This window comes from Phocoena sinus, chromosome 9 (genome assembly GCF_008692025.1).
Source record: "Phocoena sinus isolate mPhoSin1 chromosome 9, mPhoSin1.pri, whole genome shotgun sequence".
Classification (NCBI taxonomy): Eukaryota; Metazoa; Chordata; class Mammalia; order Artiodactyla; family Phocoenidae; genus Phocoena; species Phocoena sinus.
Genome location: NC_045771.1, coordinates 65,948,026 through 66,008,973, shown reverse-complemented (window position 1 = coordinate 66,008,973; position 60,948 = coordinate 65,948,026). Strand labels below are relative to the sequence as shown.

Here is a 60,948-nt window from a genome sequence, read left to right as displayed (position 1 = left end):
TTCTAGTCTCCTTGAGGGCATTTTTTTCAAAAATGTTATTATCAATATATTCTATTAGAATCTGGAATTCATGAAATGAAAATGTTTGTTCATTATAAAATCACTTTAAGATGATACACGTTGCCCAAAGTCTCAAACTTTCTTTTAAGTTCCCTTTGAAGACTAACAATCTGAAATATATGTAAGAATGGAAAATAACTAATTAGAAAATAGGAATTAATTTGTTTTTCCCTTTATGGTCATTTTCAAAGCTATTTATAAAATATAAATATAAATTTAAGCTTATATTTGCCCAGTTATAAAATATGTTTCAGTCATAAACCAAAGCAGTTTTGTTAAACTGCACTAAGTTATCATTAAAGAAGTGACTATATCACACTCTAGACCAACGGCTTCAGGGGCTATTGGGGAAGATGAGTAGTGAAGGACTGCGAGTCTTCTCCCAATGAAATCTAAGTGGCTACATTGCATAAAAAATAGGTTTTACAACTTAAAAAGAAATTCTGAAAGCCACTGATCAAAGGAACAGAAATCTATCAGGAAAAAACCCTCATGAATTTGCTAATGCTTCTTCTTTCTTTCTTGAGAAACTGGCAAGGTAAAGCACATGCATATAATAAATCTTTTTTTCACCCCTATCATTCTACCAAGATATTTTTTATCACACTTCATCTAACTTCAGATCATTCTACTTGATAAAAGACTTTTAAAACCTTAATGAAAATACTAACTCTAAGCGAGCAAAATGTATTTGAATAACTAATGATTAAAACAAAAGTTTAAAACAAGTTTTAAGTTCAGTTCAAAACAAAAAGCTAAAGTTCAAAATCAAAAATCTTCTTTGTGATTAGGCAATTCTTTTCAAAGTACACATGTGGAAATGTCACCAAATGTTTCAGTAAGTTTTGAGGAAGAGAAGGAGAGCGGGGAAGGACACTTGAGCTGGGTGTTGGAAAATAAGTAAGATTGGGAGACTAAAGAAATGGTTACATAATTTTCTAGGAAGAAAGGAACAGAATGAGCAAAGTGTGGATAAAAGAAAGAACTATTTCCAAGGAATGGCAAACATCTCAATTTGCCTGGGACATAAATGACGGGCAAAGATAGGAAATAAGATTGTGAATTTAGGTTGTGGCCAAATAACAAAAGATTCCTAATACCACAGTAAGGACTTGGGCTTTTTTCCATAAAAAATTAGGGGGTAGTAGCAACAGACATTTCAACTATGAGACAGATTCCAGAGATACTAGAGAGGTAGAATAGATAGAATTAGGCAACAAATTGGAAGCTAAGTAGATGAAAGAAAAAGATATAAAATATGATGTTAAAGTGCAGTTTGGCTAACAACTGTAAGAACTTAAAAGCTTTAAGCTGAAGAACTTTTAATATTTACACTGATTTGTTTATGTCAAGAGAATTTCAAAAGCATAACCAAGACACTTGACTGATACAAATTTTATTTTTCATGCTAAAATTTTTACAAATTTGATTCTGTCATACACAATTATAAGAGGAACAGTTACAAGTGAATTAAAAAAATAGTATTTGGGGGCGCTTCTATTCATTTTACTATCATAAGCATGTTTTGTTACAGGTACAGCAACAATTGTTACAATTACAGAACTGCTCAACTTGGAAATTTAGTAAGTATGCTATGATGGAGGGTAATACCTAATATAAATGAAGAGTAAGTGCCCAAGCATAGTCTCACGCTCTACATTATTCTTTATTCCACAATTAGAATCATGGGTTAGAGTCTACTCAGCAATGCCATCATTCAAATATCTGACCAAGCAGGTCAACTTGGAAAGCATTTAAAATCATTTCCCAAAATCTTACTTAATTTAGTTCTATAAGGAAATATAAGACAAAACACACAAGACAAGGCTTGCTGATATTTTATGCCTAAAACAAACCATTATACAATGAAATTATGCATCTTTTGCAATCTGGCATTTTTTCCCATCTCACACAGTAACAAAAGATGAACAGTACTTACAGCATTTAGAATCACCAGAGTACAGCTGATACAGCATCTCCCAGACTTCTAGTTTCTAAAATTCTGGGGGAAGTGGGACAATTTGAACTGTAACAGTCTACAAGGTAGTAACGTTACCTCTTGGCCATTGGCCCAATACTAACCCTGTTTTTTTTTTAGTATACAAAATATGCTGAAAACATTTCTCTTAAACACATTTCAATTAATGTAATTAAACAGAAGGCAACAACTTCCTTCTAGAAGAATTAGCTATAGCTATGAAAAGCTTGCCATATATTTGTTAAATTAATTTATGGAATACTTTTTGGGTCAATACAGACCATAGTGTATTTTTTAATTTAAAGGCTCTACTAAACATGAGTAAAAAGAACTAAAAATATAATCACATTGGTAGTTTTTTTAAAAATGAAAATTACCATTTTTATCCCTGTAGTATATAAATATATCACTTGCTTTTATCCAAATTAAAGGTAAATTTAAAAAAAATCCACTGTGGGGCTTCCCTGGTGGTGCAGTGGTTGAGAGTCCGCCTGCCGATGCAGGGGACACGGGTTCGTGCCCCGGTCCGGGAGGATCCCACATGCCGCGGAGCGGCTGGGCCTGTGAGCCCTGGCAGCTGAGCCTGTGCGTCCGGAGCCTGTGCTCCGCAACGGGAAAGGCCACAACAGCGAGAGGCCCGCGTACCGCCAGAAAAAAACAAAACAAAACAAAAAATCCACTGTGAAATTTACATTCCAAGCACAAAAATAAACAAATATTAGTTCTAATCAGGAATTTCAGCTGACAAGTGAACATTTTTACTTTGAAATATGTAGATCTGGGATATAGAAGTGAATGTTTTGATTGAACACATTGCAAATATATCTTGTTTTCATGTAAAAATACATTTTTTAAAGAAATAATGTTTCAGTCTTTTTATCCCACCCTCTCAAACATTTTTTCCTTAAAATAGTTTAACATCTCATTTAAGATCTGATATTACAAAAAAGAGAGAAATAAAATTAATTCTTCTTAGATGTATTTGAGCCAAGTAGTTACTGTTTCCAGATGTTATGAGCTAAAAATCATGACATTCTGGTGAGTAACCTTTGGCTTACAAACTAATAACTTGAAATTCCATTCATACTGCTTATCAAGGAAGCCTGATATATATTTGTAAATTTAAATTTTTATATCTTTTATAAAGAAAAAAATCCATCTAACAGATAAGTATTAATAGCTAAAAAAATGATAAACATTTTTATATTAAAGATCTACAAAATAATAAAGCATCTTAATAGTATTCTTGAAAATACTATCAAAAACCTCAGTCTTCTATATTAAGTGCAATATCCAACACATTTTTATGACTAAAACATTTTCAAAGGCTAGAAAGAAAATATGCTTATTGTAAGAACAATGATGCTTGAGTCAAACAGACCTGTTTTGAATCTCTAATCTGCCACTTTCCAACTTATACATACTCCTTAACTTCTCTAAAACTCAATTTCCTCAGAGATAAAATGGGGGGGGGCAATGACAGTAACTACCTTAAAGAACTCTTCTGAGGGATAATAAGATAATGCACATGAAAGGTTAGTACAGTACAGTATGTGACATAGTAATTAAACAATAAATATTAGCTATACTGAGCAGTGACTTTGGGGTCAAGTACCTAACAAACCGTTTTCTTAAATAAGATATACTCATTATACAAAGAATTGTTTAAAACTTTTAAAAAACAAACAAAATGGCATGACAGAAAGTTGGGGACATGTCCTCCAATTAAACATCCAGAATTATATTGCAATAATGATAAGGCTAAGAACCACAAATGATTAATTAGGCTGACATTTGAAGTCTCCTAAGTTACTTTTATCGTGTTTTGGCAGTCACTTCCTATCTATTTGAACACCACACTGTGTTATTCCCAAACTACAATTCAGAAGATCTGAAGTGAATTTTATTTTCTTGTCATGAATTCTTAGAGAAAATAATTACCTCATTGGCTTAAACAAACAAAAAAAGCATGGAAAAAATGAACACAAAACCACAGCCATTTACAGGTTATGTAGTACAGTAAAGATGGTTATTTAGAAATTTCAAGCAGTTTATCTCTCTTATTTTCAAACTGTCACTGTTTCAAATCTCAATCCACTAATCTCTATTATTTATAATTAGTCTACTCTGAAACATATCTATTATCTTTACTGGAATGATCACAGAGTACTAAATTTTAACAGAAAATTAATCTACCATTACCTACGTGAACGTTTTCTCTAATTTTTATTTATACTAACCTGAGTCAACAGGGCTTTCCAATGGGTGTTCTAAATGACAGAGCACAGATATGGGTGACAGGAAAACTAGGTCTGGCCTCAATGAAACTATTTACTAAATATGAGATCTTCAGCAAGTCCCTCAACTTCTCCATGCCTCTTTTTCCTTTTCTAAAAGAGGAGGATCCTACTACCCTCATTTTCTGACTCACAGGACGATGGCAAATGATATGAGAAAAACATATGAAAGAATTCTGAAAAGGGCACAGTGCTATATAAACGTAATATGAAAACATGTAGGCTGGTTATGTATTAGATTTGGTTACAATGACCAGTTTACTTAAGGTGCAATTTATGAGAAATTTATTCTTGGAATTATCAGGAAAAAAAAAATTGTAACATCTTTACCACATCTTCTGAATAAGGTCTGAGAGCCCTTTTAAAAAAATCCTATTACCACATAAGAAACTGCATTGGACAATGACCTAAGAAAAGTTAAAGCCTCATCCATCCTTTCCAGATTTTTTTTTTAATGGCTATAAATCTGCTTCACCTTAATGTGCTTTTGTAGTTTTATTAATTTACAGCCTGCTTTGCTCTAGGGTTCTTCTGGCAGTTACTTAACCCTCTTTGAAAGTAGTCACAGGTGATCTTTATTTTTCTACTGCTGGTTTTTCTTAACTTATTTTAAATGCCAGTTTTTTCTCACTTGAACTCCACAGAAAGTAGGTGTAATAAAGAGTTTTTAATTTAAAGAATGAATAAAAAAATTCAAAACTAAGTCAGTAAAAACAAATGTTCTCTCACTTTTCTGTCTCTTCAGCAGATACTCTGCATGCACTCTAAAAGGATATTAAAGCTACACATCAACAGAAAAGTCCATTTAATTTACATTATATAGTTTTCCAAGGTTAAAAGATACAAAGCAGGGGGCTTCCCTGGTGGCGCAGTGGTTGAGAGTCCGCCTGCCGATGCAGGGGACACGGGTTTGGCCCCAGTCTGGGAAGATCCCACATGCCGCAGAGTGGCTAGGCCCGTGAGCCATGGCCACTGAGCCTGCGCGTCCGGAGCCTGTGCTCCGCAACGAGAGAGCCCACAACAGTGAGAGGCCCGTGTACCGCAAAAAAAAAAAAAAAAAAAAGATACAAAGCAGGAAAATAAATCAGGATTGATTTTTGAAGGAGGCATATCTGAAGAATGATTTTGAAGAAATGGGACATAAGGGCAGGTGAGAACAAAACATGATAAAAATATTTTTAACAATGTTTGATTTTTACACAGTCACTGAAATACTGTTATCTCTAAGGCATTAGCTAAATGAGAAACTAGACAGGTTACTGTCAGGTATGTAGAAACAGAGCTAGAAGCCTTAATATAGGTGATTGCTGAAGATACAGGAGTAGAAATTTTGAGGCAGAAGAGGGTCTGGATACTACTCATTAAAAGATATCAAAAGATAGGAGAATGAGAAAAAATGAAATGAGAATGACATGAAAAATACAAATAGAACACACACATTAGAAAAGTGCAATTTCAAGGAGAAGGGGAGTAGTCAAAAAACATAGCAGAAACAATATTAAAGATTGGGTTGGACTACAAAATCCATAATAAATTTAAAGGGGTGATTTTAGTTTAATAGTAAGGATGGATGAGTTAGCGATGGATTACGGGAAGACTAAGTAGTTAAAAAAAAAAAGAAGTTAGTGCATTTCACCCATTTAAATGTTCACTGAGGAAAACTTAGAGAAAGTAATATGAAAGCTAAGTAAGGGGACTGAGTAGGTTTAAAGGCAGAAAGGAGGGCTTCATTAGCTCTAACTAATTAAATAAAGCTCATGTTCTATAGTTGAGAGAGTCAGACTTATAATAAGAATGTTTCAGACCCATGTTAGGCACTTTGGGAGTAAGGAGAGGGGTAACCTGATCTCTGTCACTAGGGAACATAGGAAACTACTCTCAAGCCACTTACTGTTTTTGGTATCACAGTCAGCCCCCATGCTCAGTGGTAGGTATTTAAAAGGTACTCAGAATGTGGTAACCAAAAAGACAAAAGGCCCAAATGCAAAATGGTATTAAAAATATAAAATAGCAAAATGAATAAGTCAATAATTTACACTTGAAAACAATTTTAAATAAAATCCAAACCAAAAGTAGAAACCTTTAAAAATGTAACTGCTAGGGGCATGATATCCATGATGTGCAAAGTAATTTTTAAAAGCATAATATAGGTTTTATTTTGCTATAGCCACCGTAATTTAATAACAGGATTTCTTGGATAATTTTACCAAAGAAATAACTTCCTCCTCTAAAACATTCATAAAATTGATCATTTGGGTACCTAACAGTTCTGAAAAGTAAGTGTATTCATAATTCTTTAGTATGAAAAGCAACATTAAAAAAAGTAGAGCATCAAAATATTTTATTTCAAATCTATGTTATGCCTGATCTAATATGTAATTGGAAACATACATTCTAGAGGTTTCTGAATATCATTTTCCTTTCTTTACAAATTTTTATGAGCAACTTACTATATTTTAAATCTGTATCACTTTATTTGACATTTATTAAAGCTACATAAAAGCCATGCAGAATTTATTTACAATACTGTACATTAAATGATGTTTGAAGATTACATAAAAATTTCACACAACTATAACTAACATGGAAAGACATGTGAAACACATTATTTAGGGGTTTTAAAAAATTTTAGGTACAGAATTCTGCAAAGATTATTTTGGTTTATTAAGTGTTACGCAAGCAATAGCTTGAAGTAAGACTGACAAAAACATGCAAATGAGTAGATTTCAAAATGAAAAAATAAAAACATTTAGCTAAAAGCTAAAATAGTATATAGCTGAAATACTACCAAGTAGCAAAGGGAATTTATAAAACAGGAAAAAAAAAAAAGGTTACTCTTTAAATGTCTTCATGAATAGGCCCACAGTAATTTTCTATAAAAACATTCAGAAATAAAGTTTCTCAAATTATGTTCATCACATAATTATATTCATCACAAATCATCAATTATGTTTTCAGTAGTAATTAGAGCTATGAATTTTAAATAATTATTTATCCTGTAGGAGAAGTCTTAGTTTTCCCCTTTGGGGACCAGGAACAAAGAAAACCAATCAGTAAATTTAGATTCAAGTAAAAGATCCTGGTACAAATATCATGAACACAGAGTAGAGAGTTGTAATGACCTACAAGTCCACATACTCTTAGCTGTACTTTTAAAACAGAAGTGTAAACTTTAGGTTGTTCAATTTAAGATCTCCTATCAGGAAGTAAGTACCTCATCCTTCAGAGTTTGGAAAATGTCAATAGGTATTTCTTCTCCAGGTGCATCTCTCAGTTTTCACTGCTGTGGCTGAAGTACATTTAGATATTCAGACTGCCCCAACTGATAAGTTGTGTTCCTTCCACAATCAACGTACTGGTACCTCTCCTGGGATATCTGTTCTGAGTGTCCAAAGTAAGTTGTTGTTACAGTAACTCTAAAAACAAAATAAATGGGGAGAAACACTGAAGAGTTATATATTAAAAAAGCTTTCTAAAGTGACAACACTTTATATATCAAAATTCTCTCCAGGGAGAGATTATTTGATTAATGATAACTTAATATTGTGGACATGGGCCTTTTAGGGAATATTTCCCCAATAGACAACAGGAATGCTGGCTGAGAAAGCCCTATCCAAAAATAATTATATACAAAAATGTATTTTTTCAAAACACCAATCTTTAATTAAAAATATATTTAGTTCAGTGCACTTTTAAAAATAATCACACAGTTCTCTCATCAGAGGAAAAGGTTAATCAAATGTTAGCTAATGGCCCAAATACCCAACCTATAACCTACAGTGTTTTCATGGCTTAGGATAACACCCGATTTGCAAACCAATAACATTCCTGGTCTTCACTACTGTTACTGCCGACCACAGGCAGCAAGGAACTGGGTGTTGAGCTCATCCTTCTCTCTGTCCCAATTTCTACCATTTTCCCAAGTTCTTGCAAGGTTCAGATTCACTATTTAGCAGCTGTGTGATCCTTCACTACTCCTCTGAGCTCCCATTTCCTCATGTGTAAAGTGGGATACTATTTACTTCACCTCATTGCACTCCTGTAAGGCTTAAAACCCAAATGAGACAGCATTTATAAATATGTGTATACTTTAAGCCAATGTTATAAAGTTTTTAAACAAAGAACCTCTCAAAAAAAAATTTGTACTTACTGCATCATGAGTACTATGTTATGCACTTTGATGGATGTCAGTGTACAGAAATCACTGTTAAAGAAAAAACAATGTGAATAAATACAAACTGACATTATAAATTTAAAATAGTTTAATTACAGTTCCTCTTCCTATGTTAAAGCTAACAGAAATACTATTAAAAGATATAATAAATAAGCATTTAATGGTTGAGCATTTTCTGTATCTCAAATGATGATTAATATTTTCATGGCTTCTTATTCTATGCCTTCATACTACAGCAGTTGTAGAGTTGTCTACTTATTATTTTTACTTTTTGTTTACCTTTTGAAATTTTAGTAGCCAGTTTATTAGTTACTCAGAAATTCTATATCAAGCTGACATCAAAAGATGATAAAAATTTATCACTATTTTTTACTTAACAAGAGCTAATAATCATTTAGACCTAATTTAAAAGCTTTACAACTTCAAACCAGCAATAGAGTTCTAAACATCATTAGCATTTTTAGTCCTCCTATACTAAATCAGAAACAAATACTAGAATATGTGAGATTATGATTCTCATAACATAGTAAATAAAAAGTGCCATGGTGTATATGATCCTAATTCTGAAAATAAAATTATGTGTATACATATATATACATTAACATTATACATGTTGAAAGGGGAAAAGAGAAGAACAGAGATGATCAGAGGCCGGAAGGAATATTCCAAAATGTGGTCTTGTCACTTCTAAGATGATGGGAAATTAAACATATATATATATTCACACCTACACATACTTACTCTTTATAATTTAATGAGAGAAAATAATTAAAAATCAGAACTTACAACATATAACTCATTTCTTCTGCTATGATAGTAGGTACTGTATAATCAATCTGAAAGGCAAAAATTAAATCAATAGAGAACAGGATCAAAACATCAAGTATTTAGATACATTTTGTAACTTCAAAGAGTTTGGAAATTTCTCCCTTTATGGGTTTGATTCTAGGACTTTTTCTTACACATGTATGGGATACAATTCAAAGTCTAGTTCTTTAAGAAATCCCCCATCTCCCTCAAGTTAATATGATACACAAACTTGAGACTTGTTTAACTCCTCCAAAGTATTTCATGAATGAAGCTTACCTGTTTCATATCCAGTGGACCAATATTGGTAATGTTGTTTAAGCGTGCCTTTCCAATAACTGTTTTTGAAAACTGAACTTGTGCAGTGATGTTTTCAACTTCAACAGAATAATAGTTATTGTTCGTTATATTTAGTGTGTTCTGAAAAAGAAAGGAAGCACAAAATGTACACGTTATCTTAGAATAAGCATAATATGAATCAAAATTAATACAGAAGATGACTCTCCAGCTGTGGCTATGCTTAATTTATTAGGAGGAAGGAAAGTATCACCAAAAAATGTCAAGAACATTCAATGAACCAATTATATGGTTTTATGCATGAGTAGTATGTTTTTTTTGTTTGTTTGTTTTGTTGTTTTGCAGTACACAGGCCTCTCACTGTTGTGGCCTCTCCTGTTGCGGAGCACAGGCTCCAGACGCGCAGGCTCAGGGGCCATGGCTCATGGGCCAGCTGCTCCGCGGCATGTGGGATCTTCCCGGACCAAGGCACGAACCCGTGTCCTCTGCATCGGCAGGCGGAGTCTCAACCACTGCGCCACCAGGGAAGCCCATATGCATGAGTACTATGTATATAAAATGCCTACAATGAACACATACTTTTAAAAAGTAGGCCCAGAAAATGTATAGTACAAGAATACAGAAAAATGAATGTTAGAAAATGTATTTGTAGCCTTAGCAAAAATTCAATAAAAAATTCTAAAATTTCATCAAAAATTTTCTAAATGTTAACATGTACATCTTCACTGACTAAGCTACTTCAGATTCAATTAAATACAAAGACAACATTTTAAAATGTTAAACACAACATTAAATAAACTTTCTATTTAAAAAAACTGGTATTTTAACTACATGAGTAGAGATTTCTAGCAGGTCACTTTTGAGAAGAAATGGGATAGATTCAAAACTGGTTGGAAAGAAATGCAGTTGTATCATTTCTATACTTAACAGCTGGGGCCAACTTTTGCAATTCTAACTTAAAACAATTGTTTCAAATTATTTTAGAAAATAGTCAACAAAATAAAAAGGAAAAATGTTAAATCAAGAAATAACAGATAGGGCTTCCCTGATGGCGCAGCGGTTAAGAATCCACCTGGCAAGGCAGAGGACACGGGTTCAATCCCTGGCCCGGGAAGATCCCACATGCCACGGAGCAACTAAGCCTGTGCAACACAACTACTGAGCCTGCGCTCTAGAACCCGCATGCGACAACTACTGAAGCCCGAGTGCCTAGAGTCCATGCTCTGCAACGAGAAGCCACCACAATGAGAAGCCCATACACCATAATGAAGAATAGCCCCTGCTCGCCGCAACTAGAGAAAGCCCGTGCACAGCAATGAGGACGCAACACAGCCAAAAATAAACCCCACAAATTAATTTATAAAAAACAAATTTTTCTGAATTAAAAAAAAATTTTTCAATCAGGTTGATTGAATCCATGGATGCAGAACTAGTGGATATGGAGGGCAGACTACATGTTAATAGTCAGGCCTGGATAAAAGTAAAGATATACATTATGGTATTTTTCAAATGTCTTATAATGATAATTAAACATTTTCATAATTAGAAAGACAATAAATATTACTAAAAAAGAGTAGTAATATATACTACTCATTTTAAGAAACAAAAGTAATACGATATAATTACATTTCTCAAAATACTGAGAGAAAACCTACAGAAATCTCACTTTTTTTTTTAACATCTTTATTGGAGTATAATTGCTTTACAATGGTGTGTTAGTTTCTGCTTTATAACGAAGTGAATCAGTTATACATATACATATTTTCCCATATCTCTTCCCTCTTGCGTCTCCCTCCCTCCCACCCTTCCTATCCCACCCCTCTAGGCGGTCACAAAGCACCGAGCTGATCTCCCTGTGCTATGCAGCTGCTTCCCACTAGCTATCTATTTTACGTTTGGTAGTGAATATATGTCCATGCCACTCTCTCACTTTGTCACAGCTTACCCTTACCCCTCCCCATAACCTCAAGTCCATTCTCTAGTAGGTCTGTGTCTTTATTCCCGTCTTACCCCTAGGTTCTTCATGACATTTTTTTCCCCTTAGATTCCATATATATGTGTTAGCATACAGTATTTGTCTTTCTCTTTCTGACTTACTTCACTCTGTATGACAGACTCTAGGTCCATCAACCTCACTACAAATAACTCAATTTCGTTTCTTTTTATGGCTAAGTAATATTCCACTGTATATATGTGCCACATCTTCTTTATCCATTCATTCAATGATGGATACTTAGGTTGCTTCCATCTCCTGGTTATTGTAAATAGAGATGCAATAAACATTTTGGTACATGACTGTTTTTGAATTATGGTTTTCTCAGGGTATATGCCCAGTAGTGGGATTGCTGGGTCATATGGAAGTTCTATTTGTAGTTTTTTAAGGAACCTCCATACTGTTCTCCATAGTGGCTGAACCAATTCACATTCCCACCATCAGTGCAAGAGTGTTCCCTTTTCTCCACACCCTCTTAAGCATTTATTGTTTCTAGATTTTTTGATGATGGCTATTCTGACCATTGTGAGATGATACCTCATTGTAATTTTGATTTGCATTTCTCTAATGATTAATGATGTTGAGCATTCTTTCATGTGTTTGTTGGCAATCTGTATATCTTCTTTGGAGAAATGTCTATTTAGGTCTTCTGCCCATTTTTGGATTGGGTTGTTTTTTTGTTATTGAGCTGCATGAGCTGCATGTAAATTTTGGAGATTAATCCTTTGTCAGTTGCTTGATTTGCAAATATTTTCTCCCATTTTGAGGGTTGTCTTTTGGTTTTGTTTATGGTTTCCTTTGCTGTGCAAAAGCTTTTAAGTTTCATTAGGTCCCATTTGTTTATTTTTGTTTTTATTTCCATTTCTCTAGGAGGTGGGTGAAAAAGGATCTTGCTGGGATTTATGTCATAGAGTGTTCTGCCTATGTTTTCCTCAAAGAGTTTGATAGTTTCTGGCCTTACATTTAGGTCTTTAATCCATTTTGAGCTTATTTCTGTGTATGGTGTTAGGGAGTGATATAATCTCATTCTTTTACATGCACCTGTCCAGTTTTCCCAGCACCACTTATTGAAGAGGCTGTCCTTTCTCCACTGTACATTCCTGCCTCCTTTATCAAATTTAAGATGACCATATGTGCATGGGTTTATCTCTGGGCTTTCTATCCTGTTCCATTGATCTATCTTTCTGGTTTTGTGCCAGTACCATACTGTCTTGATTACTGTAGCTTTGTAGTATAGTCTGAAGTCAGGGAGCCTGATTCCTCCAGTTCCATTTTTTGTTCTCAAGATTGCTTTGGCTATTTGGGGTCCTTTGTGTTTCCATATAAATTGTGAAATTTTTTGTTCTAATTCTGTGAAAAATGCCAGTGGTAGTTTGATAGGGATTGCATTGAATCTGTAGATTGCTTTGGGTAGTAGAGTCATTTTCACAATGTTTATTCTTCCAATCCAAGAATATGGTATATGCATACAGGTCTTTTGTCTCCTTAGGTAGGTTTATTCCTAAATATTTTATTCTTTTTGTTGCAATGGTAAATGGGAGTGTTTTCTTAATTTCACTCTCAGATTTTTCATCATTAGTGTATAGGAATGCCAGAGATTTCTCTGCATTGATTTTGTATCCTGCTACTTTACCAAATTCATTGACTAGCTCTAGTAGTTTTCCGGTAGCATCTGTAGGATTCTCTATGTATAGTATATCATGTCATCTGCAAACAGTGACAGCTTTACTTGTTCTTTTCCGATTTGGATTCCTTTTATTTCCTTTTCTTCTCTGATTGCTGTGGCTAAAACTTCCAAAACTACGTTGAATAAGAGTGGTGAGAGTGGGCAACCTTCTCTTCTTCCTGATCTAAGTGGATATGGTTTCAGTTTTTCACCATTGAGGATGATGTTGGCTGTGGGTTTGTCATATATCGCCTTTATTATGTTGAGGAAAGTTCCCTCTATGCCTACTCTCTGCAGGGTTTTTATCATAAATGGGTGTTGAATTTTGTTGAAGGCTTTCTCTGAATCTATTGAGACGATCATATGGTTTTTCTCCTTCAATTTGTTAATATGGTGTATCATGTTGATTGATTTGCAAGTATTGAAAAGTCCTCGCATTCCTGGAATAAACCCCACTTAATGATGGTGTATGATCCTTTTAATGTGCTGTTGGATTCTGTTTGCTAGTATTTTGTTGAGGATTTTTGCATCTATATTCATCAGTGATACTGAACTGTAGTTTTCTTGCTTTGTGACATCCTTGTCTGGTTTTGGTATCAGGGTGATGGTGGCCTCATAGAATGAGTTTGGGAGTTTTCCTACCTCTGCAATATTTTGGAAGAGTTTGAGAAGGATAAGTGTTAGGTCTTCTCTAAATGTTTGACAGAATTCGCCTGTGAAGCCATCCGGTCCTGGGCTTTTGTTTGTTGGAAGATTTTTAATCACAGTTTCAATTTCAGTGCTTGTGATTGGTCTGTTCATATTTTCTATTTCTTCCTGATTCAGTCTTGGCAGGTTGTGCATTTCTAAGAATCTGTCCAGTTCTTCCAGGTTGTCCATTTTATTGGCATAGAGTTGCTTGTAGTAATCTCTCATAATCTTTTGTATTTCTGCAGTATCAGTTGTTACTTCTCCTTTTTCATTTCTATTGAGTCTTCTCCCTTTTTCTCTTGAGGAGTCTGGCTAATGGTTTATCAATTTTGTTTATCTTCTCTAAGAACCAGCTTTTAGTTTTATTGATCTTTGCTATTGTTTCCTTCATATCTTTTTCATTTATTTCTGATGTGATCTTTATGATTTCTTTCCTTCTGCTAACTTTGGGGTCTTTTTGTTCTTCTTTCTCTAACTGCTTTAGGTGCAACGTTAGATTTTTATTCGAGATGTTTCCTGTTTCTTAAGGTAGGATTGTATTGCTATAAACTTCCCTCTTAGAACTGCTTTTGCTGCATCCCATAGGTTTTGGGTCGTCGTGTCTCAACTGTCATTTGTTTCCAGGTATTTTTTGATTTCCTTTTTGATTTCTTCAGTGATCACTTCGTTATTAAGTAGTGTATTGTTTAGCCTCCATGTGTTTGTATTTTTTACAGATCGTTCCCTGTAATTGATATCTAGTCTCATAGTGTTGTATTGGAAAAGATACTTGATAACATTTCAATTTTCTTAAATTTACCAAGGTTTGATTTGTGACCCAAGATATAATCCATCCTGGAAAATGTTCCATGAGCACTTGAGAAAAATGTGTATTCTGTTGGTTTTGGATGCAATGTCCTATAAATATCAATTAAGTCCATCTTGTTTAATGTATCATTTAAAGCTTGTGTTTCCTTATTTATTTTCATTTTGGATGATCTGTCCATTGGTGAAAGTGGGGTGTTAAAGTCCCCTACTATGAAAGTGTTACTGTCAATTTCCCCTTTTATGGCTGTTAGTATTTGCCTTATGTATTGAGGTGCTCCTATGTTGGGTTCATAAATATTTACAATTGTTATATCTTCTTCTTGGATCGATCCCTTGATCATTATGTAGTGTCCTTCTTTGTCTCTTGTAATAGTCTTTATTTTAAAGTCTATTTTGTCTGATATGAGAATTGCTACTCCAGCTTTCTTTGGATTTCCATTTGAATGGAGTATCTTTTTCCATCCCCTCACTTTCAGTCTGTATGTGTCCCTAGGTCTGAAGTGGGTCTCTTGTAGACAGCATATATATGGGTCTTGTTTTTGTATCTATTCAGCCAATCTGTGTCTTTTGGTGGGAGCATTTAATCCATTTACATTTAAGGTAATTATCGATATGTATGCTCCTATTCCCATTTTCTTAATTGTTTTGGGTTTGTTATCGTATGTCTTTTCCTTCTCTCGTGTTTCTTGCCTTGAGAAGTTCCTTTAGCATTTGTTGTAAAGCTGGTTTGGTGGTGCTGAATTCTCTTAGCTTTTCCTTGTCTGTAAAAGTTTTAATTTCTCCATGAAATCTGAATGAGATCCTTGCTGGGTAGAGTAATCTTGGTTGTAGGTTTTTCTCCTTCATCACTTTTAATACGTCCTGCCACTCCCTTCTGGCTTGCAGAAGTGGGGGTTTAAGGAGCCACTGATTCGGGGGCTCTGGCTCACTCAGGCCGGGGGGAGAGAGCGGTATGGATGCGGGGCGAGCCTGCGGTGGCAGAGGCCAGCATGACGTTGCACCAGCCTGAGGCGCGCTGTGCGTTCTCCCGAGGAAGTTGTCCCTGGATCCTGGGACCCTGGTAGTGGCGGGCTGCACAGGCTCCTGGGAGGGGAGGTGTGGAGAGTGACCTGTGCTCGCACACAGGCTTCTTGGTGGCAGCAGCAGCGGCCTTAGCGTCTCATGGCCATCTCTGGGGTCCGCGCTGATAGCCGCAGGTCGCGCCCGTCTCTGGAGCTCCTGTAAGCAGCCCTCTTAATCCCCTCTCTTTGCGCATCAGGAAACAAAGAGGGAAGAAAAAGTCTCCTGCCTCTTCGGAAGGTCCAGACTTTTTTCCCTGACTCCCTCCCAGCTAGCCGTGGTGCACTAACCCCTTCAGGCTGTGTTCACGCCACCAGTCCTGTCCCTGCAATCCAACTGAAGCCTGAGCCTCATCTCCCAGCCCCCGCCCACCCCAGTGGGTGAGCAGGCAAGCCTCTTGGGCTGGTGAGTGCCGGTCGGAACTGATCCTCTGTGCAGGAATCTCTCCACTTTGCCCTCTGCACCCCTGTTGCTGTGCTCTCCTCCGCGGCTCCAAAGCTTTCCCCCTACGCCACCTGCAGTCTCCGCCCGCAAAGGGGCTTCCTAGTGTGTGGAAACGTTTCCTCCTTCACAGCTCCTTCCCACTGGTGCAGGTCCCGTCCCTATTCTTTTGTCTCTGTTTATTCTTTTTTCTTTTGCCCTACCCAGGTACGTGGGGAGTTTCTTGCCTTTTGGGAGATCTGAGGTCTTCTGCCAGCGTTCAGTGGGTTTTCTGTAGTTGTTCCACGTGTAGATGTATTTCTGATGTATCTGTGGGGAGGAAGGTGATCTCCGCGTTTTACTCTTCCGCCATCTTCACCCCGTGAGAAATCTCAGCTTTTTTCTCACTGTCATCCAGTTAAACCTAATGTTTATCTATATAATAAACCTATTTCCTATTAAATGTTCACACTTTCTCAATTTAGTCAAGTACTAGTACCCCTAAAAGTGGGAATTCCTGAATAATTATTTAAAATAAAGTAAGATATTTACATTTAAATATACTTTCTGGTATCTAAAAGGACCCAGCACATAATTTTTATTACTTTTCATTATAAATTTACAGTTATTTAATACTAAAACAGACTCTGGAGGTTGGCCAAAAATATCCACCCACTGTTTTAAACCCCACAGAAAAAGGGAAAATTTGTTCCTTTTTCCAAATGGCTGTTACAGTGGAAAAATACCCAACGATAATTCCCCAGTGATAGGAAATGATTTACAATTAGTACTGTGTTATGTTTTATGCATATATATTTTTTCCATGTATATAGTTTTTTTTTTCGGCTGCGCAGTGCAGCTTGTGGGATCTTTTTTAAAAAATATTTATTTATTTAGGCTGTGCCAGGTCTTCGTTGCGGCACGTGGGATCTTTAGTTGCGGCATGCAGGCTTCTTAGTGGCAGCACGTGGACTTCTTAGCTGTGGCATGCATGAGGGATCTAGTTAGGGATCAAACCTGGGCCCCTTCTGCATTAGGAGTTCAGAGTCTTACCCACTGGACTACCAGGGAAGTCCCAGCTTGTGGGATCTTAGTTCCCCAACCAGGGATGGAACCTGGGCCCTCAGTAGTGAAAAAGGAGAGTCCTAACCACTGGACTGCCAGAGAATTCCCAGGATTTTAAAAATTTTTTTTGTGTTTTTTTAAAGGTTGACAACGTTTGACAGTATGCCATGAGGATAAATGAATTCATGGGAGTTCTTTTTTTCCTATAATTAAGTAGTAATTCCACTTTAACATACATTCCATTTCACTTCCTGTCCCTGTAAATCCCCCTCCTCCCAACCAGCACCACAGGCATCTCTACCTCAACCTGAAGCATACCAACCACCTCTTTGAGGAAAATCAACTGAAGTCCAATATCTCTCTTCCAAACAAATCACTGCCACACAGATGTACCTTAAAGCCTGAAGCAACATATATATTCCTTTTTAATAATACGGTGGTTTGCAAACCATGCTTTTTTCAAATAAATGTTAACATGTAAAACAGGTACAAGACCTTCTCTGAGGTGTTTGTTTGCTTGTTTGTTTTCAAGTGTGGGAAGGCTGTAGAGTCCTAAAAACCACTGTCCTGAGAAACACAGATTTTCACACATACTAATTTGCAAGAGAAATCATTCACTTGTTCTCTACCTTTTAAAACAAAGGAATGGTCTGTTAAAGACGGCAAAAATTGTGTTTCACAAAACACAAGGAAATGAAAATGTTACATGTATAACATGTATTGAACTAACTATGTTAACATCTGGCTAGAAGCTATTCAGAGTCAAATGCTGAAAAGTAAATAGATTGTAATTACTTTTTTCCCAGTAATTAATTGTTTTGTTTATTTTACCCTCCCAAAGGCATCTTCAAATGCGAAATGATTCTGAATACACAGAATTTGCCAATTTGCCATTTTCAGCAGAATCAGAAATGACAGAAAAGGTCAATATAGCAGACATACAGAAAGAAAACTGAGTGTTACCTTTAATGTTCTCTCAATAAGGACAAAGGTGCTGCTTAACATGATAAAAGAATGAAGTCAGGGCATCCCTGGTGGTGCAGTGGTTGAGAGTCCGCCTGCCGATGCAGGGGACATGGGTTCGTGTCCCGGTCCGGGAAGATCCCACATGCCGCGGAGCGGCTGGGCCCATGATCCATGGCTGCTGAGCCATGGCCGCTGAGCCTGCGTGTCTGGAGCCTGTGCTCCGCAACGGGAGAGGCCACAACAATGAGAGGCCCGCATACCGCCAAAAAAAAAAAGAATGAAGTCAAATATTTTTAATATAAATATGTACTTACCGTGATATTTAAATATATTGTACGCTTTGGAACATCATAACTGACGTATGCCGATTTTACACCAATGTATTTCACGTCGATAGAGCGAGGGAAAAGGAAAAACACAGCCAGTCCAGAAAGAAGCAGACAGACAAACACAGAAGCCATCACATACAGTTTTCTGAAAAGGAAAATGGAATATTTAAATATACATGCATCAAAAATTACATAATGAAACATTTAGAGAAGACATTTTCATTTTGAATTTTTCCCCTTTTATACCAGCAGGAAAAGATGTATGATTTTTACCAAATTTTTACATTATAAAAGTATTGAACAGAGTTAGTTTGGAATCTATTAAGTGTTAAAATGGTCTCCTTAAAAGACATTTACCTTTTTGGAGACTAGGATTTCAGGCTTATTATAGATAGAACATTTACTGTGGTGATTCCCAAACCAGGCTGCTCATCAGAATCAAGCTGGGGAGCTTTATAAAAGTATAGATTTCAAGACTCCCTGATGAATTCACTGAAGCAGAATTTTCACATATGAGTTTTGGCATTATATGATTCCCTAAAGTCACTGCTCATCAGAACCACCTATGAAGCCCTTAAAAATGTAATGACATAACCATATGCCTCATCAATCTCACTAAGACAGTCTGTTTTGAGCTTCCTCACCCGAAAGTATTTATGTACTCCTTTTTACTTATTTTTAAAATAAATTATTTATTTTTGGCTGCATTGGGTCTTCGTTGGTGCGCATGGGCTTTCTCTAGCTGCGGTGAGCAGGGGCTACTCTTTGTGGTGCACAGGCTCCTCATTGCAGTGGCTTCTCTTGCTGTGGAGCACAGGCTTTAGGCGCGTGGGCTTCAGTAGTTGCAGCATGCGGGCTCAGTAGTTGTGGCTCATGGGCTCTAGAGCGCAGGCTCAGTAGTTGTGGCGCATGGGCTTAGTTGCTCCACAGCATGTGGGATCTTCCCGGACCAGGGCTCCAACCTGTGTCTCCTGCATTGGCAGGAAGATTCTTAACCACTGTGCCACCAGGGAAGTCCCTGTACTCCTTTTTAAAAATATTGTTTACATTAATCATGTCTGCTTTGAAGATGCTGCTAAACTGTTTCTTTAAAATCAAGAAAGGGGATATTATTATGCAGAGATAAGACAAGGAAAAAAAAAAAAAAACTCGTGTGGCTTTGCTATTCATCTACCTCCCAGATGGAAGTGTTTCTCTTCCATCTCTCACTCTTTATTTCCATAGATGAAAACTGCCTCTTATCTTTAGGTTTACCAACAAAACTAGAGTTTCAAGACACTGCAGTTGGCCCTCCAGTATTTGTGGGTTTCTAATCCCTGAATTCAACCAACCATGGATCAAAATTTCCCTCTATGGTTGGTTGAATCTACAGATTTGAAACCTCAGATGTGGAGGGTCGACTGTACTATGCCATTTTATATGAGGGACCTGAGCATCAGCAGATTTTGGTATATGCGAGGGCTCCTGGAAGCAATCTCCCCATGGACACTCAGGGATGAAAGAATTTCCCTGGTTTCTCCAATAAACAGCACTCTGTCAAAGCCCATAGCACCCTTCTTTTGGCTTCTTTTTCTGTCTTGCATGTCACTTAGTTTATCTTTTCCTTAGATTCTAGCCATCCAAAAAATTCTTGTTTTATCGTTTCCTCCATCCTCTCTTCCCTAAAGAGAGATTTGTACCTAAATGCCCTGATGGATCTCATCTTATCCCTCACAACAGTTATTTCAAGTACTTCTTGCAGATGTTTTATAAATGTTTCTGAGTATTTTAAGTTGTCCAAGTTAAGAAAAGAGAGCAAAATTATTTATCAAAAAACAAAATAGGGCTTCCCTGGTGGCGCAGTTGTTGAGAGTTCGCCTGCCGATGCAGGGTACACGGGTTCAGGCCCTGGTCCAGGAAGATCCCACGTGCCGCAGAGCGGCTGGGCCGGTGAGCCATGGCCGCTGAGCCTGCGCATCCGGAGCCTATGCTCCGCAATGGGAGAGGCCACAACAGTGAGAGGCCCGCGTACCGCAAAATAAAATAAAATAAAATAAAACAAACAAAAATTCACTAAATCATTACTACTTGACCTGTACTGCTGTCTGGAGCAAAGAGAGAAGTTCCCACTCACTCACTCTGGACTTCCAACTTGAGTAGGGTGGTGATCACTACCGGATTACCTAACAGGTAGTTTAAACACACACTTATACTGCCCATTATACACCAAAACACCTTAAAAAGGTATAAAAAGAGTTTAAAAATCATGATAAAAATGTGAACATTGTTGGATTTTTTTACACTTTAGTGTTTTTATTTCTCATGGGCAGGTGAGCCCACCACACTCTGGTACCTAGGGCCTGTAAGTCAGCTCTAGGTGTGAATATATGAATCAGTATTCTAAATTACTTTGTGCCCAAAGCTTACAGCCATAACAAATATTACTAAACCTGGTGGGACAATAAAATAACATTCCACTTAGTATTTCATACCAAATTGAAAAATTGGCTAGTTCACTGATGAAGTACATAGATCTCTATTACAAAACTCATCAGTAATAATTTTTCTTATGGCTCTAGGGACAGTAACAGAATCCTGCAAAGTATACAGTACTGATGAAGTTATGAAGGCTGTGTGGTTTATTTGGACTCAAGTTACAATTCTATATCTGCCATTTCATATTTGTAACATTTTAGGTAATTTACTCTTTTCCTCCATTTTAAAACCTGTAGGTTTGTTTTGAGGATTAAATGACATAGCTAAAGTATGGAGACAAAAGCAATTAATAATTTCTTGACTACCCCATCACAACTCCAACTTATAAAGAACCACAGTTTTCCCAAAATATTATAATTTTACTACATATTGAGAGTTACTGTTTTTTATTACAAATTTGAAACTCCTAAAAATTCTTGAGGAGCTTCCTATAAGTTCTCAGATTTCTTAGCTTACTACAGGTGCCAGGATCTGGTCCTTGTTATTTTCTCTAGCCTCATCTGTACCACTTTCCCACAGCGCTGTTTACTTTAGCCATACATCTGAAGGCTGGACCACTCCTCTGGCCCTTTCAGGTGCTACTCCCTCTGCTTGTTAGGGTTAGAAAATTAACCCTAATTTCTTGCACATTCATAACTGTCTATATATTATATAATAAAGGGTCAGACTGACTGTTTATAAACTGCTGAGTTCATTTTCTTTCCATGATGACTTAGACATGCTGTTCTACTGCTTATGTGTTTAAAGCATTGTGGTCAAGAAGTAACATGCCAATCTGATTTTCTATCCCTTATAAATTAATCGATCCTTTGCTTGGATGCTCAAAGGGGCTTTTCAGTTTTCTCCTTTGAAGTCCAGTAATTTCACTAAGAAGGTTGATTATTTCCAAAATTATGCTATGTCTTTTCTTTTTTTAAACTTTTTAAAAAAATATTTACTTATTTATTTGGCTGTGCCGGGTCTTAGTTGTGGCATGCAGGATCTTCTTGCCTCATGCGAGATCTAGCTCCCTGACCAGGGATCAAACCTGGGCCCCCTGCATGGGGGGCACAGAGACTTAGCCACTGGGCCACCAGGGAAGGCCTTGTCTTTTTTTTTTGAAGATGTTGGGGGGTAGGAGTTTATTAATTAATTAATTAATTTTTGCTGTGTTGGGTCTTCATTTCTGTGCAAGGGCTTTCTCTAGTTGTGGCAAGCGGGGGCCATTCTTCATCGCAGTGCGCGTGCCTCTCACTGTCGCGGCCTTTCTTGTTACAGAGCACAGGCCCCAGACGCGCAGGCTCAATAGTTGTGGCTCACGGGCCCAGTTGCTCCACGGCATGTGGGATCCTCCCAGACCAGGGATCGAACCTGTGTCCCCTGCATTGGCAGGCAGACTCTCAACCACTGTGCCACCAGAGAAGCCCAAGTCCTCGTCTTTTCAATATGTGGATTCACGTATTGCTTTACTTCAGGGAAGTGATCTTGAATTAAATGTTTGCTATTTGTTCAGTTTGCCTCCTTTGATTTTCTTCAGGGACTCCAATTACATCTATGCTCAATTTCCTTGGCTTGTGTTCTACACCATTTCTCTCAAGTACTTTTCAAGAACTTACCACAATCAGGAATCCTTTTTTTATTTAATGACATAAAGTATATGATGGTATAACTTAACAACCTGATAGCATTTTTCCTTTGAATAGTTTTAATTAAAATATTTACTTATACATAATACAAAAAGCAAAAAATACAAAAAAACTGCCATTTTCTTATAATCACTTACGTTCTTCTTGGCCTTAATCTCTGATCACTGTATGGAATTAATGCCACCAGTTGGTTTTCTTGTCCTAAAAGTAAAAGAATTAGATTTAGAAATTTATTAACATGATTAATTAAAAATATAGTGGTTCCTCATCAAAGTCTGGTTTGGAAAGACCAGACTACTACCTGGTTCTCATCTCATTCCTTTAGTAAAATGCTCTCAACATCTTCAAAAATTATCCAGTAGCAGCTGAGTTCCAAAGCAGATATTGTGTTTTTTCATACCTAGATTTCTAGCTAACAAAAATATTATAAAGAATGAGAAAGAGTAACTCTTTCTTCCACTGAGAAAAAAAATCTAAAAAGTCCCAGCTTTCAGAAGATCTGAATTTACCAGGCCTTCCTTCACCCAGTTTTCTATTCCCCACAGTTTTCCATTAAGACTTCAATTTGATTATCTGAATGAGAGCAGAAGAAACATTTTGTTACCGCTGTCCTGAAACCCCTATAACTGCAGAGGTTCCTACACTATCTCCCCTGAAAACCAAAACTGACACATATTAAGTCTCATGCTCCAAGAACCCCTATTTATACACAGTCTTCCAGGACTCTTTCAGGTCACACACCTCTCCACATTAAGTCACTTCAAAATTCAGTATTTCTTTCTTGGGTTGAGCATTATCCGTATGCTTTAATGGATAAATGGACTTTTAAATGCCAATTTTCCAATCTTATCACAACTTGGCTCTTTGTATTAACTATCAAAGCACCGCAGTCAAGTTCTCTTTTAAAGCTTTCCATAATACTTTCATTACTCCTCCCTGCTCCCTCCACAAGTCCCCCCTCATCTACACTCCCCCTACCATACCCACATATATATAATATGTATGTGTGTGTGTGTGTGTGTGTGTGTGTGCGTGTGTGTACATATCCTATCTTGTTTGGTGGTATTCATCTGTCTAAACTGCAACTGGTTAAAACCAACCCTTTGGCGACTGTGCCTATATCCACACAGCTAAAAGTAGATAAAGAAACACAAACAACTATGCTCACTAGTCTCATTTAGATTACTATCTCAAGTGGCCCTTAATAATGCCACCTATATTTCTCTAGTTCATACTCTCAATCTGGGGAATTCCCTGGTGTTCCAGTGGTTAGGACTCTGTACTTTCACTGCCGTAGGGCTGGATGCGATGCCTGGTCAGGGATCCCGCAAGCCGTGTGGCACAGCCCAAAAAAAAAGTGCATACTCTTAATCTGACTCTCCCAAACTACAATTTCATAACTTCCACTTTCTCTTCAAACCTCCAATATCTTCTCCCCTATCCTTACTCTCAGCTCATGATGTGGCAAAGAGAACTTCCACAAGCTACGACCACATCTACCCACCCACCCACTTGCCTCTGTGTCCATATACTCTACCTTCCCTTCTACTGCTGGGAGCAAATTGCCCATGCTTCTCTGGAGGAGCAGCCCTCTGCACTTGTGCACTAGATCTAATAATTGTCCTCTGTTGCCTGCATTAACAATGTTTTCTCTATGGAAAAATCTCATCAGCATACAAACATATTATTCATTCCATCTTTAAAAAATTCTTCTCCTGATGTATAGCCCCCTCTAGCTACCACCTCTCTTCTCTCCTTTTCCTCTGAAACAGCAAAACTCCTCAAAAAAGCTATTTTCTGACTATAACTTTGCTCCTTCTATGCACTCCTGATCCTACTCTACACATGCTATACATTCTTTTGCAGACTACCAAAACTGCTCTTTTAAAGGTGGCCTCTAAATCACCAAATCCCATGGCCAGTTCTCAGTCCTCACATTACTTGATCAGGTCTAACACAGTTGATCAATCTCTCCTCTACCAAGGAGTATATCTTCTTCATTTATCTTCTAAGACACCACAGACAAAGGGATTTCCTACTTCTACTCTAGCTGCTCTTTTTAGTGTCCTTTGCTAATTCTTTCTCATGTCACTGACCCAAAATGTTGCAATGCCCCAATGTTCAGTGCTAAAGTCTCTTCTGTTTTCTATTCACATTGACAACCTTGGTGCTGTCATCCAACTCACCTGAAGTATCATCTATACACTGATGACTCCAGCCTAGGCCTTGCATCTGAATTCCAGGCCCTTATTATAACTAACTTCCTATTGAACATAGCCATTTAGATGTCAAATATGCATCTCCAAACTTACATATCTAAAATTGAGCTCCTGATCTCTCACCTGACACATACACTCAAACCTTCTTTTCTCCATTTTAATAAATGGCTACTCCATTCTTCCAGTTGCTCAGACAAAAAATACCTCTGAATTCCTCCTCAATCTTACTATCCACAATGTACATCCAGGCTGCTAAAAATGCCTACTAGCTATACCTCAAAAATATAGTATCCAGATTGCAAAAATGAGACTCCAGCCCTCTCCCTGCCTCCAGCCTGGTGCATTAATACCTGTAACAACAATAATCCTTTTATTCTCAAATACCTACTACCTCTGCAAGATAAAGCCTTATATTGTCATTTTGTCCTACCCTCGGGGTCTCTCCAGGGTCAAATATCAATTCAACCAAGCAGAAAATGAGAATAGTACAAGGTACTTTTACTATTGCTACTTATTGCCATTGCTACTAAAGTAGCCTACAAACAGCAAGTGGAGATTACTCCCTACTGACTTCCCCTATGACATGCCACAAACTGATTTTTTTTTCCTATATGGCTCATCTTCATATACCATCCCTCTTCATGTAGATCCTTTAAAAAATAACTAATTAGTGCATGACCAACTTATTATTATTCTTTAAATAACAAATCAGAAATATTAGGTCACCACATTACTTAAATTGCTCCTAACACTCAATACGGCAAGGTGACTGTGATATGACTTCTACTGATGCCAAACAGGACTAAAGTTTACAGTCAAGAGATGCTGCATATCTGCTATAATTGCAGGTGGGAAAGAAAAGATACTGGAGGTAGAAGAGTGGTTTTCATTATTGCTTTAAGACCCTAATTAAAATCTTTATGTTTGTTTCTTTGTGTCCTTTTGACTGAAGATAACTGATATGAAGTTTTAACTGTAATTCTAAGTCTTTTAAAACATAAAGGGTTGTGCTCAGACCCATGGATTTCATAGTATTTGTGCAAACACTTGGAATCATTCTTCAAAGAAAAAACAGTGCAATAACACATACCCCTAGGAATTCTTCCTGTTCCTTGACAAGTGGGGCAAGTGACACTGTCTCTTCCTGTAAATTCCACATATGGAAACTGAGAGACATCTCCACTTCTTCCATCTTCATTATGGACTTCACTATTAACCAATCCAGTCCTTATATTTTCAGTTGATGTGACTCCATCATAAGCATCTTCTTTATTTGAATGTAAAGGCAAATGAGAAAAAGACTTTCCCATGTCTAAGAAAAAAAAACATCTTACAGTAAACTTCAGTCAAGATGTATACTCAAGAACATTATAGGATATTTATACCGATCAAATTAATTTAGAACAACCTTCAAGGGAGCGTTCAAATCACTATCTGGATTAGAATTATACTCAATCAAAATAATGTCTGAAACAAGGGAGCCATTTACTAGAGTCCAAAAGTGTTTTTCTAACAAAATATTATGAAATGATAGATCAGAGTTATGATAAGAATGGGCTTTCAAACAACATTGAAATTTGACAAAAGTCTCCACTTTCTTAGAGTTCTCTGAAAAGAAACACATGGACTTCACTTTTCTTAGAATAAAACAAAAACACATTCTACCTTTAAATCAATTAGCACTGAAGGCAAAAGTGGCTTTGGGCAGATTACAACTAGGTATCACCAGGAAATATCAAAGTAGTATTTTTCAGCCTTTTAAAATTCATGCCCCTATGTGATAAATAAAATCCCCAATCTTTCTCATCCTCACATTTCTTGCTTTAAACATTTAAATACTTGCAACAAAAAACAGCTCAAAAAACCTCCAGATTTTTCTTTCATTCAACAGTTGGTGGAGTTAAAATTATGAAATTAATATTCTAAAATATTGACTATAATTCACCAATACAAAGCAGCAAAACTTAGAACATTAATTTCAAAATTTTAGGATGACAGTATCAAAAATACAGGAGGGAAATTAAATATAAATTTAAAGACCAATAAAAATAAATAATTAGTGCTAGTACCTATATCAAAATAACCTCTGTAGATAGGTAATGCAATAACACTGCAGTTTAAGCCACAATTTTAAGTATTAAAAAAACTTAAAAAGTCATATATTCTAATCAGTTGACATTCTGAGGACAAATTAACAAAGCAGGAAAGCTGAATTTAAAAATAATACATTCCTTCTCTTTCTAAATTTGACCATATATTTTTTATCAGTTCCTAAAAATAGATTATTAAAGACATTCATATAAAGAGACATATTTCTTTAAAAACTTCGAACTGATGTGAATGAGGAAAACTGACACTCAAAATAATTCAATTTATCTTATGCTATGAAGAAAAGTTTGCTTTTTAAAAGTGGCATGCCATCCATGTGTTAGGGTCACCCAAACACACTGTAAACAGCAGGATAAAAAATTATACGACTAGTAGACAAACTTAAAACTTCAGAATGATGAATAAAGATGCTGATTTTTACTATTTTTAAAAAATTTATATACACATTGCCCATTAAGTTAAAAAACGTGAATGATTTATGACTCCTAAAAATGCATTATTTTCTCTTGATTTTGTTCGAAGACATTATATGCAAGCCAAACCAATACTTGCCAGTCACAGGTGGTTCAGACTGTCCCCACATACTTTGACCTTGGGGCCTATATGGAATATTAGATGAGCTGGAATCAATGGGCCTCAGTAGCACCCTTTTACGATCTCAGTTAACAGAGATATAGGGTGCCTCCCACTGGAATGCCTTAAGAGGGGAAAAGACACAAGGCAAGAACAAGTGGCTCTCAGTCTGGGCCTGCTTTCTATACTTATGTAACAGTTGCCTTGATACAGTTGGCCTTGGACTGGTGTTTGTTTTATCAAGGCTAATGGACAAGTGCCAGACTTCGTCAGGTACTGGGCATCCCTGCCCTCCCTACTGGATTTTCCTCAGAGCACTGCTAAGTTTTAACAACTTTTATTCTTGGAGACTCCTTAGTTTATAATAAAGAGGTGCTAGGCCCCTGTGCTCAATATTTTTATCAAAATTCCTTAATTTACTTAAAACCAACCCAAACTTTAGACTCCTTACGAAAAAAGGGAAAAAAAGTACATGACTCCACCCAATTTAAATGGGTCGTGATCTTCCGAACGAAGGAAGTCGGCGCCTTTCATAAGCTGCATCAATGAAACCCAGGATACAGCCTGCCTACTTTGGAAAGGTTAAAGATAAAATACAGGCAGTCGGGCAAGAAAACTCAAAAAGAGAAAAACCAGGGGCCACCTGGCCACTCAAGGTGTGGGGACCTGGAATCTCTCCCGTGCGCCCGGCTAGAGCCGAAGCCCGGAGCCCCTAGGCAGGAAGCTGGGCCGGGATAAGAGGTGATGACACACCTCCATAACCCAGCCCAGAGCGCCTCCCCGGTCTCCGCGCGTGTCCAGCGGCCCCGTAGCCTCCCCTCCTCCACCTCCTCATCCGGCTCGGCTCTTCCCAGGGTGCCCGCTCGGCCCCGCTCCCTAAGGGGACCTGGAGGCTGCGAGTCCCGGGTCGCTCACCGGCATGCGGGGTGCTACGCAGTCCCGAGTTGCTCCGGCGCGGACAGGCCCGAAGACACGGTCACGGAGTCCTTAGTCCCGGGTGCTGGGGCTAGAGCAACGGGCCTGCAACGATGGGTCGTCGCTTGGTCCGGGTGGGGGAGGGGCGGCACAATAACCACAACAGCTGAGGCCCCTCTCTGCTGCAACCTGCGCCCGAGCCTGCGCAGAGCGCTCCCGGAGAGGAGGAGGTGTGGCCCGGAAGCGTGCACCACGCATGCGTTCTTCCTTCGTCTTCCTACAGCTCAGAAGGGAGCTACGTAAGGTGCGTCTGTGCTTGTGCGCTCTCCGTTTTGTTACCTTGGTCTCCCAAGACTTAGAGGTGAAATTTGGCTGCCCTATCACTGGAAGATTTGAAAATACTAGTTCCCCCCTCCGTTTTTCCCTGTCCGGCTATTTCCCTTTGCAGAGGGGAAAGACGTGTACTGCCTGCCTCAGCCCTGAGCTGAGCAGCCTCTTCGTCCACGCCCTTCAAGTGGTCCTGACACTCGCGACGCTGGGAAGTGAGATAAACTGGTTGGTAGACACATGTCTGGTAGCCGAAAAGTCACATATATTTTAACTTAGAACCTCTTTATTACTAGAAGGAAACAGCCGCGGTTTTGTTTTGATTGTTTTTGTTTTTGCACGTGGTGTCACCCTCCTCCCCCCAGTGCTTAGGGAGATCCTCGCTCAAATCCCGGTGTTTCAGCTCATCGCTGTAGACGTGGGGCTACTCTCCCTAGCATTTCAAAGGGTGGGTAATCTCATGGAGAAAATGAAAATAACAATACAGAGTTGTTTTGAGGGTTAAATGAGATATTGGGAATAATTGTCAAACATGGACTAGACTCATTGCCTGCAGAGAACTTAACGTTTAATGAATGAAAGCTATTGTTACAATCACGGCCACAAGGTACACAGTAACCAAGGAAGAAAGTGATAGTAATTTATTTCTGTGTTCTGACAGGATAGGTGTGTTTGGCCAATAGAATATGAAGATATGTAAAAATAAGAAATGCAAGTCAAAAACATACAATTTAATATCAAAAATTATTACATACATGTGTAAGACAATGAGCCTTCTCACACTATGTTGGTGACGATGTAAATTCATACATTTCCTGGCAAGCAGTTAGGCAATAGGTAGCAAGAGTATTAAAACTTCAAATTTTCACATCCTTTAGCCCCACAATCCCACCTTTTGGAATTTATCCTAAACCTAATGGGAACTCTAATAAGATTTCAGTACAAAGTGCATTCATTTAAATAACTTAAATGTCCAACAATGCAACGTTGGTTAAATCATTCCCTGACCTCTCCTTTTAGCCCATGTCTTCTGTTGGGACGTTAATTAAATCATTTAACCCCTCATAATTAGCCCAGGCCTTCCAAAGTTGAGAGGGGTGGGCATCTTTCACTAACATTGTTTGAAATTTCAGAATAAATAGTATGGCTAAAACAAATCAGAATCATGGGGGAAAAAAAAGAAAAGCAGCTTCCAAATCTATTCTGATGGTCTACGTGTATGACCCTACCTTTCATAGAATTACAAGGTTACTTAAGTATGGAATAGCCATGCAATGAGATCTTATAAAGCCTGTAAAAGTTATGTTGTAAAGATGTTTTGTTACATGAGAAGTGATGATAATAATATACCACTAAATAGAAGCAGTATGCAATAGATAATATATGAAGTATTATTAAGGCTGTAAAGTATATTCACATTTAGAACATATAGATATAAATGGAAGGAACTATACAAAATATAAACAGTCATTTGTAGTTTGAGGCTATTTTTATTTTCTCTACTATATACATTTTTTAATTAGCAAATGTTTCTATAATTTGACATGTACTATTTTTCAGTTTAAAAAAGGTATTATTTTTTTATTTCTCATTATTCTCTCAACTAACTTTATCACTTAACTTTAAAAATTCTGTCTGGGCAGCATGTCCTCATCCAAATAACTGGAATTCACATAGGAGTGAGTCTTTCTACAAAAAGATCCCTGTAAGAAGCAATTTAGTGGCATGGTTAGGAATATAGCCTTTAGAGCCAGATTACCTGAGGATGAGCCCAGCCTGACTGGGATATATAGAGTGTGTGTAACAGTGGACAAGATACTTAACCTTCTTTATTCCTAACTTGTATTATCTGTAAAACAGAGATGGTAATAATGCCAGTCTCAATGGGTTGTAGCCAGGAGCTGACACCTTAAGTTACCTAGTAAATATTAATGACAAACTTATTGCCCTTGTAACAATGAAGTATTTTTAAAAATAGATATTAAATGCTTGATGCTTTTGCCCCTGTACTCTGATTTTCACCATTAAAGCACATTTTTTTTTCTTGGCGGTACGCGGGCCTCTCGCCGCTGTGGCCTCTCCCGCCGCGGAGCACAGGCCCCGGACGCGCAGGCCCAGCGGCCATGGCTCAGGGGCCCAGCCGCTCCGCGGCATGTGGGATCCCCCCGGACCGGGGCACGAACCTGCATCCCCCACACCGGCAGGCGGACTCCCAACCACTGCACCACCAGGGAAGCCCTAAAGCACATTTTGGAAGGAAAATTTTCTGAAAAGCTTGCAGTTGTTTGGTTAACAATGATTTCCTGAGTTCTGTTTCAGTCTCTGTGCTATCAGATATGAAGGCCATATGCTTTATTGAAGAGTCCAGGATAACTTTGTTTTTTTCTTTAATAAATTTATTTATTTTATTTACTTATTTTTGGCTGCTTTGGTTCTTCGCTGCTGTGCACGGCTTTCTCTAGTTGCAGCGAGCAGGGTCTACTCTTCGGTGTGGTGTGCGGACTTCTCATTGTGGTGGTTTCTCTTGTTGCGGAGCACAGGCTCTAGGCACGCGGGCTCAGTAGTTGTAGCGCATGGGCTTCGTTGCTCCGCGGCATGTGGGATCTTCCCCGGCCAGGGCTCAAACCCGTGTCCCCTGCATTGGCAGGCGGATTCTTAACCACTGTGCCACCAGGGAAGCCCCGAGGATAACTTTGAATAGGTGATAATTTTTCTGTAATGATTTCTGGTTATATTCACCATTGATGCTGAAGCTAAATGATTTTTCTATGTTTAATTAACTTTTGAAAACTTAGCCTTGCCTCATATTCCAGTTTTCTCTTTAATCTACTGTAATGGTAAATCACCCAAATCCTAATAGCTCTCAACCATATTGCAAAATTTACTTCAAAAGAAGTTTGCTTAAAAAAGAAGAAGAAGTTTGCTTTGAGTTTGAGACCTCTCAAACAGTGGAATCTGTTTTTACTCCCCTTGAAACTGAGTGGATTTTTGTGACCTTCCTGATGAGCAGAAAACAGCAGAAGTCACCCTCTTTGACCTCCTGTGAGGTCATAAAAGGCAGTGTTTCCACCTGGCTTTCTCTCTCTTGGGATGCTCATCCTTGGAACCTAGCCACCATCTTGTAAGGCAGCCAAGTAGCCACAGGGAGATGCCTCATGTAGGTGTTCTGGCTATCTGACCCAACTGAGGCCTCACTGATCTCTAGATACATGAGTAGGCAGGCCTTCAGATGATGACAGCACCCAGCTTTCCAGCTGGGTGACTACTACAACTGTCACCAAGTGGAGCATAGAGGACGTCCCTGTTGAGTCTTACCTAAGTTGCAGATTTATGACCAAAATAAATGTAACTCACAGTTTTAACCCACTAAGATCTAGGATGGTTTTTTATTCAGCAATAAATAACCATAACATGAGCCCATTGAAGCTCCACAACCCTTTGAGATATGTACAATCTCCCCCCTTTTTACAGATGAGAAAACTGAGGCTTAGTGAGGTGAAGCAACTTGTGTCCCACATCACACAGATAATGAGCAACACAGCTAGAATTTGAGTCAAAGTGTGTCAACCTCAGAATCCACATTCTTTGTTGATGAGATGATCAGCAGGTCAATCTAGAGGGTATAGAATGTTTGGGTTGGGAAAGAATGGGGAAAAAAAGAGAGAGACAAGCCAAAGAATGAGCTTAGAGAGGGACCAGGGGAAGCTAGAAGATATAAGCAGATTTGCCATTGGAATCAAGATCATTCAAGGCTACTCTTTTCACCAGGGTCAGCTAGGGAAGCTCCCACCTATGCAAACGCCAGAAGGGAATCTGGTGCTTGGCACTCCATAGCAGGTCAGAAGGCCTGAGAGGGCTCTCTTCATCTTCCTACCTCTTCAACAGGGAACTATTGGCAAGGATGTGGAGAAAAGGGTATCCTTTTGTTCTGGTCGTGGGAGTGTATATTTGTTCAGCCACTCTGGGAAACATTATGGAGTTTCCTTAAAAGTAGAACTACCATATGATCCAGCAATCCCACTTCTTCAGTATATATATGAAGGAAAGGAAAACAGGGTCTTGAGATATCTGCACTTCCATGTTTATTGTAGCATTGCTCACGATAGCCAGAATATTTAAACAACGTAAGTGTCAATGGATGAATCAATAAACAAGATGTGGTGCATATATATGGCATATATAGACACATATGTATATATACATATATATGTATACATATATATGTGTATATACATATGTATACACACACACACACAAACACACAGGAATATTATTTGCCAAAGAGAAAGAAGGACGTCCTGCTGTTTGTGGCAACATGGATGGAATTTGAGGGCGTTATGCTAAGTGAAGTAAGTCAGACAGAGAAAGAAAAATACTCTATTATACCACGTTATACATGGAATTTTACAAAGCAGACTCATAGAAACAGAGACTAGGATTGTGGTTACCAGGGGTTGGGGAGTGGGAGAAAACCGAGATGTAGTACAAACTTCCAGTTACAAGATGAATAAGTTCTGGGGACCTAATGTACAGCACAGTGACTATAATTAACAATACAGTATCATATACTTGAAAGAGTAGATCTTAAATGTTCTCACCACAAAAAAGGAATGGTAATTATGTGACATGATGCAGGTGTTAGCTAATGAATGCTGTGGTTGGTATCCTTTTGCAATAAATGAGTATCAAATCAACGTGTTGTACACCTTAAACTTACACAATGTTATACGTCAATTATATCTCAATAAACCTGGAAAAAAGTAAAAATAATTAAAACTAGTTAGTGACTTTAATTCATCTGAATCTTTTGTAGGATCTTTGTCTTAATCATAATTTCTAATGAGAATAATTTTAGGAGTTTGAGAAAACTATGCTGGATGAATGAATTTATTGTACCAGGCATTCTTTACATCACCTCGTTTAACTTTTTTTTTTGGCTGTGCCACTCGGCTTGTGGTATCTTAGTTCCCCAACCAGGGATTGAATCCATGCCCTCAGCAGTGAAAGTGCCGAGTCCTAACCATTGGATCACCAGGGAATTCCCACCTCATTTAACTTTTTTTTTTTTTTTTTTTTTTTGCAGTACATGGGCCTCTCACTGTTGTGGCCTCTCCCGTTGCGGAGCACAGGCTCCGGACGCGCAGGCTCAGAGGCCATGGCTCACGGACCCAACCGCTCCGCAGCATGTGGGATCTTCCTGGACCGGGGCACGAACCCGTGTCCCCCTGCATCGGCAGGCGTACTCTCAACCACTATGCCACCAGGGAAGCCCTCATTTAACTTTTATAGAAACACTTTGTATTAGGTTCTACTATTATCCCACATCTTTATTTTTAAATAGAGGAAATAGAGGATTCAAGGTACTATGACTTATTTATGGCCACAGAGCTAGTAAATAGCAGAACTGGAACTCAAATATTCTGATTTCAAAGCCTAAACTATTAACCACCATAGCAGAATTGTATGTGTTTAACTAGAAAGATGGATTTTTGTCTGAAAAAAAGGTTAAAATACATGAGCACTGAAAGATATATGCTAATATAAAAAATAATTCTTAAACTTCATATCAGAGACTGTGATGGGAATAAAACTGCTATGGGCTCTCATGGAAGAGAATGCTAAAAGCAGCAAGAATAATTTTTTTTTTTTAGGTTTCTTAGAGAGGTAGGATCTTAAATATGCTCAAAGGCTTTTCTAATGTTTTTTCTAGATATTCTTCCCTAATAGATCAAGAATTTTACTACTCTTTGTGTTTTCAAATCTTAGTCTAATACTTCACATATGAGATGATAGGTGTTCTGTTTTGTTTTGTTTTGTTTTTTTGCCATACCACATTGCTTGCAGGGCTTGCAGGATCTTAGTTCCCTGACCAAGGATCAAACCTGGGCCCCCAGCAAAGAAAGTGCTGAGTTCTAACCACTGGACTGCCAGGGAATCCCCATGATAGGTTTTCTTTAAGAGATAACAGGATTCATTAAGAGGTAACAGGATTCATCATATTAGCATTCATTTAAAATACATTCCAAAGCAGTGATTGTTAAATTATTTTTAGGTCACAGGTCTCTTTAATAATCTGAAATATGATATGAACCTTCCTCTCCCAAGGGGAAAGAAAAAGAGACACAAAAACATTTTGTATACATTTTCAAAGGGGTCACAGATTTCCTAGAAGTCTGTCCATGAGGACCAGATTAAAAACTGTTTAAAGACTTCGCATACCATGAACAACTAAGCCTGTGCACTGCAACTACTGAGCTCGCGTGCTACAACTACTGAAGCCCACGTGTCTAGATCCCGTGGTCCACAACAAGTGAAGCCACCGCAATGAGAAGCCCACGCACCGCAACGAACAGTAGCCCCCGCTCACTGCAACTAGAGAAAGCCCGTGTGCAGCAATGAAGACCCAATGCAGCCAAAAATAAATAAATAAATAAATGTATTTTTTAAAAAACCCAATTAGACAAAGATGGCTCTATTTAGACCTCGGTCATTACAGCAATGGTGTTATATTTGCTAGCCATCATTTCTTCTCATTTTCAAAAGTGGCTTTGTGAAATAGTAATTATGATTTAGATATAGAGGCAGTATTCAATTGTGGCATATCAATACTAGGTGACTCCACATTTCAGAAAACCCTGAAAAGAGTCATCTTTTTTTTTTTTACAGTTTTTCTATTTCCTCTCTTTAAAAAGTATTATCATTGTTTAAATTGCAGTTTAACATTTAAAGGGGTGAGTTTTTAATTTTTATTTGTGAAGTAGGACATAGCTTTGGCACCCTGGATTCTGGCTTTTTAAGTGTTCTTCAAATTTGCCTTAGTGATCAACAAGGTGCAGAGTGGTGGGAAGATGTCTAAGTAGATTCATTGTTTTATGGATTGTCATTTAAAAAATATCAATGCCCTAATCATATGAGTGATATTCAAAATATAATACAGTAAATTTAGAGTGAATTAATAAAAATCAAATTAATTAAAAATTTAAAATCTTGGGGCTTCCCCGGTGCAGTGGTTGGGGGTCCGCCTAACGATGCAGGGGACGTGGGTTCATGCCCTGGTCCGGGAGGATCCCACATGCCACGGAGCGGCTAGGCCCGTGAGCCATGGCCGCTGAGCCTGCGCGTCCGGAGCCTGTGCTCCGCAACGGGAGAGGCCACAGCAGTGAGAGGCCTGCGTACCGCAAAAAAAAAAAAAAAAAAAAAAAAAAAAAAAAAAAATTAAAGTCTTATGAGAGCTCCTAAATACTGAGATCTTATCGATTTGACACCTAGTATCCCCCAAGCTCAAAATGATGTTTTAAAAATCTAGTTAGCGTTTGTAATTAAATGAATTTATTCTTTCTCATTAAATATTAAATCTGAAATAGGAATTGAAAGTAGATGAGAAACCTGAAAATATCTGAGTAGAGATTCCCTATATATAAATTACCCAATGGGCTTCCATAGTTCTCCCATCTTCCAGAGTCACCCTTTCTATTAGTAGGCAAATAAAATAACATGAACTCTCTTTTCCAGGGGCATGTACTCCCCAATTTTTCTAAAGATTTTTGAGAAGGAAGGCTTACAACTTTTTGCTGGTAGTTGACTGTCATTATTTTCTGTGCTCTGCTCCTGGCTCAAGTCTTGATCTCTTTGTGCTGTCTTATCACTACTTATGGATTCTTTGTTGCTCTCTCTGCATCCCTTTGTCACACATTTAAACATGGTTCCTTTCTATCATACCATAAGTCAGCATAAACAGAAAGCTGTATGTATAACAGATAAAATGGTTTAAGTACAAAAAAACCCTGAACAACTTAAAACTGAATATCCAACATTGATTTTTGTTTTTTGCATTAAAAAAATTTTTTTTTATTGGAGTAGTTGATTTACAATGTTGTGTTAGTTTCAGGTGTACAGCAACAACATTGATTTTTATTAGAGTTCAAAGTTCATTTTCTGCCAAGAGTCATATTGTAGTGATCCCCCTTCTTCCTGAGCCCAGTCAGCCATCAGTTCCCCAGGAGCCCACTCTCATTCTCCAATGAGATTTTTCCCAAATGCTTTCCTATAAGTCCAGGGACCCAGACTCCCCTTTTCTCAAGCTGCTGCAATGAAAATGGAAAATTCCACTTATACAGGCCCATGTGGCTCTACCTTTATCTCAGCATCTCTGTTACAAGACTAACCTTGAGACTTCTTTTTTTTATAACCAAAATGCCCACTTGTGTGTGTTCCCAAACACAGCAGTATCCTCCCAACTTTTTTAGAATGCAGTGACATTTGCTATTCAAATCTTCTTTTGTTCCTTTATTCAAATAGAATGACTACAATGTAAAGGACTAACCTGTAGGTATGAAAATTCTTCCTCTGAAATGCCAGTTATCGGTTCAGCCATTGGATGAAAGTGTTTATTCTCTATAAACAGTGCTGTTCAGCAAAAATATAATTGAGCAACAAATGCAAGCCATATATGTAATTTAAAATGTTCTAGCAGGGCTTCCCTGGTGGCGCAGTGGTTGAGAGTCCACCTGCCGATGCAGGGGACACAGGTTCGTGCCCCGGTCTGGGAAGATCCCATATGCTATGGAGCGGCTGGGCCCGTGAGCCATGGCCGCTGAGCCTGTGTGTCCGGAGCCTGTGCTCCACAATGGGAGAAAAAAAATGTTCTAGTAGCCATATTAGATAAAGTAAAAAGAAATGGGTGAAATTAATTTTAATAATCCAGTATATCTTAGACATTATTATCTCAACATAAATATAAAGATAAAAAATTAATGAGGTATTTTAAATTCTGTTTTTCATATGAAGTTAAAAATTTGTACAATTCAGTTCTGAGTAGCCACATTTCAGGTACTCAATAGCCATATGTGGTTAGGATGTATTCTTTTAGATAACAGAGTTCCATACAATAACATAAAACACAAATAGAGTTCTTAGGATTTTTGGATTACATATAGCTAGAAAATTTTAATCTAAGGGAGAAAAGAATACCATTTACCTCTCATCTTAATGTCTATTGAGACTTTTGTGCTAACCCCAAACTTTCCTTTAATTTTCACTATACTTGTTTTCTCTCCCTGTCGACTAAAAAATACATTCACAACCTAAAAGTTGAGAGTTATGTTTTATTCGGCAGGAATTTTTAGGACTTCAAGCTGGGGAGGCAGCGCCTCAGTAACCCTGAGAGAACTGCTCCAAGGAGGTTGGAAGGGTGGGGGAGAGGCAGGCATGGGCAGCCAGTATACATAGGAGTTTTGCAACAAAGGGCAGGTAGTCTGAACTTCAAAAGATTATTGTTAGTTAAAGAAAACCAGATATGTCAAGTTAAGGAATTTAGCCCTTTTCTATATATGGGAAGATGTAAGAGTCTGGGCTCACTGAAATCATTCCTTTGATATGGACCTCAGCTATCTGAGGCCAGTATCCTGTGTTTTCATATCCTGAGTTTCCTCAGGGCTCACCGTGGGGAGTGGCTGTAATTTGATGGCTGCTAGATGGCAGGTATTCTTTTCCTTCCGAGTTCCCTGAGAGCTCACCATAGGCTGTGGCTGCAATTGCTGATGACTGTGACATCCTCTGTTAACTGATAAGGCAGGAAATATTCCTTTTCTCATTCCTAAACACCGCTTTCTAAAGCTCTTCCCCACTATGACTCCTAAATTACCACAGCTGGATACAGCCTGGCCAGTTATCATTATTATCTTTTATGTTTCCCAGAGTGAAACTCCTAACAAAGTTTCTTGAGAATTTCCATGAGTGACAGATATGCATAAGAGGACCAGGTTAGTTTTAGATTGAAGACAGAGGAGCCAAATAGGAGCTGGCATATCTACAAGATGTGTGTCAAAGGATATGTGTTTAACCTTCTGATTTCAACTTTTCAAAATTCTTAAATATCACTGTGAAGATGTTAAATTCTTTTCACATTAGTCTTCAAATTTCAGTCATTAGTAATTAATAATGATAGCCTTAACAACAAATAGTATATAGACATAAGCATGTGGACAAAAAATGTTGCCTGCCATTTTGGTAAACACAGAATGTTGCCCCACCATCAAGCCATCGGCCACTGCAGTTGTCCCTGAGGGTGCAGCCTGAGGGGAATTCAGGATGGAGAAAAACAGGATATTGGCCCTAGATAGTTCAGATGCATATCTAAGAAATAATTTCAATGAGCCCAGACTCTTGCATCTTCCCATACATAGAAAAGCACTAAAATCATTAACTTGAGACGTCTGCTTTTTTTTTTTGCTGTACGCGGGCCTCTCACTGTTGTGGTCTCTCCCGTTGCGGAGCACAGGCTCCGGACGCACAGGCTCAGCGGCCATGGCACACGGGCCCAGCCGCTCCGCGGGCATGTGGGATCTTCCCGGACCGGGGCACGAACCCGTGTCGCCTGCATCGGAAGGCGGACTCTCAACCACTGCGCCACCAGGGAAGCCCGAGATGTCTGCTTTTTGTGATTAGCATTAATCTTTTGATGTGTGACTACATGGGTGTTTTTGTTTGTTTGTTTGTTTTCAGCAAAAACTCCTATATATCCTGGCTCCCCCTTTACCTCTTTGAGCAGTTCCTCAGAGCTATTGCTCAGAGCTATGGCTATCTCCCAGGCTATAGTCCTCAGTAAAGTTCCCGAATAAAACATAACTTGCAGCTTTTAGGTTGTGCATTTTTCTTCAGTCAACAGGCATCAGTACAGGACAATGTCCATTCAAGGCACTGCTCTACCTTGAACAGAACCAATGTGTGTTTTTGGAGAGGGTGTGTCTTATCTCTAAGAAATCAGTCTCAAAAATAATATCACCGTTTATACTGCTTAAAATCTAGTGAGGTAGATAGGTAAATCAACAAAAACAACGAAATATGATAAGGTGTATGAATGATAGTACGTATAAAACAATGCTATCTATCTGGGACTAAAAGATTGATGAAGATTCCTTGGGGAAGTAAGGAATGCGTAGGAGATTTAAAAAAAATTTTTGTTAAAGTTTTATTGGGTATAACTGGCATACCATTTACTGTACATGTTTAAAGTATACAATTTTACAAGTTTGGACATATGAAGATACTTGTAAAACCTAAACCATGATCAAAATAATGAACATATTCACACCCAGAAAAATTTCTTTGTGTCCCTTTGTAACCTCATTCTTGCTACTCTTCCGCTGATATATTTTCTGTCATTATAGATTAGCTTGCGTCTTCTAGAATTTTACATTAATGAAACCAAACATTATATACTCTTCTTCATCTGGCTTTTTTCATTCAGTCTACTTATTTTGAGATTCATCCATCATGTCTTTAAGTACTCATAGTCCATCCCTTTTTATTGCTGAGCAGTTTTCCTGTATAAGGATCTGTCATAATTTATTTGTCTGTTCACCTGTTGATGGATATTTGGGCATAAGTTTATATTTTCTGGCTGTTACAAGCAAAGCTGCTGTGAAAATTTATGTACAGGCTTTTCCAAGACATGTTGCTTGCATTTCTTTGGAGTATATACCTAGAAGTAGAATAACTATGGTAGGTGTTACGTTTAAAGCTTTAAGAAGCTGCCAAACTATTTTCCAAAGGGCTGTGTCATTTTATATTCCCACTAGCTGAGTTGCCTGGAGTCACAATGCTAGTGAAGAAAGGAACTATCCTCAGGTCTTGGGACTCGCAGCCCCAAACCCTTCACTCAGACCAGTGCTTGCGCTCTGGCTGGATGGCGGGATGCCTGGAATTGCTTCTGGAGTATCTGGTCGGTGGGTGTGTGTCATGGCCCTGTAGTCCAATCTACTTTGTCTCTATGGTTCTACCTATTCTGAACATTTCATATAAATGGAACCACACTGCAAAAAAAAAAAAAAGGAGAGTTTCCATTGAGCCACACCTTTGCCAACACTTGGTATGGTCATTCTTTTTAATTTTAGCCACTCGAATAGATGAGTAGTGGGTTTTTTGTTTGTTTGTTTCTTAATATATTTATTTATTTATGTTATTTTTGGCTGCATTGGGTCTTCATTGCTGCACGCAGGCTTTCTCTAGTTGTGGCGAGTGGGAGCTACTCTTTGTTATGGTGCGAGGGCTTCTCATTGTGGTGGCTTCTCTTGTTGCGGAGCATGGGCTCTAGGCATGCAGGCTTCAGTAGTTGTGGTGCATGGACTTAGTAGTTGTGGCTCACAGGCTCTACAGCGCAGGCTTAGTAGTTGTGGTGCACGGGCTTAGTTGCTCCACGGCATGTGGGATCTTTCCAGACCAGGGCTCGAACCCATGTCCTCTGCATTGGTAGGCAGCTTCTTAACCACTGCACCACCTCTTATTGTGGTTTTAATTTGCATTTCCCTAATAGTTACTGATGTTGTACATCTTCTCAAGTCCTTCTTTGCCACTCTCATAGCATATTTGATAAAGTGTCTGTTCAAAATCTTGCCCAGTTTTTGTTATTATTTTCCTTTTTACCGAGTTATGAGGGTTTTAAGAAATACATTCTGGATACAAGCATTTATCCGATATGTGATGTGCAGAGTTTTTCTCCCCAGTCTGTGGCTGTCCTCTCTCTCATTCTCTTAACTGTGTCTTTCAAAGAGCAGAAGTTCTTAATTTTGATAGAATCAAATTCATGAACATTACCGGAAGCTAAGTGGATAAGAGAGTTAAGTACAATTACAATATAATATGGTAAGTCCTATGATAAGGATTTGCCCTGGATTTACTCAGACTTAGGGAGTAACAAAGAGTTTCTGAAGGAGGAGATACTTGAGGAGGAGCTAACTGAGTAAAGCTGGAAATGGAGTTGCAGGCAAGAAAAGAACATGTGCACAGGCTATGAAAGAGTATGGTATATTTAACTATGAATATCTGTATGACTGGAGCATAGTGTGCATATGAAGACAAAATAGAAAATAAAATTAGGATGAAAACTGAGAAAACTTAGTTATGAAGGATCCTGTGCATTAAGGGGGTATGCCTTACTGCTAATAATTGTGGTTATATATGCATTTTTAAAAGATCATTTTGGAATTGTTGCTGAAAATGCATGGGGAATGGATGGGAGAGTTATTAGAGGCTGAGAGACCAGATAAGAAGTGTGAGAAGGACCCAGGACAAAAGTATTGATGCCTGGGGGACAGAGAAGTTGAATAACTATAAATAATTGGAAAATAGAATCAGAAAGATTTGGTTATCACTGTTTCCCAAGAGACTATGGAAGGAGTTAAATGTGGAATTTGGAAAAAGGCATTTTTAAGCTTAAACAATATAAATGGTGTAGTCAAGGAGTAGAGATGCATAATTTGAAATTTCATTATTTGTATTATATGTTTTGTTTTGTGATGATTGATGAGATGGCTGGTAGATCAACATAGTCATTAGATTAGTAATAGACACTGTTAGTCAAGGAATAGGTGAAGCCCACTATACTCAGAATATATCCCCATATGTTTCGCAAATTGAAGATTATTTGGGATTCAAATCTTTCTAGAAGAATAATATTCAAATCTTTCTAGGAGAATAATATATTCTCCTGGTATTAGTATTGCAATTACTATCTCCTGTTTTCATAATGTAAGTTTAATTATTAAATAATCAGAGGAGCAATCTCAGGTGAGACAACAAATCTCCTAAGTGACCTGGGAGACAATGAGACTGTTCAAGTTGGAGTTCTAGTGATTGGAGGGAAGGGGAACTGACATATTTCTTTTTCTTCAGAGGTCATAACTATAGAGATCAGTGAAGTCAGAGAGAATGAAAGGCAAGTTTTATGTGTTTAGCTGGGCAATTGGTCAAATCAAAAGGTCAGCCCAGCTTGGAAGTAGTACTTTCCAGTTTCACGCTAAGACGAGATAGTTAGTATAAAAGAAACAAAAGGTTTCTGAAAGAGGCTATCCTTAAAACAGTGTGAGAAACCCTGAACAAAGAGCCAACATAATGCAAGTTAAGGATTCAGGCAAAATGTCAGAGCAATGATGCATCTGTGGTGGGTACCACCCCAAGAATGGAGCTTAATAATAAACCAAGGTCAGAACTGTTCTCAAAGTATCGGGAGGCCCAACTAGCACAGGCAGAGAAGAAGGAAAACATGACCAGAGTCAGAGACTCGGGGAATGAGAAACAAGTCCAGATAATAACAGTCACAAGGGCATGAAGTACTTTTTACTACATGAATGCAAGGGAGAACAAGCATAGTTAACTGGTTAGGTGAGAAAGAAGGAAGTATTTCACTCCTTTAGTAGTGATCATCACTACTGCTGAAAAGAGAACTCTTGAGGAGGTGTTTTGAAACTGTTGTAAAGTAAAAATACAGAATCTGATCAAGATTTACAAAGCAGTAAGAGACTTACTCCACTTCACAAAAATTTGGTTATGTAGAATAAACTTACACTTTTTCCTCCCCTAGGGGAAAAAAAAGTTGAAAAATACTTAGCTGAAGACACAAGTAAACTTTAACAAACTTAAATCCAAAAGGTAATAAGAACTTCCTAGGAGAGGAGAGAATGACAGCTGCTTTCATTTCTTACAGAACAGTTTATGGTATTTATGGTACATCAAGTAGCTTTTTTCTTACATGAATGTACCACAAACAGGGGTAAAGGGAGACCAGCCAAATGTTTAATGGCTGTGTGTAGGCTGGAATGATAGATTATAATCTCATGGCACCCCAATCATAGAGGGAGTCTGCAACCCACCCTCTAACTCTTTCCCAAGGCCTGAACTAAGTACTCAAAAGTAGTATATGAAAGGCAGGGAGTAAGGCAGGATTACTGGAAAAAAATCCCTTTAAGGATGCCAGGCCTTCTTCAGTTGCATCCCAACAATGCTCTGAAGGCTGGGGGCAGGGCAGCAGGATGGACAGAGTTCTAGTGAAGCACAAAAAGACAGGCAAGACTGGGGGAGTAAAGAGCACAACCCATGGACATGCTGGAAGCTAAGCTTCTGAGCTAAGAGAGTAACAGTTTGGTGGATGGGCTGTCAGGTACAAAGTCATCTCCAGCGTTTTGCCAGTGCTAAAAACCCAAGCACATTTGAAGGACATGGTGAACTGATTCTAATTAACTTCTACAAAGCCCAGACTCAGCAAATCTAAAGATTCAATTGACTCAGACTTCCAAACAAGAAGCCTAATAGAAAAAGTGGAAAGGTATTTTTTAGGGTAAATATTATGTACTGTTCTCTTTTGTGCAATATCTAGCATACAGTAAGAATTATCAGATATGTGAAGGCACAAGAAAATGTGAGCCATGGTCAAAAGAGAAAATAGTTAATAGAGGCAAACACAGAAATGGCCCACATATTGGAATTATCTGAAAGGGATTTTAAAATTACTATAATAAATGTTATAGAATCTGTAGGAAAAGTGGACAACATGCATGAATAGACAGGGTATTTTGGCAAAGAGATGGGAACTGTTTAAAAAAACACAAATGAAAATGATAGAAATAAAATATCAGATATAAAAAGTCCACTTGGTAGGATTATTAGCAAACTGGACATAGCAGACGAAGTAATTCATAAACTTGAGACAGGTCAATAGAAATTATACAAACCAAATATAAAAAGCAAAAAAATGGGGGAGGGGGAGGGACAGATGGAAAAGAGTGTCCGATATCTGCAGGACAGTATCAAATGGTCTAGCATACATGTACTTGGAATCCAAGGAGAAGGAAAAAGGAGGGGACAGAAGAAGTAGTTGAGAGATAAATTGAGAAATCTCCAAAACAACTGACGATGTCAATCCATGTATTCAGCAAGCTCAGTGAATCCTAAAGAGCATAAAATTGAAAGAAAAACAAACCTAGAGAATCATAGCAAAAAAAATCTTAAAACCAGTCACAGAGGAAAGATACACATTACATGTAGGGGAATAATGATTAAAAAAAATTAATCACTAGTGATTTTTTTTATTTCAAAAACAACAGAAGCCATAGAAAATGGAATGGGATTTTTGAAGTGGTCTAAATATAAACAACATATATCAATTTAACTTCTGTATCTAGCAAAAAAACCCCCAAATATTTCAGCCAAAATAAAGCTATTTTCAGACAGACAAAAGCTGAGCAAATTCAGCTCCAGACATCTCTAGCAGAAATTCTAGAAGTTCTTCAGGCTAATGTGAAGTGATATAAGGTGAAAGTCCTGATATATGAATTAACATATAGAAATATTTTCTATTTTACTTATTTTATATGTATCCCATATATCATTTATCTATAGCTATACATAGCTTTAAAAGATTATTGACTAAAATGAGTATGATAGCAATATATTTTGGGTTATAATGTATGTAGAAGTAAAATATATGTCAACAAGGGCACAAAGTACAGGAGGGAATATAAATAGGATTATAGTGTTGCAGTGTTCTTGTATTTTTCTTTAAGTAGTAATTTATCATTTGAAGGTAAACTTTACAAATTGAAGATACATAAAGTAAATTGGAAAATATACCATGAAAACAATAAGCATAAGAATGATAGTATCACCATAATAATATCAGAAAAATAAAACTTCAAGGCAAAGAGTATTTCCAGAGATACAGAAGCATATTCATAGTGGTAAAAGTCTTCATTGTTTAAGAAGATATAATGGTTCTAAATATGCATGCAGCTACTAATAGAGCCTTAAAGCCACAAAGCAATATTTGACAGAATTAGGTGGAGAAATAGATAAATGTACAATAAATAATGTATAGAATATACACAGAAAATCAGGAAAAATATAGAAGATTTGAATAACATTATGTACTAACTTGACCTAATGGAGTTAATAGAATGTAATACCCATCAACTAAAAGTACAAATTCCTTTCAATTTCACAAAGAACATTCAGCAAGACCAATCATTGACCAATCCTATGCTAGCATCTTAAAAAGTCTCAATAAATTTCACAAGATCAGAAACATAGAGTATATGTTCTATGATCACAAATTAGAAATCAGTAACTGAAAAATATCTTGAAAATGCCAAAATATTTAGAAATTAAGTGACTCACTTCTAAATAACCCATGAATCACAGGAGAAATCACAAGGAAAAATGAGAAGTATTTTGAACTTTATAGTGAGAACACAATATATCAAAATTTGTGGGATGCATCCAAAACACGAATAAAATGGAAATTTATAACATTAATTGTCTATATTAGAAAAGAAGAAAGATATATAGTGAATTAGCTAAGCTTCCACATTAAGAAATAAAATACAAAATTAAACCCAATTTAGGAAGAAGAAAGGAAATAATACATAGAAGAGCAGAAATTAATGAAACAGAAGATAAGAGAATTCCCTTGTAGTCCAGTAGTCAGGACTTTGCACTCTCACGGCTGAGGTCCCAGGTTCGATCCCTGGTCAGGGAACTAAAATCCCATAAGCCATGCAATGAGGCCAAAAAAAAAAAAAAAAAAGATAAACAAGAGAAAATAAAGTCAAAAGGCAGTTCTTGGAAATGGTTAATAAATTTGATAAACCCATAACAAAGACAATATGGAGAAAATATAAATTACCAGCATCATTAAAAAACAAGTGACATCATTACAGATCTTACAAACATTAAAGACATAATAAAGGGATATAATGAATAACTTTGTGCCAGTGGTTCTCAACTGGGGACATTTTCTTTCCCCAGAGGAGAAATTTGGCAATATCTGGAAATAGTTTGGTTATCACAGCCTGGGGCGAGAAGTATTATTGGCATCTTATGGATATAGGCTAAGGATACTACTAAATATCCCACAAGACACAGAACATCCTCCTATTACCTGTCCACCCCAAAATACCCATAATGTTAAAGTTGAGAAGCTCTGCTTAATGTTAATAAATTCAGTAGCTTAAACAGGGAATTAATTTCTTGAAAAATTCAGCTAACCAAATTGACGCATAAAGGAATAGAGAAATCTGTGTGTTACTAAACTCAGGTTGTGCTGCTCACCACTTGAAAGCCAATACTCAAGAGACAAGTGTTGGTTGGAAAAGGAAAGTTTGCTTCACTCAGGAGGCTGGCAAGCTGGGGAGAAGGTGGACTCATGTCCAAAAACCAACTCTGAAGATTCTGCCCAACCTTGAAAGTTTTTAATGGAGAATCATTTGGGGAGGGTGTCAAGAAAATCTTGCAGATTTTCTTCTAGTTGGCTGGCGGTGAGGTAATAGGGCAGTACTCCATGCATCTTGTGCTCAGCCTGAAGGTACCATTCTCCACCTGTGTGGGGGCCTTAGTTCCTACAGAAGAACTCAAAGATATTGCTATGTATATTCCTTCACTATTGTTTCTTGACTGCTCCTCCTTTGTTTCTGCATTCCCTCTCTTCCCTGATAAGCAACTGTTTGAATCTGCCCTTTGGAACTCCTATTTCCTACAAACAAGAAATGGGGGGCATGGAAAGGATTTGTTTCCAGGAGGACCCCACAGCGTCCTGCTCCATTTCATATATAGTCTCATATGTATTAAGGAAATTAAAATTGTTATCAAAACCTTCTCACAGAGAAAACTCAAACCTCAAATGGCTTTGCCAGGGAATTATATCAAACATTAAATGAGGAAACCAACCTTAAATAAGTGCTTTCAAAAATAGAGGGGGGAACACATCCCAACTTATTTTATGAAGCTGCATAACCCTGATATCAACACCTGGTAAATACAGTACCAGAAAAGAAAACTACAGACCAATATTCCTCATGATAATAGATGTAAAATTTATAAAATATTAGCAAATTCAATATAGGAATACATAAAAGAATAATGCCAGTGGTTAACATTGAAAATTAATGTAATTCATAACAGTAGAGAAGAAGAAAATCATGTGATCATCTAAATAAATGTAGAAAACATAGTTGACAATATTAAATATCCATTTATTATAAAAATTTTCAGCAAACTGCTATAGAATCATACATAATAAGTTAATAAATGACTTTCCACTAAGATCAGGAACAAGGCAAGGATGTCTGCTCACATCAACTTCCATCATCATTTTACTATAAATCTTAGCCAGTGCAATAGACATGGAAAAGATTGCCTTTTAAACAAAACTGTAAAGAAACAAGTTTTTGTATGTTGAGTATATTATGGATCTAAAAAAAGATACCAGATAGCAAGTTCACAGGACACAAAAATCAGTTGTAATGATATAGGATAGTAATGACAATTGGAAAATAAAAAATCTAAAATACTGTTTACAAGTGCTTCTAAAAGCATTAACTACTTAGGAATAAATATAGTAAAATTCATGGAAGATATCTATAGTAAAAACTACAAAATATTTAAGAGCGAAATTAAAGAAGACAGAGAGATACCATTTTCACAAATTAGAAGGCTCAATGTTGTTAAGACATTGTTTTCTCTTCAAATTGATCTGTAGATTCAATTCAATCCAAATTAAAGGCTCAGAGGTCTTTTATGATAAAGTCAACAATCAGATTCTATAGTTTTTATAAAAATGGAAGGACTTAGAAGAACCAAAATAATCTTGCCAAAGAACAACAGAGTTGGATGACTTATAATTTTGAATTTCAAGTTGTAAAGCTGATGTGATTAAGATGGTGCATCATTGCCGTAAGAATATACAAGTAAGATCAATAAGACCTAAAAGAAAGTTTGTAAGTAGATTCATGCATATATGGTCAATTAATTTACCATGAAGTCAACTCAATAGTGAAAGAAACAGTCTTTTAAATATATGGTTCTGGAACAGCTGGATGTTTATATAGGAAAAATAATAATAAGCCAGTCTGAAAAGGCTACGTACTGTATGATTCCAATTTCATGACATTCTGGAAAAAGGCAAAATTAAATGGATAGTAGTGAGGTAGGTTTTATATGAAGTATAAAAATCAGTGGTTGTCAGGGTTTCAGGGGGAGAAAAAGAGGGTTGAAGAGGTAAAGCACAGGGGATATTTTTAGGATGTTAAAACTATTCTGTATAATTCTATAATAGTGAACACATGACACTATGCATTGTGAAAACCCACAGAACTCTACAATATAAAGTCTGAGCCTAAATGTATGTAAATTAAAAAATAATTTAGCAGGTTGTGGGATCCCAGCATTGATACACATGAAATAAGATGAAATAATCTAACTTTATTATAAACGTATGAAACAACCTTGCTGAAGGTACTGGGGGAAAAAGATACTGACCTAAGTAATTTTGGAAATGAATGAAGTCTTTAAGTCTAAAGGCAAAATAAAATGTACATAAGCACCATAATATAGTTCATAAAGTTGTTTCATGTGGAGCTACAGATGACCAGTTCTGATACCACCATATACATATATGTGGGAACTGAACAATTAAGTGAATGTATGGCAGACAGGTAGATCCAAGTTTTTCATTGTTGGAGTGGGAGGTTACAGATATGCAAGGTAAGAGGCTATAGTAATCAATGCAGTAATGAATTACAGTTGGAACTGAGTCCAACTGAACTCATGTTTAGCTTAATAGAGATACAGATAGTAAGTTACAAAAATATCTATAGATTTTTGTATATGCACAGGTTAGCGTACACACATAGATTTCCTTTCTCTGTCAGTTGTGAGGGCATGGAAGCAATGACATGCTGCTGGGGAGTAGCAATGAGCATACCTAATACCCAGACCTTGATTTCTAATACCATTTCTTAATAAAAGAAACCAGTGATCCTTAGAGAAAGGGATTATTCTAGACCAAGAAATATATAAGATGAGCCTGGAGAATCTTGTAGTACTGGAAAGTAAGGAATTGCTTAAGCAAACCAACAAAAACACACAAAGTCATAGCAACCCACAGTGATGGAGATACATTAAGGGCACACAAGAGCCAGTGAAAAAGTTCCCAATGACCAAAGCTTGTACACTTTGAGCAACGATATAAATAAAGTGGTGTATGAGGATAACCTAAATTATAAAGGACACATCTCTGAGTTCCTACAGATATAAATTAATGACTGAATAAATAAATAAATGTGGGAAATAGACCACCTTTGTAGAAGAATTTGAAATAACTTACATAGAAATTCTTCCCTCAAGGAGGTGGAACATAATTTCCTACTCCTTAACTGTGGGCTGCATATGGTGACTTCCTCCCAAAGAGAACAGTATGGAAAGGCGGAAAAATACTAAGTCTGCAGTTGAGAAATCTGACCCACACTATCTCAGCCAGGTGATCAGGTTAACATCAATGGTGATAAGTCATGAGGATAGCATGTACACTTAATATAGTGGGGTAAGAATGGCACTTTAATTTTGGAGTCTTCCTCCCTAACACCTGTAACTCCAGTGTATTGGCCAGGGTTCTCCAGAGAAGCAAAACCAACAAGGTGTACTGCTCTTTATCTATATCTATTTCAACAGTGATATGTATATCCACATCAGTATCAATATAGAAAAAGAGTTGGAAACCCAGGAAGAGGTAGTGTTGCAGTTCAAGTCTGAAGTCCATCTGCTAGCCAAATTCCCTCTTGCTGTGGGGAGATCAGTCTTTTTTTTTTTTTTAACTTTTATTTTATATTGGAGTATAGTTGATTAACAGTGTGTTAGTTTCAGGCATACAGCAAAGTGATTCTGTTATACATGTATCTATTCTTTTTCAAATTTTTTTTCCATTTAGGTAGTTACATAATATCGAGAAGAGTTCCCTGTGCTATACAGTAGGTCCTTGTTGGTCAGTCTTTTATTCTATTCAGTTCTTCAGTTGATTGCAAGAGGCCCACCTATATTATGGAGCACAATCTGCTTTACTCAAAGTCCATGGATTTAAATATAACTTTTACCTACAAATGCCCTCACAGAAACATCCAGCATAATGTTTGACCAAATATTGACACTGTGGCCCAGCCAAGCTTAATCATAAAATAAACCATCACACCTAGTCTAGTCATGAGAAAAACAGTAGACAAATCCCAAGTGAGGGGCATCTTACAAAATACCTTATTGTTACTCCTCAAAACTGAAAATCATTGAAAACTGTGGAAGTCAGGAACTCACAGACAAGAGGACAATTAAATGTGATGTTGCATCCTGGATGGGATGATGAAACAGAAAACGTATGTTAGGTAAAGACTGAGGGAATCAGAATAAAGTATGGGCAATGTATCAATATTGGTTCATTAATTGTAACAAATATACCATGTTTATGTTAGCTGTTAATAATTGGGGAAACTGGGTGTAGGGTACATGGAAATTCTCTGTACTGTCTTCTAACTAACAGGGTAGGAAAAGATTTATTAGGAGGACACAAAAATTACTAATGACAACAGGCAAATATTGATATATTCGTTGATCTTTATCAAAATTAAGAATTTCTGCTTATCAAATACACCATCAAATAGGCAGGTTACAGACTGGGAAAATATAACACAATTATCTGACAAAAGACACATGTTCAGAATATACAGAAACTTTAACAAATCAATAGTAAAAAGACGAATAATCCAACTTAAAAATGGGCGAAAGATGTGACGGACACCTTGCAAAAGAATACATAGGAATAGCCAGTTAAAAAATGAAAAGGCAATGAAAACCATTAGTCATTTGGAAGCGCAAATCAAACCTACAATGATACACCATTTCCCATCCACTTGAAGGGCTAAAATGTAAAACAAAAAAACCTGTGAATACCAAATGTATCAATATTACTTCATTAATTGTAACAAATTTACCTTACTAATGTAAGCAGCTAACGTTGCGGAAACTGTGGTACATAGGACTCTCATATGGAGTAGCTAAAATGTTGATAAATTGCTAATGAGAATGCAAAAATAAATTCTTTGGAGAGCTATCTGGCAGCTTTTCATAAAGTTAAACAGACTCTACCTATGACCCAGCTACCTACAGGAACATCAAACATGTCCATAAAAAGACTTATACAGGAATATTCATGGCAGTCTTATTCTTACTAGGCCAAAACTTGAAGAAAAAAAACCAACAAATATCCACCACTAGAGTAAACCAAACGATGTACATTTGTACATTCATAGAATACTACTCAGCGATTTTTAAAAAGAACAAATTACTGATACAAACAACATGTAAGAATCTCAAGAACATTTTGTTGCGCAAAAGAATCTAGATTTTAGAAAATGCATACAATGTGATTCCATTTACATGAATTTCAAGAAAAGGCAAAACTAATATATGGTTATAGGAATCAGAAAGTGGTTGTCTCAGGTAGAGGTAGAAATGGACGGGAAAAGGGGTGTAAAGGAACTTTCTCAGATTATATAGATGTTCTTGTTTTTGGCAAAAAAGTGTTGTGTGTAATTGCCCAGAGTCTTTGAACTAAATACTTTAGATCTTCATTTTATTATATGTAAATTATACTTCAATAAAAAATTTTAAATTCATACTTCAAAAAAGTTAAAGTATTAGATGAACTTTTCTTTCTCTTTACCTTACTTCATCTTCCAGCCTGGAGATTTCTATTTATCTTGGCTTTTCATGGTGGAGGCTTAATACGCCATACTTTTTCCCATGAAACAACAAGGTCATATTCAATTCATTAGTTTGGGGCCCTATTTGATGTGGATATCTTATGATTCCCATTAATATTTAGAGTTAGGCTCTTAATTCCTATTGTATAGAAGGTTTGCCTTTGTCTGACCTGTGTTGCCCAGTCTCTTTGCTGCTTTATTTCCTTATCTCTGTTGCCCAAACTGTTCTCATAGATTTTGAGCTTATTGCCGTTTCTGACCTTCAGTACCTGCATGAACTTTAAAGTCACTTCTTGTGTCTATGTATCTTTATCATTCATTGCACTGTCTCTACAATACGCTCCATGAAATAGAGGAATGATATGCTGGTTTTGAAATAAATGTTAACATTGCATACTATACATTTGAAAGAAATTACTTTCAAGAAAAGTAAATTAAAATAATGAAGGTGAGTAATAAATGAGTTGATGCTTTCACTATTTTTGAATAGATGCATTATCTCCCATATATCTATCCTGATCTGATCATAAATAATTTGGATGAAATTTTAAAATTCGATACATACGTGTCATGAAAATCATTGTATATTATATATCTTAAATTCTTTTTTTTTTTTTTTTGTGGTACGCGGGCCTCTCACTGTTGTGGCCTCTCCTGTGCGGAGCACAGGCTCTGGATGCGCAGGCTCAGCAGCCATGGCCCACGGGGCCAGCCGCTCCGTGGCATGTGGAATCCTCCCAAACCAGGGCATGAACCCGCACCCCCTGCATTGGCAGGTGGACTCTCAACCACTGCGCCACCAGGGAAGCCCTTAAATTCTTTTTTAATATTTACTATTAAATAATTGTTTTCTGACTTATTTTTAAGAGTTTGCTGGACAGAGACTAGGAAGAGAGAGAAAATAGGCATATGTAATGTCCAGAATTTTGAAACAGACAATAGATACAGATTGAATCCTATAAACCAAAGAGGCAAAGTTGACAGTAGCTTTGAAGAGCTGTTATCAGATAATAATAGCTATATGCCATTTGCACTATAATCTAGACAAGGAGTTAGAGAATGTTGTCAGATACTGGAAAAAAGAAATGAGAATTGTGTCCTGAAGAACTGGCTTATTAATTCCACTCAAGTGTGCCCTTTTGTTCGTCTGGTCACATTTGTTGCAGCTTTTAGCCCCTCAATGTCTGACCCTGGGTATGTGGGCTTGAGTGTTTGCTAGGATGGCTATATAACAGGATACTGATGCCTTCTGCAAGGGAATCCAAGTGCAAACACTCTGCCAGGACTGCAGTCCTTGCTCTTGTCCCTTGCTGTGTTGTTTTTCCTGCCACTCTGGTTTCATTTCTGCTCTGCTTTCTGCTTGGAATACAGTCATCACCTTCCAATCGCAGTTTTATATGTTCTTACTGCTTAATCATTATTTCCCAGCGATTGTTAAACACTTAGTGTATCATCAGTCCCTTACTTTTATTATCCTCATTATTAAGAATTAATGATCTACATGGAAGTACTTCCCCCTGCCCCAACTCCCTTGTAGATTTATTTGAACTTTTTCCTTAATATAATCATTCCTATGACATTTGCCAACCTACTTTCATTGAATTATTTTGGAGAGCTCATAGAACACTTGGCAGAAATGCTTTGAGTCACAAATACAAAAGTAAACAACACACAGGGCACATTTCAACAGGCTTTGGCACCAGCTAAATAAACCAGTTGGAAGACACAATCTGCTGCTTGAATCTAGTACCTGATGACTAATGGAAAATTACAGAGCCTCACTTCTAACTTGACATTCCTATAGGGCATTAGTTTCACAAGAGATGGCATGCATATGTAATAAGTAGAACATCCCCCAAAAAATAAGCCCTATTAAAGACAATCATCTGTGAGACATTCTATTCATTTTGTTTTTCCTACTCCTGGCACTAGAACCTGGCTAGAGTAATTACATAGAGGTCATTGTTGCAAATATGCGTGGGAGAATTCTTTAATTAGGACTGTAAACTATTATGTTTTTGTCTAGAATCACTGAACTCACTATAGAATGAAAACTATATAAACTTTACTATGCAATCAACTGGGAACATAATTATGTGCAACAGACAGTGGGTTTCCATATTCCTTTTCCACTAAGAAATTGCCATAAAATTTACCCTGATGTATGAAAGGATATCACCTTCTTTTTAATCGAGTTTGGGTCCATTTCTTTTGATCTCCAATTATGGTAGATATTCTGTTGTGTCCTTATGCTTATGTTTCCTGTTTGTTTTGTAAATTTTTCTAATTCTTACTCCAAGTCTTCAAAGTGAAAGTATTGTCTCTATTAGTTATATTTTTTAAGGTTGACTTCTTTCTTATATTTTTTATAAAATACATAATGCCAGTTTTATATTTCAAGATAAAGTGTATTTTTCTTTTTAGAGAGAATGTGTTGTACCTCTTTGTTTTTCTTTTGTAGATATCTGTGTTTTCTGGGTAGCTGCCTCAGTAGTTTCCTCAAAAGAGGGGGGTACAGAATTCTCCTGATTTTGAAGGAAAGAATCCAAGTTGAAAAGAGCAGAACTATACATACGTTTTGTGTAATGACAAAGAATAGCTTCTTAAGTATTAATTGTAAACTATTTTATACTTATATCATGTAGATTTTCTACAAATAATTTTAAGCATAGTTACATAGATTGTTGAACCTCAACATTTTGTCCACAGTATCTGAAAACAGGTGGCTTAAAAATGGTCTTAAAAAACAAACCAAAAAATACTAAAGGATTTCTTATTGAATATTAAGACCCAGGTGCCAACAGATGATATGGTTTATAATAATTGTTGGCATACTTGATTATATAATTTTTCAGTGAAAATGACTTCTTTTCCTCTTGACACAAATCATTGTAAAGTTCCACTGACCTGTTTTCCACACTGGAATCTCACATAGAACCTAGATGAGAAATTACAATACATTCACAATAATTCCCCCAATTGATATTTTTTCACATAATAGTAAAAATTAATTTCATTTTCACAAATTATCTCAGGAAAGAATTTTTGATCACCATGGTGGTTGTAGACCTATGAAATTGCTAACAACATATATACCAGCCTAGACATCTCTCAGGTGCAGCAAATGGGCAGATAGACTGTGTGTTCTTCCAAAGTGAAAACTGTAGCCTTGTAAGAATAATTCTTTGCCTGTTTTCCAAATTAATGTTTGAATTAAAATTTTATTCACATATTTTAAGGAATATGGATGTTCTTCTTTTATTACAGTGTTTCATTCACCCTTTAAAAGCTTTTCACAGGTTGAAGTCAGAAGGTACTTAGCTTGTATAAGTGCAAAAGGCAAGGGACCTAAAATTCATTTTTATCAGGAAGTTTAAAAAGTAATTTTATCTCAGACCACATTGCCAGAAATAGCACAGGTAAACAATACATAGCTGTTGAATGAATAAATGAGTATCAAGGAAGGAAAAATATTTACTCTCCTTTGAACCATATATATTTTATCCAGTTAAATGGTTCTAAAGCCTGAGATACAGAAAACTAACTAGCTCCATTCATCAATATTATTTAGTCTTTCATTATTACTAATTATCCCCATTTGTATTGGCTCATTTATTGTCTACTCCCTCCCCACCGGTAGCAAGTCTTGCCCCCCACAAAACATTTTACTGCCCTGAGGTCTTGTAAGCATTTGAACTTCTTCATAAGACGCGAAGGATACTCTAAAAAAATGAAGGAACTAAGGAACCAATTATAAACTATAGAATGATAATAAGACATTATATAATAACATGCTAATTAATAGCCATTCAGGAGGACTCATTAAAGTGAACCTCATGGTCTGTCTATAGCGCTTTGTTGATAGATAGCACCTGTACTGTAGAGGGGCTATCTTCCCCTTCTTAGCTGGAACACCCAGCATCTGGCAAACATTTTTCCTCCTCCGTTTCCTCCACCTCCCAGTGGAAAAGGGGCTATTTATTTCACGGACACTGATTTTAAGATTAAAAATTCATGTGATTGTAATTTAAATTTCTCAATATTCTACTGCTCTCCTTTTCTGTGTACTGCCATCCCACAAGCCTCTTCTCTCTAAAGCTTCATCTTCTTGTTGTATAGCTCACTGACTATAAATCAACATATTTATATAGATTGAGCTGGAATGCTCTCTCAAAACATTTAAATTTACATTCACAAGTTCATTTACATCAAAAAAATTTTTAATTTACACTAAAAATACTCACAACATTTTGGTGCAGTAGAAATGCCTTGAAAGTGCTCTCCTTGCTTTCATTAAACTGTAATACACTGTAAGGTGTATTACAGTTTAATGAATGTTGTTTTCTGAGTTAGGAGAGCACAGGCCCATTACATGTAATTGAACCACACTGAATTGAATAGGTTGGTTTAATTCATGGAATCAGTACTGATAGATCTGCTGGGAAGACCCACCAAAATTATTTTATCAATTGTAGAATTGCATATGATATAATGGAGACCATAATAGACTCCAGATTTAGAAGATGTAACTTGATGAACAAGCAATCTGGTTAAAGGTCATTTTTAAATAAATAATACTACTGATCCAATGTCAGTAGCATATGTACGCATAGCTGTTCTTCCTGATACAGGGATCATTTACGTTAATTCACTCTCTCTCTCACACACACACACACTGTCTTAAGATTTAAGAGGTATGAAAAAGACTGAAATTAGCTGATGTATAAAGGAACCAAAGTCTTATTAGCATACTGCTCTTACCAACTAGTTAATTCATCATTTATACTCTAAAATCTTTCCTACGATTATTTAAAAGCCTAAATAATCAAACTTCAGTCAGAATGTTTCATGTTCTAAGTATTATCCATATTTTGGTATGGATATTAAGTGGTCTATTTATTTAAAAATAAATGGTCAATATATTTTCATCATAACATTCAGATTAAAAGTACCATGTTGCATTTAAAATGTCATGCAGAAAAAGAGTTTATCAATTGTTAGAGAACACATCAGCCCATAAGTGTTGTCACTTTAAGTTTACTTCAGCATATTGTGGGTTTTCTTACCATGACATGTTTATACATAGGTACAGACTGTTAACTTGGTCATTACTTCCATTAATAAGGGGATTTTAAAATAATTAATTATTGCTTCTTAGATGCAGTATATGGTAGTTTGAAAGCAAGAAAAAACAAAAGAGTGGCTATTTTCATGCTTATGTAATCCCGTATCAGGAGAAAACAGAGTGACTGGAAAACACAGGGCTGAAGATTCAGACAAATAAGAGTCTGAATCCAGATTTGTGGATATATGTATGTATGTGTACATGAATGTATTAATATATGTATGCAGTAGTCCCCTTACACTTTATGAGGTTGATGCTGCACTTTAATAGGTACATGCCTCTTGGGGATGTTGTGGTAAATATTTTGTCTCTAACATAAACATTGTAATATTTTACTTTTTTATATGGGTAAAGTAGAAATATGTTATGACACATGACTTTAGACTTAAAATTAAATACCAACATGACCTCTTGTACTGTCAGTGAAAGATATCATTGTCCAACCAATGGATGGTGAGTGGCCTTTAAGTCCCTCCTCATCAGTCTGCAATGACTCTATGAGGCTGATTTGCTTTAATGTCTTTGAGAATGACCTCATTTTAGCATATTTTACTTAGTACGCATATTTTAGCCTGTTTTACTTGATATGAATATGCATGCTGAATTAATTAATATTTGTTATCCAATCCTTTAATGCTTTTTTCTTTTATTCATTTATAATTCCCATTTTAAATTTAATTTTTATCATTTTAATGAAAATTTGTTTTATTAAATAATAACTTTACATGGTTTACTAATGACTATAAAGATTGCATCAGCACATTGAACAAAGAGTCACAGAAATCATTTCAAGAATGTCATAGCATTCCTAGAGGTATGGGCAGTTTATGAATAGTTTCTTTCTGAAAAGAGAAATTAGAATATAGAGGCATAATTTATAAATTTGTTCTTAGTACAATGGCCGGTGGAAGAATTTTTTACCAGTAGTCTTTTCCCAGACTTTGCTATACCCACAGACCACAATTAATTTATCTGAGGCCCAGTCTCTAGACAGTGCTTTCCCGTAGAACTTTCTGCAGTGATGGAAATGTCCTTTATCTGTACCATCTAATACGACAGCCACTAGCCACGTATGGGTACAGACACTTAAATGGTGGATATAGTGGAGATGAATTTTAAATTTTCTTTAATTTTAATTTATTTAAATATAAATAGTCACACGTGCCTAGTGGCTATTCTGTTGGACAGCACAGCAGCACTTAATCTTTTTTGTGGTGTTCAGCAGAGGGGATGTTTTTAATGATTGCATTTTGACCCTTACTCCGATAAATTGTATTATTGTGGTTCATTGGGTTGCAAGCAACAGAAGTCAACTTTGAGTAACTTAAATTAAGAGGAGCATATATTAGAAGGGTATTAAGTTAATTCGTGGATTAAAATATGAATTGATCAACTAAGCTTCAGAAAGGCAGACAAAAAGTCCTCTCCAAGGACCTCGGTATTAGTAACCTGAGACTTTTAGAGGGGCTGCTGTTAAAGGGACTAAGCTTTAACAATCATCCAGAAAGAATCTTACTGTCTTCGTGGATCAAGTTAGCTTAATGACAGTTTTCACATGATAATTTTTAATCATAAAATAGTACATATTTATTTACTATTACATACAAATATATTACATAACATCTTTTTTCCTTATTATTTGACTATGGAATAGAATTTGGTTTCCCAACTTAAAAATATTAATTATGTTAAATAATAATGTACCCATCTGTTTAAAATTTAGTTAATTCATTTTCCCCCTAGATTAGTAGTTACTCAAAATTTAAAATATAAGGCTGAAATTGAAGAATAATTAGATGTGCAACTGGTATGCCATATTTTTGATCTGAAGATAAACTATACTCCAAAGAATTCTTTTTAAGTGGAAAAAGAAGGACACTGATATAGATAAAATTTTATCTAAAAATATTACTTTAAATTTTTGAAAATTCAGTGCATGCATTTATATTATTAAATATCTTCTCTCACATCAGGAGGCAAATTACTGTCATTTGGAAAAATACCAGTTCTTAAACTCATATATTACAAGTGAAATACATGTTAAAGAATATACTTTTCTATACTTCGGAATGTTTCCTCTGCTTTTAAAGTGCTTTTTTGTCTGGAATTATCTGTTCAGATCATTGTAGAAGAACTATACAAGAGCTCAATTACTGCGTGTTTGTGGTGTGTTTAAGGGACAGATCACTTATCTGGTATAGAACTGAGAATCTGAGATATGTTTGTGTCTGACATGTGAAAACATACGTGTAACTGATATTTTTGGGAACTGGCTTAGTAAATTCTCAGATAAATTGTGTAGTTGAAGGTCTGTGTTAAATCTGCTGAAAACCCAACAATTTTAAAAATTAAAATTCTAAAAATTGTTAGAGCACTAGCTTGCTAATAAGTTAATGATGAATAAATTTGGTAGAAAATTATATATTTAGGGTCATTAACAAATTAAAATATTTACGAATTACTGACGCTTTATTCTTAATTTTTATATGCATCAGAAAATTTAGAGCATTCATGCAAAGGGAGACCAATTTATGTAATATGACTTGTCTTAAGTTCAGCCTTACTTGGACAACAGCATCATATATGAAGAGAAAAAAGACCAGTTTATTCTAGAATTAACTTAAAGAGACTTTTAAAAGTACTAAATTTGACTAAGTTTAAGTAAAATTGCATATTAGCGGCATTTAGCTTATATTTTCTGATGCTAACAAGTGGATGGGAGTTTAGGAATAACTTCAGATTACTTTTTTTCATGCATTCATTCAACAAACAGTTACTGAGTTCCTTCAATGTGCTAGATACTTTTCTAGATAATAAGGGTACAAAAGTAAACAGAACAGATTCTCATTTTCATGGAGCTTATATGTAGGGAAAAAAAACAATAAAAATCAATATACTAAAATGTTGAATACTGGTAAGTGCATTGGAGGAATATAAACCAAGATAAGAATAAAAGAATGATGAAGAATGATGATATTTTTATACAGACGTTTCTGAGAGGTTGGTGTGCCAATGGGGACCTGATTAAAGGGAGGGAGCCAGCTATGTGATTATCTGGAGGAAGAACATCTTACAGAGGAATAGCAATGGCTCTGAAGTAGGAGCATGTGAAGCATATCTCAGCTTAGGGGTTACCCAGTGTGCCTGGAGAAGAGAGACCAAGGGGGCAAGAATCAGTACCCAGGTCAGAGAACTAGCATGGGTTCAGCTCACCAAGCACTGTTATTATTGGCTCAGTATAATGGGAAGCCATAAGAGGATTAAGAGTAGAGAAATTATATCATTTGGTTTACATTTTAAAAGAATCACTATGGCTGCTATGTGACAAATAGATTGTGGGGTACAGCCAGAACAGAAGTAAGTTGCCCAGTTAGGAAGCTTATAAAGTAGCCCAGGCAAGAGGTGATAGCTTGCATTAGAGTAGTAGTGATGGAAGTGGTGATTAATGGACAGATTTCAGACATATTATGAAGGTGAATCAATAGGATTTGCTGATAGCTCACACATGGAAGGTGGGAAAAAAGAGAAAGATGACTCTATTGTGTCTTTTTCTTATTCTCTCTCAACTCTCTTCTTTCTTTAGTTATCCATCCTCCCTCTTATTTTTACCCCAATTCC

At 36.8% G+C, this 60,948-nt stretch overlaps 1 protein-coding gene across 1 annotated transcript; it reads right to left on the bottom strand.

Moving 5' to 3' along the window:
* Positions 1–1,440: 1,440 nt before the first annotated feature.
* Positions 1,441–28,738, bottom strand: TMEM106B (transmembrane protein 106B). Its single transcript, XM_032643450.1, has 8 exons — positions 28,525–28,738; positions 26,018–26,239; positions 22,846–22,909; positions 18,594–18,753; positions 9,596–9,736; positions 9,296–9,345; positions 8,486–8,539; positions 1,441–7,751 (listed from the first exon to the last, which is right to left on the bottom strand). The coding sequence occupies exons 2-8, from the start codon at positions 26,235–26,237 to the stop codon at positions 7,613–7,615; spliced, it is 828 nt and encodes a 275-aa protein (XP_032499341.1). The 5' UTR covers positions 26,238–26,239; positions 28,525–28,738; the 3' UTR covers positions 1,441–7,612.
* Positions 28,739–60,948: the final 32,210 nt, after the last annotated feature.

Excerpts from the sequence above, each read along its gene's own strand:
- TMEM106B (XM_032643450.1), bottom strand. The coding sequence starts at position 26,237 with ATGGGAAAGTCTTTTTCTCATTTGCCTTTACATTCAAATAAAGAAGAT. Across the intron at positions 9,737-18,593 it reads CAATATATTTAAATATCACG|AACACACTAAATATAACGAA; the intron begins GTAAGTACATAT and ends TTTCTTTTTCAG. Across the intron at positions 8,540-9,295 it reads GAAGAAATGAGTTATATGTT|TGATTTCTGTACACTGACAT; the intron begins GTAAGTTCTGAT and ends TTTCTTTAACAG.